This window comes from Diadema antillarum, unplaced genomic scaffold (genome assembly GCF_040938485.1).
Source record: "Diadema antillarum isolate AM-2024a unplaced genomic scaffold, OU_Dant_1.0 seq00001698_RagTag, whole genome shotgun sequence".
Classification (NCBI taxonomy): domain Eukaryota; kingdom Metazoa; phylum Echinodermata; class Echinoidea; order Diadematoida; family Diadematidae; genus Diadema; species Diadema antillarum.
This window is the reverse complement of record NW_027272389.1, coordinates 521,498-593,328: the sequence shown is the minus strand read 5'-3', so window position 1 is coordinate 593,328 and position 71,831 is coordinate 521,498. Positions and strand designations below refer to the sequence as shown.

Below are 71,831 nucleotides of genomic sequence, written 5' to 3'. Positions count from 1 at the left end.
ACAGTAATGCCATCCTAAATAACCTCCAGTATACTACACTCGATTCCAACCAGTATCTGCCACCAATAATGAATCGGATTCCACATCAATTTTACATCAATCATTTCCCCCACCATGCATGTTCGTTTGCTTTCATGTTTTGTTTTTGTTTTTGTTTTGACTGCATTTTTTTTGCCCGAACATTGAGTCGTTTCACGAATATAATAGAGATACAGAAAGAAAGAGGACAAAAATTTGAGATAGGGAGAGAGAGAGAGAGATAGAGAGAGATGAAGAAAGAGAGGGAGGGAGAGAGGAAAAGAGGAATAAAAAGAGAGAAGAACGAGAAAGCAAGATTGACGGTGATTGGAGAGCAATTTGAGAGGGAGAGGAAAACGGGGAAGAGAGGGGGAGCACTGTATTGCTTGAGATTGGATGTTGAGAATAACATGGGGAGCATCCATCCACTCTTCCCCTCTCTCACCCCCTCTCTTTCCCTCTCTTTCTAATTTCCTCTCACTCTTTTTTTCCTAGTAACGCCCATACAAAAATGAGTCTGTCAACATCCTTGAAGAGATACATTACTTCTGCATAATGCCACTTGACTGCTAACGGCACTTCAGCTGTAACCACCGACGAAATCAGTATTTCAACGTAGATGGCGATAGACGCCTTCCATCAAATGAAAACCTTGAGAATTCTGTTGTTCTATATGACTTTACGTAATACGTTACAACCAACATGTAAAACACTTGCCTGTATTATGAAAAACATACAAGAATTAGAGAATGCGGATTTTTCTCTCAGCAGCTAACAGTTTCTCATGTATATAGTAAAGATATTGATGGCATGCCACGTCGGAGTAAAATATCGCCTGCGCATGACCTAAATTGCAATCAATAATATTGAAATATGGAACATTTCCCTATCCTATTAGTATCGAATTGCCACTATTTCATCCACCTGAAGTACATTACTCCCTGGTGTGTCCACCGGAGTCCGTTCTCAAGTTACAGTAATCAATTTTGTCACCTGTAATGATAAGCCAGTTTATGCCCGACGTTCAGATTACAACTTTTGGCATTCGTTGAGTAATATATGTTGTTGTTGTTTTAAAGAACGAAAGAAGAGAGAGAGAGAGAGAGAGAAATGGGGCCCTATACAAATAATTCGCCCCAGACAACACTTATAACATAAAATAAACATTATAGATCATTATAGATCTTAAAGAGATATAAACAAGTTGAGTATTACAACACAGTACCGTTCTATGCGTGAATGCAAAAGGTATTAAAATGCCACAGAACGCACAATTTAATAACGAAGACCAAATTTAACTCTTGAAGAAGCTGGATTTTGAATGAGGTCTATCATGACATGATGAATATACACATTTCTGAAGCACAGACAATTTATAACAACGATATTGTTGAGGTATATTGTTGGAAAGTTGTGATGCTACTCGTAAAAATGCGTCATATCCTGTAAATATGATAAACTGTTTTATGTGATCTAAATATAATAATGCACTGTAGATGTGATAATTATTAGGAGACACGATGACTATTAGTACAGAGTATTGTCATCACACTTGTAATAACTCAACAATTTTGAAATTTTGTATCATCGCACTAAGCAACTTGATGAAATTTCAACTACGCAGTAATTCGAATCAGAAGAATAATATGATAATAGTGGGGTGATGTGATAAACTGAAATGATTTCATTGTTATTGTTGCAAGTAGGGACTACAAACGGCCCTGTTCAACTGTCTATCTCATCGAAACAAAAAAATATAAGCGAATATAAAGATCTACATGGGATTCATTTCGTCAGGAAAACAATGCAACTCATTTGGTTGGTTTTTTTTTCATTTTTTATGAATGCAAATGAAATGCAGTAAATGTTATGGGGTTACGCGCACGCATCTCTGTGCTGTAAGGGTTTATAGATATTGGTTTGCTTGCTCATTTCTGTTTATGAATATTTGTTTGTGTTGTAAGCTCTCCTAATTTTCACGACTATCAAGTTAATTATTATTCAAGATAACATTCAACGGAGTGATGATAAGTAGAGCACAAACTACTAATATGCGTATAAAGATGATAATAATGATGACAATGTAAGTAGCCGAATCGTATTATAGTATAAAAGCAGCACTATGTGATATGCAGAATGGTAGTGGTATTTGTAAGATATGATAGTAATAGTAGTAGTAGTGGTAGTAGTAGTAGTAGTACTAGTAGTAGTAGTAGTAGTAGTAGTAGTAGTAGTAGTAGTAGTAGTAGCTGTAGTAGTAGTATTGGTAGTAGTAGTAGTAGTAGTAGTAGTAGTAGTAGTAGTAGTAGTAGCTGTAGTAGTAGTATTGGTAGTAGTAGTAGTAGTATGTAGTAGTAGTAGTAGTAGTAGTAGTAGTAGTAGTAGTAGTAGTAGTAGTAGTAGTAGTAATAGTAGTAGTCATAGTTGTAGTAGTAATTAGTAGTAGTAGTGGTAGTCGTATAATAGAATTGGAACAGCGACGTCAGTAGCAAAGATAATAATGATAAAAGATAATAATATCTATTTTAGTAGAACCATCATGATTGTGAAGGCGTCTATAAGGATCTACACGACAAACGTGACAAAGGCATTACCAGGCCCTAAAAAAATTGTCCCTCTGAATCCTAACTTTCAGTAACTTTGTGTAATAGATGATATGGACCAGCATCATCACTTCGTCGTACCATTGATACTATAAAAAATGGGAAAATGTGTGAAAGATCAACAACAACAACAAACAAACACCCCCCCCCCCCAGAAAAAAAAACGCTCATTAATATCATTGCCGAATAATGTGAACCCCTCTCGACACGCTTTCAGAGGAGATTTATTATGATAATAAAATCCTGAACACTGTATCTCATCGCTTTTCTTTTCTTCTCTCTTCCCTCTATATACTCTTCCTATTCGGGTACATTTATATTCTCGGGTTTTGTTTTATTTTGTTCTTCTTTCGTCTTTACACATTCCACCTTGTGTTGTCCTTTTTGGTCAAATGACATTTGAAATACTTTAAAGATTTACATTATTTGCTCTACGTGTGAGTATTTGTTCCGTTCCTTCCTTTCCTTACATAAAACATTGATACAAGGCATATTATGTTCAGAGGCCGTTGTCCAAGTCAAGCGTTTTGCTTATTGATAACGGTCTCCTCCACCTGTCTACTTAAAGATCTGTAATGATATTTATGTATTATTTCACATGATTATATACTGTAATGCGAAATTTTGTGTATATTTTCATGACTTGTGAATATATGTTCGATATTGTTATACTTATTTTCTATTATGTACAAGTGGAGAAATAAAACTTACTGAAACTGAAAAAAAAAAATATTATTGTTTCGACGTACATAAATTCGGAAAACACACGTGATCTTTGAGTGGGGATGCCATACTCTTCATTTTCAACAGAAGAAAGAACAACATCAACAAACAAAGCCCTTGCAAATATTAGGGACTGCATGTAATCATAATATCGATGAAATGATACCGTCCGCTGACTGTGTCCTGGTCGTAAGCGGTCGGAAGATGGCGTACTTTGCCAGCAGTACATCGCTGGTATTGATAAGGGATACGGTTTGCTTCCAGAGACGGAAAAAATATATTTACAATTTAGCATTCCTCCCCATTTCCACCAGCATTTTCATGTATTCGAACATTTTTTGCAAACTATTTTAATTATGTTTCCGTTGGATATAAAAAAAAAAGATCTACAAAAGAACAAACGAAAAAGCCCTCACAATCCATTTCAAGTTCAGAATTGATTCAAAACCCAGATGCCCGTAATGGGTAAGTTGTTCACGGAATTTCCCCTTTCAACCCCCCCCCCCCCCTCCCCGTCATTAAAACACATTTTGCGGTCTAATTGTTGTTTGAGATAATTAAGCTGATTGAGGGGCTTCGATATGTAGTACTCGTCACCTCAGACGTCCTTAAATTAAATCAATTTCCAATTCAATTTCTTCCGGAAAGTTTACTGTGTTCAAATCCCATAGGTTTCATTTTGTCAAATTGGCATTCATATTATTTGTGTTCTGTCCATTTTTAAATTTCAGAATAATATTATTCTTTAGCTGTATCTTTTCTGTTATCACTTTGTTTTGATTATGATTATTGTGTAACTTTACATGTTTATGTGAGCACAATTTCTGTGTGTTAGTCGAGTAGATAGGTGTGAGTGAGTGAGTGCTGCGAAAGGAAAAGTGCACTGTGTTCTTATGTGAGATTAGATTGACATAAATATTGGGTATATACTGATTCGATTGTAGCAATGATTATAGCATTTACGTTGATGTAGGGCAATTTGTCAATCAATCCCATAAAAACCTCTCGACGAAAAAATTTCATTTTTGAATAATTAAAGCAATAGATATGTATCTGGGGGACGATTTTGGATGAAACTTTAAGTTAAAGGAATGTCAGTATACGTATAAAGACGACACTGATTTTGCTGTCCCCAGTTGTGACCACTGAATTTGAATTGCAACAGACGAAAAAGGGTGAAATAGCAAGATTTCGAGTGATGTTGATTCAAAATTGGTAGGCAAATGACGATATTGAAGCGGACATTGGCACTTCCCAGAGTGTCCGGGACAAAATTAAAGACACACATTTTTTTTTTTTTTTATGAATAAAAATGATGACTAATATGAGCAAGAAAACATACAGTTTTCTATTTTGTTCAACATACACAATAAATCAGATTCAGCTTCTTTCTTTTATTGAATCGGAAATACCTCATAAAGAAAAATGGAAAAGAAAAAGTGAATTTAACGATATAATTTTGTAGACAAGTTTAGTATAACAGTTTAGTTTCTCAACAACACACGAACATGGCCAAGTTCCAAAACAAATGGAGGAACTTCAAGATAATGTGACTTAACGAAGAGGGCGCTATGTGTAAACACCAAAGAGATTTTGTACAGTCAAAATCCGAATATTGTGGTGTAAAATCTCTTTGGTAAACAAGTCACTGAATGATCAGTGTGCGGCTCTTAGTAGCTAGTCCAACACATCTCACACCAGGATATGACTTCTCCAAAGACGATCAGAGGTCCTCACAGAGAGATTGTAGTACGGTTTCAAGAGCAAAATGTTTTGCTCTTGTCTCTTGAGCCCAGAGAGTTGTAATGTCTCCTTTTCACCTCACCACTTGACAGTGAAACTATATGCCGAAACAATAAATCTCATAGTCCTGTGAATTCAGATGAAATTTGTTTCCAGTCTTAAGATAAGTTAGATGCAAGTTCAGCGAGGAATTTGTTATCACGAATCACATTTTAGCATCTATCAAACTTTTCTTCTTCTTTTTTCAAATCAAGTTACTATTGTTTATTTTTTTATGAATGTCAACATTTTCTGTTCGTATGTATAATAGTTAAAGATATTGAAAATAAAATATCCGTGGGGGGGGGGGGGGCAGAGTTCCATACAGGGCAATAGGCAATAGCAGCTTGAAAAACAAAGCAAAACTAATCAACTGTAGTTAATGAGAGTGAATTCCTATACATTGTTATCATGATAAACCTTTCATGGAGCTCGGCTGGGCACTGTCTTGTTTGCTTCATTTTGTTATTTGTTTTCCTATACGTCATGTGCACGCATGCGCTATGTTCGCACAAAGAATAGCCATATATAGCTTTGTCATCTTTGTCATAAAATCAAAACCACACCAGAGCTTGTAATTCTCCACTAAGATTGCTCTTTGTTCTCTCTACAACTTTATTACCTGTATTAGGACCCTATTGCATTGATCTAGCATAAAAAATGCTGTCATAAAAAGCTGCACGGCTTAATAAAAAACACAAAACAAAACAAAAGCAAACACTACGACCTACCTACACCACGATCTGTTGCCTATTTCTTGTCCTCCTTATTTTTTTTTCTTCTCTCTCTCTTTCTTGCGCGCTAAGATTGCCTCAGATTCCTCTTTCAATAAAAAATAATCCACCATTAGATGCATCAATGTGATTTACATCATCTAAAGGACTCCTCTTGTAACACCCCCATGACATTTCCTGTGTTTGGGCAGGAGCGGATCCAGGAATTCCGTAAAGGTTGGGGGCGCAAAAAAAAAATATATATATATTTTTTTTCTGCCTCTTCCGGGTCTAATTAGCTGACAAGCAAACAACAACGACTGAACAACAACAACAACGACGACGACGATGACACTTCATATTCTGGTGCCACTTCAATCGGATGACAAGGAATATTTCTTAAAAAATTAAAGGGGCGCACTTTCATTTTGGTTTTTTTTTAAGTTCTTTAATTAAAAAGATAGAGTAAAGGAGGGCGCGTCCGGTGCACCCCCCCCCCCCCCCCTCGATCCGCCACTGCTTTGGGAGTTATTTCTGACACGTAACATTGTGCCACAGTGTACAGCAAATATCAATTACACAATGTACGGAAGCATCAGAATTATTATCATATCACTAAAGTATTTCGACGACTACTTTTACCGTCAATGCTTTTATTTTCGTCATGCATGGAGGTTTGATATTTTTAACACTAGCGAGATGGAAAGTACCTCCCTAGGCAGATATATAGGGCCTATCACTACTATGTAATAATAGCCCTAATGTTCGCTTCTGAAGAGAGGGAGACAAAGTTGTGGTTTGAACAGTTTTTATTGGTCTATCCCCTTCAACAGATCAAGTTGTTTGTTCCGTTCATTGGTAAGAGGAGGTAAGACTTTTACACGACTTTTAAGTATTTGATGGACAATAAAACTCAGTATGTTTTGAGATGTAACACTCACTCAAGAACAGCACAAACGAAAACACATAGGCCCTAGTTTGACTTCGTCTTCAGCAAAGTTCTAGTCCCAGGCCCTGTGAAGAATACAGCCCTCTACACGTTACAATCTTGAGGAGATCAGATTGCGATCCGAGAAACGACAGCGATCCGACAACATCGTATGCAAGCTCGCTTCACTAGTACTTTGCATACACCGCCTAGCCCGACCAGACGCCGTGCGACACGATTTGTGTACAGCGACAGGGCTGTGTGTGATTAGTGTATGTATGTGTATGGTTAGGTCGTGGCCGAGTGACCCGTCTGCCTTTATTCGTGACTGCGAGAGGACGTTGCTGTTATGGTTCACCGAAGTCGAGTATAAATACCGGATTCTGCCCGTTCGCGGGTCAGATATCGTCTGCTCCCCAGTCACCGAACCACAAGAGAATCACAGGAAGTGCTTTGCAAAACCATATATCGTTACAGGTACTGTAAAGATCGAATGAATGAGAATATCCTGTTTTGTTTGAGAGCTGCTGCGAAAACAGCGAGACATGTTTTGCAACGAATGGGACTGTATTCTTTCTGCTAACTACCTAGGAACTGGCTCACATGATATTTGATTATTTATCGCTCGTTTTCGTCCTTTGAAATCGATAGAATCTACTTGTTCTAAATAACCAGAAAAATACGCCAAAGAGACAGATCCAAAGGCTGTGTTAGGCTGAAGCTCTATTATCCATATTGCTGAGAATCGTGTCTTTCTTCGGGTAAGAAGTCTCATTCGTCATTGTGACATTGTGGTTTTAGGAGTCATCATACTCCGGGGGATCCGGTGCGGTGATCAGTGCAGGCAGGAGCTAGTCAGAGCTGAGTAGGACTAGGAGTATCGAGTAGGGCCTAACGAGTAACGTAAGTGGTCGTTAGATTAGTTTACATCTCGAATGATCTAGATCTATCTAATTTAAATACCTCTAGTTCAGTTCGGGAAACCCACTCACAAGGGGGGCCCCTCCTTATAAGTAACCCGTCCCCCTTATAAGTAACCCCGTCCCCCTTATAAGTAACCCCCGGGGCACCCCTTATAAGGAGTCTCCACGCTTTTTTGCAATGCAACGCGAAAATGAAAGGACTGCGGCAATTCGCTTGATTATGTCCATAAAGCTTCACAAGTTTCCTAGTTACTCACGAAATTTGAGCAAAATCGGTTTGAGGCATCATATCTAAAATCATGGATTTAAATGCGATGTCAAACGACCCATGCGAATGCTGAAATGCCAGCGATTACTGGCGCGAGTGTCGCCAGGCGCGGCGGCGCGGCAATGCTTGCGTGCAGACGTGGCGACTGAGTACGAGAGAGTCTCCGTACTCAGTCGCCACGTCTGCACTCAAGCATTGCCGCGCCGCCGCGCCTGGCGACACTCACGCCAGTAATCGCTCGCATTTCAGCATTCGCATGGGTCGTTGGACATCGCATTTAAATCCATGATTTTAGATATGATGCCTCAAACCGATTTTGCTCAAATTTCGTGAGTAACTAGGAAACTTGTGAAGCTTTATGGACATAATCAAGCGAATTGCCGCAGTCCTTTCATTTTCGCGTTGCATTGCAAAAAAGCGTGGAGACTCCTTATAAGGGGGGCCCCGGGGGTTACTTATAAGGGGGACGGGGTTACTTATAAGGGGGACGGGTTACTTATAAGGAGGGGCCCCCCTTGTGAGTGGGTTTCCCGAACTGAGTTAGGCTCTAGAAAAAGCTAATACGTTTTATTCTATTGTCTAAGACGAGGTGCTTTTTGTCTTAATCTAGCCTAGCGCCTAACTGCGACCAGCAGCCCCAACGTACAACGTACAGTGTTGGGGCTGCGCCGTTTTGGCATTGAGATTTTAATGTTGTACCAAACGGGTGCCGTTCCGGCGCTGTATTTCCTTAATTTTTCAACAAAAACTACTAGGAATACTTACATGGGTCGATTAAACCTAAATGATTCACATCGGCGACTGTTTGATGCATTTCATTGCTTATGATGCAGAAAATGCTGTCTTATAAGGCAAATATCTTCAGCTCACCGATGCTCACTAAAACTCACAATCACTTGCACATGCGCACAGCATGCATTCAGTCGGTCCATTGACAGCTAGCTAGCTGTATCGCTCGCTACATGATGCATATTCATTTCACCTTTGAATATGCACCGTGCGATGATGCATCATTCATATCCTTGAGCATCCGTAACGGTGACGTCACTGTTCACGCATGCGTAGATGCGTACAAATGGATATACACGTTCAAAATAGCAGCAAAGCTCCCCACTAGGGCAGGCCGCTTACTCCTAAAAAATGTGGAAAATTTTGCAGTTTCCAGATAAATTGGTGAGAAGAAACAAGGCAATGGGGTAGTGTATATTTCATTTTTTATTGTCACTGTGTTTATGATAGAAATTTAGCCATGGTTTATTTGTGAAGTTGCCGTATATGTGGCAATAGGGAGTTGTTCGTGATTCTCACTTGAACGAAACTGTGAGGTAGCCGCCAGGACCCCGCCGCAGAGCGGCGGGTCTCCGGGGCTAGCCTAGCACCTATCTAGGTCACAGAAATTGTGCTATCACTACCAGTAATCACTACACACTACATTGCAAAGACCAGTTAAAGTCACTCAGTCTTGAGCTTCAAAGTGAAAGCTAGGGCTAGTAGGGGTCTAAGCTGTTGGAATTTATTTCACTGTGCAGAATTAGAGTTGTATAGAACCTACTTTATTTTTATAGGGAAATTTAAACTTATACCATAGTCTCTCTAACCCCGTTGCGGGGCACTGTAACGTACAGTGTACGTGTTGGGGTCGCTGTTGCAATTGCGGTTAGGCCTAATGTTACTTGACTTATAGTCCAGCTACCCTGAGACGAAATGAGCACAATGTAACCCACTTCTCGTCATCAGCAGATGTTTTCTCTGACAGACAAAATGCTCCACATTTCAGACTGTCCCATGAAGTTTCACCAATTAAAAAAATTGTGAATATTGTCTCTTCCAATCACTTACTACATGCATAAACTGTTTGTATGATTCCTGAACTCAAATGTTTGTCATATGAACAATGCCTAGAAAAACTCAACCTGCACTCATTATACTATTGCAGATGAAGAGATGATATGATTACTGTTTATAAGTTGCTCAATGGAAAGTTGGGGATTTCTGGTGACATGTTCTTCGAAGCAGCCATTCACTCATCAACAAGGGGTCATAAATTCAAACTCTTCACCAAACGCTCACGGTTAGAAGTGCAAAGTACATTTTTCAGCCAGAGAGTAGTTACCGACTGGAACGGGTTGACTCCTAGTGTTGTTGAAGCTTCCTCAATAATTTTAAAGATTTATGGGATAGACATTGGAGCGGGGAGAAATTCAAAACCTCTGCTCCTCAACACACATAAAGCAACAAAGTTGAAGTTATGTTGAGACCGGAATACTACAGGACCTGTCCTCTACTTCCGTATCAGATGTGATGTGATGTGATATACATGGATGAGCATACTCCTATTTTTTCTGTTCTCTACTTGTTTTGATGTAGAAATCCTTTGATGATGATTACCCTCACTATACTCACTGCACTATGATCATAGCATTGATGATTCATACAAACAATGATGGTGATAGTAATACATCACTAATAGTGAAGTTGCTAATGCTGCTGATACTGTGATCATGGTGATAATAATAATTGCAGAAATGGTCAGATATGTGTGGATTTAGATATTGATGTTCTAAAGCAATTGTACAGATTTAACAATGAGTGGTACATGTTGTGGCTTACTTGCAAGGTAGGTTGATGTAAATGGCAATATTGTTGTAGCCATGATGATGAGGGTGAAAATGAAGAAGAATCACTTGCTATAGCAAAAGATGGAAGGTGTTTGTGTAACTTTGTGATGCACTGACTGGTGTCGTTTTTGCCATTGTTCCCGTACAGGCCTGCTTGAGCTGTGTTTTCGAATTGAGACAGACTACGTGTGACACCTTCATGCCATCGCATCAGTCTTCGGTCTCATCCCTCCCCAAGGAAACGCTTTTACCAGTCTCTTCCCCCCTCCCAATCCCTCCAGCTAACCCTGTCTGTCTCCCTTCAACCATTCATGCCACCTCTTCCAGCAACGTTGTGTCCTTCTCCCAGAGCGTTACCTCCACCACTTTAGTTGTGACATCATACAATACATCAACAAGCTCCTCAGCTTTGACAGCCCCAATATCTTACCCCCCTCAACCAACAGCATCCGAAAATGCATGCCCCCCGAAATGTCCAGCACCTTCCACGATACTAACTACGAGCATATCAACTGCGGCAACACAAACGGTCAGCACATCAACGCCTGCAGCACAGGCAAGTACTCCTACAACACAAACAACCACTTCATCAACTCCTACAGCACAAACAACTAATGCATCAACTCTTGGAGCACAGACAACCATCATATCAAGTGTAGCAACACATGCAACGGTCATATCAACTCCCACAACACAAACTACGGATGTATCCACTCCCGATGAACAAACTACCGACACATTAAATCTCGCAACACAGACAACCTGTAAATCAACTCTTGCAATACAAACAACAACCACTGTCCCAACTCCTCAGTCCTGTTCTTCTCCTTCTCAGCCCCACTCAACCTCAAACTCCTCTCTATCTTCACCAATGGTAATGGACGAGACCCCTCCCCTGTCAATAGAGAATGGGGACCCAAAATGGAGAGCTGAGCTGAAAGAAGGGCTGCAGAAGCTGAAGGAGTTGACACCATGGTCCAACAGCTTGTCTGCAGAATTGGTCAAGGGAATTGGGGCTCTCTACTGGGGTCATGATGACAAACAACAAGACATTGCCAACACTTTCTGTGAACTTGGTGGCGCAGGTGAGTATCCCCCTCTGCCTCTATTATGTACTCATTAAATATTTTATTTGTAAATCATACTTTACGGGTGTTGGAGGTAAATGATTTTGATAAATGTGTGTTGACATATTATATTTTACACCAAGCTATACTGAGATGTGACATTTATACAGACACAGCACAAAGGCACTCCCAGGACTCTGTAATTTTATTGATCTTCTCACCCCCTCCCCACCCCCCTTGCCTCCCCAATCCACCCCCCCCCCTTGCCTCCCCGGCTCCCTTCCTTTGAAACACACTGGCATCTAGCCCATCTCACAATTAGTGGCTTGAGTGTTTCTGTTTGTTTGTTTGTGTGTGTGTGTGTTTTGCTTTGTTTTGTTTTGTTTTTTGCATTTTTAAGTGATGGGTAGTGACAGATTGCATTATATGAACATCATTGGAAGTAGTATAAATGAATATATCAATGCTAGAAAATTGCTAAATTGTGGGTTTACCAGTGGACTAGTGTCCCTCCTTCAGATCCTTAACTGGATCGCATTTAAGGTACATTTATGAACTTTGCTTCTGAAACTGTGCAAGAAAAGTGACTTTCTAAATTCTTGCTGGCAGATGTGTGATCAGAAAACTTGTAAACATCATGGCCAAATACTGAGGAAGCAATTTGCCATGGGAATTCTAAGCCATTTTGGATACATCCATATGTAAGAGATGATCCTGATGATCAGAACTTGACTCTCAGCCAATCGCAAAGGTCTATATTAAACATGTTTTCAATGTTAACACCGGTATTTGATTTCGAATTGGACTTCCTGTACAAATTGAAATTATTGTTCGGATTGAAATCCACCCAGCTTTTGCTGTCGACTTTGTACACTGTCACATGATGTGGGCAATTCCACGGTAACTCGCGTTACAAATAATGGGTACATTTTTGGGATAATGTGCCAATATCTTTGTAATTGGTAGGATCTACAAGTTACTTTCTTCATCATGGGTTAAGTAGACATACACCAACTAAATGAATCCAAAAAGAAAAATAAAGGACAAACATGTTGGGATTCTTGAATCATTTAATTTCGGTAACTCGCGTTACACAAAAAGGACATGGTCAATTCTATGAAGACCTCTTTTTGGAAAGTCTCCTCATACTAGACAATCTTGATAAAAGTTTTCCTACCTTGAATTGATAGTGGGTTAGGACTCATAAATTAACAATATCAAAGTTGAGTAACAATGACCTGGAAAAATGTAGGGAGCCTTTATGTCGGTAACTCGCGTTACGGTAACTCGCGTTACATTATGTCCACTAACACAGGGTGACACAAATTGATGACATACAATTGTTCTGATGGCACTGAATCTTGTGTTGAATAATCTGAGAGATGCTTATTTGTGTAGATAGTAAAACGAATAAATGTTAAACAAATATTTTACTAATAAACCCAATAGAAGAGTATGTTTAAGACTAATAAGAGCTTCACTCCTCATAGAGACCTTGAATATGTTTGAATATATACTAGATGATATAGGTGTTTTATTACATTGTAAGTTTCAGAGTGTAAAGATGAAAAATGTTGAAAGTCTTTTTAAAACAATAAAAGTATCAAACCCTATATACAAGTTTACGAAACAGCTTACAATCTTTCAAAAATTCAAATCCTATCTTTGTGAGGAGTGAAAACTAGTACATTTCTTTGCAACTGATTGACAAAAAGACCAGTTCGTAATTCCACTTTGTGCATGAACAAAAAAAGATCATTTGTACGAACAGGCATTTTGGTTTGTAAATTCACTGACATAAGCATCTGTGATGCGATAATTATTCATGCGATCCTTATCTAAATGATGCTTGCCAGCACATCCACCTGACAGCAAGAATGGTATTTTGCAATATAAATGGAAATAAGCTGTTACTGCATTCAATACAAAACAATGAAATGGATTCCTGCTAAATTATAAACTAATGGGAGTATTCTGATCCCCTGATCTAAATGCAAGTTCATTCTTTTTTTGAACAGAAGTTCCATAAATTGTTATGTCATGCAAGCTTTATAAATGCATTATGCTGCTTTTGAAAACAAGTGAAGTGCCGAACCAACTGAGAAAAAAGAAAGGTCATTTGTACCAATGTGTACATGAGCTACAGTGTATACGAACTGGCTTATTACCCTACATCGACGTAAATAAGCACTGAATTGATCAGTGTTTTAGTAGTAGCCATGATAAAAAAGTCATGGGCGTACATACTCAAGCAGTATTCAAACTTACGACCTCCTGATCACCGGACAGGTGTCATCTCCACTAGACCACCGTGCTTTCGCCCGACAGCAAGTGCTGGTTCTGATCCTTATAACATGCAGTGGGTACTGCGTAATGATTGACAAATTGCCCTACATCAACGTTAATAAGCTCACTGAATTGATCAGTGTTTTATTAGTAGCCATGATAAAAAATCATGGGCATACATACTTGAGCAGGATTCGAACCCACAACCTCCTGATCTCCGGACAGGTGTCATCTTCAGTAGACCACTGAACAAGGATTAGAACCAACACTTGCTGTGCTTTATAGCATTCTGTAATAAAAATTCTGTAATACTGATGCAGGAAATTCAAAAGATATATCTAATGGTCTCATTCACTGCTGGATACATGTACAGTATGCAGTGAAAGCCAGGCTAGACTCTTCAATGTGGCATGTGATCAGTGGCCTTGACGCTAATCACAGTTTATTAGGCTGCCCTCCCTTGTTTCAGTCCAGCATAGTGTGTATAGCACTGCATTTGATTGTTTTCACCACAATCTAGCTCAATTAAGTGCTAAAATTTGCTTATGTTGGGGGAAACTTGTGTTTATAGTTGGTAACTTGCGTTACATGCCGGTAACTCGCGTTACATGGTAACTCGCGTTACACTTTTCATTGACATTTTTTAATGTGATAACAGTGTTTATTCAAGTCAACATCGTGTTTACAGTATCAGGGTGTGATGAATTTAGAAAATTATGATTCCCAACAAATTACCTCCACTGCTTCCTTCAGAATGAAAAATATTTCTTGTTTCGGTAACTCGCGTTACATGGCTCAAGGGCTGAACTTTCATGTGGTGATTAGAATTTTTTGAAGGTGGCATAAAAATTTCCTCATGGGAGACTGAAGTAGAACCAATTTGCTTCTTTAAAATAAATTAATTGAAGTGCTAGCAGAATTTTTCTATTAAAAAAAATTATATCAAGTTAGGCATGCATTTTAGCAATTTGGATGACTGAAAAATTGTCTTCAACATTTGTAGCTGTTTCTCGGGAAATATTTGACCGATTGATATAATTCTTTGAGTTTCTTTAACGTCAATATATGGGTAATACATAATGAGTAATTCTTTTGCAATATGATAAAGTTGAAATTTTAGTGCCATGTCCACATTCCCATGGAATTGCCCATGTGCATGTGAGCAGCTGCGTGATTACATTGTATCTATAATAGGTCTAAAATAATGTATAAAATTTCACACTTCTCATTCTGTCCTCAAAAATTTATGATTGAAGCTTCAAAAATAGCTCTGTTCTCCAGTCGAGATATGAAATGTGAAAAGTTGAGATTGTTATAGGTTTGTCACCATTTCATGGGAATGGTAATTGCGCCAATATCCTGCCATTAAAAAAAAAATTCATGGCAAGTGAATGAAGTTTGTGTATTTTTTTCATTGAAGAATCAGTGCAGAACAGATTGCCACTATGAGACCTGGAAAAGCAATCAGTTTATCTGGAAATTGTAGTATGTGTAGTCAATCACTGTGGCTTCATTGATTTGTCATTTTAAGAAATCCAGTTAGAGTTGTGCTGTTTTGTACCTCTAAACCACAGAGTCCTGATGACTCTACCCTTTTAGTGTTTGTCATGGCATTTGGCAGCATATCAGTCACAATGATGATGCAGGGGTGTATCCAGGATTTTTTCTGGGGGGGTCGTAACCCCAATTTTTGGACCTTTACCTTTGCGAGGGAGCGGAGCGACCGAGCGGGGGAGGCTGTGGGAGTGGGGTGTCCCCCCTTCCACGGTAGGGAGTTTTTGAATTTTATATCTTAAAATGGGGCAATTTGGTGCATACAAAAGTGACTTTTTCGGCATGGCTGTGCAGCTTAGAAATAAGGTACATTGTAAATTATGGCATATTAAAACTAAGTTATAAAATTTACGAGGTTTTTGACAATTTGCTGGAACATCACCTGGTTACTTTTTTTTCCTGTTGTAGGCCTATATAGAGTAAAAAGCCCTCAATAAAAAAAAAAATGTCTTTTACAAAAAGTGGACCTTTTGAAAATTTTGGGGGGGGGTCGTACGACCCTCCCGACCCCCCCTTGCATACACCCATGATGATGTCATACTGTAAAAGTGGAAATTTTCGCAGTGTTAAAATTTTCGCGCATTTCGCGCAACCAGAAACTAGCGCGAAAATAAAAGCACGCGAAAATTTTTGCTTGCCATATGTGCCTGTGCGTGATGTCTTGATTCCGCGGAATTAAAAACACGCCAAACTCTTCAGACCCGGCCAAGCGCGAAAAATTAGTCACGCGAAAATATCCGCTTTTACAGTAATTGCTAGCAGCACAAAATAGAGTTCATTTAAAGGTCAAGGTGGTAACTAGCATAACAGGGAAAAGATGCAAATAGTGAGAATAATGTAGGCTCTCAATATGTTTTTGATGGCGTTTATTTTGAATTTTTAAAGTCCATTTTTTTTGCTCAGCTGTTAAGTATGTTTGCCTGTGATTAAATGTACAATCTGAATCTAAATACACTGTAGGTCCTCTAAAGTGTGAGATGTATCCATTTTCCATCTGATAAAGCAGTAAAAGATCATTGAGGCTCTCCTTTATTCTTCATAAATGTGTGTGAAAACTTACATTAAACAAGATTCTATATCATATGATGATACAAAATTATCATACAAGCCCACTAATATCCCTAATTGTGTGATTGAAATAACCCGAAGGTGACGTCTTGGTGACTTTTTGCAGCAAAATTTGTGTGATTATATTTGAGTAAAGTGTCACATGAGAGTACAGTATTCTATATTGCAATGCAGAGACTATATTATTACAGTGTGATGGTATTGTAATGTTTGTACATGATATGTGCATCAAGCTACAGAATTTATTTCACCAAGGCTCTAACTTGCATTGCCACTCTTTCATCAAAGCTTTCTCAAAGGCATGATTGCTTTTAAATGGAGGCTGCTTTAAAACTGAGGCCTGCAATAGGATAGAGCATTCAGAAAAGTGTACTGTAAAAGTGGGAATTTTCGCGGTGTTGAAATTTTAGCGCATTTTGCGCAACCAGAAAGTACTGCGAAAATAAAAACATATTTTTGCTTGGCATATGTTCCTGTGCGTGCAGTGTGCGTGATGTATTTATTCCGCGGAATTATGTAAATACGCAAAGCCCTTCTCACCCGGCCAAGTGCGAAAAATTAGTCGCGCAAAAATATCCACTTTTACAGTACTCTTAAAACATGATGAATGAAATGTGCAAGCTAAAATTTTAGCTAAATATTTGTGAAACTGTAAAAGTGGAAATTTTCGCACATTTTTTTGCAACTAGAAACTAGCATGAAATTTTAAGCATGTGAATATTTTTGCTTACCATATATTCCAGTACTGTAAAAGTGGAAATTTTTGCGGTGTTTAAATTTTCGCGCATGTCGCGCAACCAGAAACTAGCGCGAAAATAAAAGCACACAAATATTTTTGCTTGCCATATGTCCATGTGCGTGATGTCTTGATTCCGCGGAGCTAAAAACAAGCGAAACTCTTCTGACCCGGCCAAGCGCAAAAAATTAGTCGCGCAAAAATATCCACTTTTACAGTAGTTGATGTCTAGATTTCGCGGAATTCAAAACATGCGAAACCCTTCTTACTGGGCCCAGCGCGAAAAACTAGTTGTGCGAAAATATCCACTTTTACATTATTTGGTCAGTGTACTGAATGATTTTACTAGGTGATACCCTGTGCTGTGTATGATTAAAAACCAAGCAAATGGTGTGTTCAGCATTCATAGTACCTAGCATGTTGTTGCTGATATTGCTACATCACTTCCTGTCATGATGCACGCAGTGTGCTAGACTTACGTTGTAGTTACCAGTTGTGTTTGATCTAGTGCAGGTACATACATGTATATTTTAGATTTTTTTTCTTCTTCTAGTAATAATTTTGTGTGACACAGGGTGGGTATATCAACTCACTTCTAGAGCAGAATTAAGGTTTCCAAACAACAGAGTTTTGGGCAGTTGATAAACCCATTTATGAAGAGCTCTGTTTTGATTATGGGGTTTATAGAAATGCATAATTCTGAAACACTGAAGAAAGTGTGAGTGCAAATGTGTTTGAGCCAGAAATGCATTTCTGTAGAGTTGATGAATGCGAAGTCGTTAGGAAATGTGTAACTATAGCTCGGACCTGCCCATGCCAACTACACTTCTCTGCTCCTTGAATCAAACTGTGCGATGAATCTGCATAGTGACAGGGCCTCCCAATAAACTCATCACAGAGTTGATAAATGCACATCAACTCAAGAAATATGAGCCAAAAGGCATTTGCAAACATGTTTTGATAGTGCATATTGAAACGCATGCAACAAATTTGGGAAAGTTGATAAACGCAGCCTCAGTCATGTTCCTGTGACTACGACTCCTCACATTTTTGGTGCATGAGTTTCAACATTTCACTTGTGTAGGATTGCTTTTCTTTGCAGTTGGTTCTGAAAATATGTCCACAACATGGATTTACAATACATGTTGTATAGACCATTACAATGTATATATACAGCTGTACACTGGAGATCTATGATTTCAAAACCTAAATTAGATGAGCAGTGTTTCAAATGTGATGCCAAAAGAAACTTTGTACATTGTATGACATCTATAGATGTTAAATTACAGTGCCCTTCTTTTCAAATATCTATAGACTCTACTGTACATATTGTACTTCTTTTCCTTTCTCTATTACAAACATATGTAGGACTTGACTTTCGGTTATGAATGTCACAAGACTTTTACATGTGATGATTTTTTTATATGATATCTCCTTGGGACTTTGTGTGTGTGTGTGTGTGTGTGTGTGTGTGTGCATACAATGTACGTGTGTGTGTGTGAAGTGCAAGCTCCTCAATCACTGAAACTTCTTTTGATGCATATCAGTTGTTCAGAGCTGTAGCATATTCTTGTGCACCATTAGTATTAAATGCCGCTTTTAGGGTTAATTTCAAATCCTTTCAGAGCTGAGCTGGACTTCAGAAGCGGGTCCACAATTAAAGGCATAATCTACCATAAATTTGCAGATGAAACAAAAACTTAGCATCAGTGCTTCAAAATAGTTTTAAAATGTGAGTTAGGGATACAAACAACCAATTGATGTAAAAATTTGAACCAGTATAATCGATGCTAATTATTGTTAAATACAATGTATATAATGTGAGCAATAGTTATACCACGGTAATAAAAATGTTTCCAGACTCAACCATCTATGCAGTTATTGTTTTTACATATTTATGAGAAATATAGTGATATTTCTGTATATTTTAGGCCTTTTTTGCAAAAATGTTATATGTTAAGATGTTTCGTGATACAGCTCTTGTATGACATATGCATACAAAGTGTATCATCTTCAACATTTCCTAAATCACTGCTCCCCAAGGCCAACAGGACCTTTAAAACAAGTAACACTGAGCGTCATTTTTTTCCACCTGTGACCTCAGGCATGAGAGTTTCTCCAGGTTTGGCGATTGCACTGGCATTTACAATGTACATGTACTGTACAAGCTATTGCTGGTGAGTCTAATTGTGTGCAAATTGGGACTTCTGGATATTATCGCAAGTGGTTAAATTTGCCGTTATGGAGTACAGTACTTCATGAAGAAATGTATGCCTGCACATCACATTCATGTCAAGATCAGAATTAATACTTTTATGTGTTTTTAAATTCACCCGACTCGCGAAATTCGCAAAAATAAAAACCTTGCAAAACATTCGGCCTATACATGTACAGTAGGCTAGCCATGATGTTGACCTTGGTTGCAGTGCAAATTACAAATTTATGAGAAGAAATTATGTTTTGCCTGTGCCTAGCCAAAACATTGTTGAATTGACCCATATTAATGACATGATTCAAAAGGAGGTAACAATTTAAGGAAGAAATCAAGAATAAAACTGAGGAAGACAGAACTCAAAAAAATTAGGATAATAGGCTGGTACAACGTGTAGTATATTGTCACGCATGCATTTATTTGCATTCGTTCGCCCATTTGTTCACCCAGTGTGAAATTACAGGAAAAAGTGTCATGCCTGTGAGGTTTTGTGCTGGTGTACCAAACCATGCGGAGCAACAAGTCTAAATAATTGATACGAGGCATGTCCACAGGAAATTAGTACTAATATGTGCAAAATTACGTTATAATTGAGGGATTATGGTAAGGAGAAGAGCAACACGACACTTGTTCATTAGATCGCTTTACTAATTGCAATTGGCTTTTAATGCATGAAAATTTGCTGTCTTTTTCATTGAATGGCTTTTAAATCATCACTTCCATTAGTTCAAGAACACTCATCTATGAAGATTGGTCAGTTACCGGGGTTATTTCCTTGCTGAAACTGTCACATGAGAGATAAATTGGAATTGAGGTTCTGTGAAAGGTAATTGTCTTGAAAAGTTGAAATTGTCACAGCAACCAACAAGCAGACTCCCATAGAATTTACATTTCATTCAAAACAAGCCTATCATAAATGAGTCCAATCTTTCTTTGAAATAGATAGCAACCAACCTCTGTTAATGAATCTATTTCGATAAATTTTCTTGGATGCATGGTTGTTCACCTTGCAAAGATATTTATTTTTATTGTGCAACAAGGGAATAATTTGTTATAGAAAATACAATTTTAATGCTATTCTTGTAAATCAATTTGTTTTGTTTGCAATGTCAATGCAAGCAAAAAGCATATCAAAGCATTTAGTAGCTTTGTGACTATATTCTTTATGTAAGCATACATCTGGTCTAAACTGTAGATGTTAAACCATATGTACATGTACAGTGAAGGATAGAAATTATACAACATACATTATAATACATGTAGGTTAGTGAAATGTCAAGTGATGTTTTAATTCCTGTACTGCTTGACTTTTGCTGTATCTCAGACAACATGAAGTGTGTTGAATTAAACATACGCAGGTCATCCATTTACAGAAAAGTGCCCCGGTATGTTGTAAGAGCTCTGAACTATGTAATTCTTAATAGTTCTTATAGCTCAGATGTTATGTACAAACCTGTAAATGTTCCTTTCCGTAGCAGAGGGAAAAGGAAAAGCCAACCCGTCCTTGATTTTTCAACATTTGTTCAAAGGACTTTCATTTTTTTTTTGTCTCATAGAAATCCAATGGCTTTTGAGAAAAGTGTAAACAGTTATTACATGGTATACAATATACAAAAGATTGAAATACTCCAGCTTGTATCTTGAATCTGTATTGTAGACAGCTTAAAAGCATCTTTGCTGTTGAATAGCTACAGTAGGTTTTTCAAACAGTTGTGTGCCTCCTTTGTCACATGGAACATTAAAAAATGTATTCATCAGTGATTGGTCAGATAGCTTCATGCAGTGTCTCCCTATTGTGTGTCATTATAGAACTGTTTATCACAGAGGCATTCCAGTCCAGTTTCAAGATTATGATATAAAGTCAGTCTGATATTAAAGGAAGAGTAAAATCTTACGAGTACAACTGCAACAGTGAAAATCTGATCTAAATCAGATATTGGGGTGTTATGAAATTGTGAAGTTTTGCCAATTTCTGCGAAATAGTTCTTGTGCAGTTACAAATATCATATGCAAATGAGTGAGCTGATGATGTCACATCACAATTATTAATTGATGATTTAGACACAAACAGTTGACCAATATTTAATACCTCTGATATCAATTTTAGCAACAAAAAATACCCCAAAACAAAACATAATAACATAATGTTATTCCTGGTTAAATAACTTCAGAATAATGATTGTTTACTGATATTGGGGTTGGGCACTGGGGCATAACTATGTTTGCATGAAGAACTAGAAATTTCAAAATTTTAAGTACATTCTATGATAAGTTCTTAAAGGATGACATCACTTTACTATTTGCATTGATATTCAATTGACTGTTCAAGGATTATTTCCCCAAAAATTAGAAAAGAACTCAAAAATGTTATACACATTTGTAACTACATGTACCTCACTTTTCATCCAATTTTGATCAGATTGTTGTTTTGCTAATTTTTTTTTTTTTCAGACTAACTTTTAGCTGTGCACACAGGAATTCCCTTTTAAGGACTTGGCAGCTTTAGGATACACAGAGTTGGAAGGCTTTTTGCTTTACAAATAATGGGTATCATTTCTTTCATTTGGTTAACTCTCTTGCCCCCCACCCCAGAGCTGTTCATCAACATGCTGCTAGAGTTGACCAAGAAGGGACTGTTCAGCAGCAACACCAACTGGCAGATTGCATTCTACATCTACAACACCCTGTGGAACTTCAGCGACGCCAGCCTCAGCCTAGCCCTCAGGCTGGGGGAGAAAGGCATGGTTAGGCTGTGCACCACCAACATCTCCCACAAGCCCTACAGGGAGAACATGGATCAGAAGGTGAGCAAAAATGACAGTGATATAAAGATGAAAGAAAGTAAAATCAGCCAAAGAAAACAAACAAAATGAGAGAGTAAAAGCAAACAACACAAAACAAAACCAAATAAATAAAAAATTATGTACAGTATTAGTTGAATTTTTTTACCATTTTCCCCCATTTTATTTGCTTGCATGTACAATGTAGCCATAAATCAAATCATGTGTAGAGTATATGCCCAAAAATTAATGCCTCTTTATGTCTACGAAATTTGATAGATTTTGAAACCAGGCCTCTTCCTCTGCATGGGTTGCTGTAGGAGGGAAATTTGAGTGCACAAGAGGCAGAAGAAGCACCCTCGTGTCATTTCGGGTTTTAAATGTTAGTTGTGATATGTGTGGTTATTCTTAGGTAACTTGTGTGTTTGTTTGTTTGTTTGTGTGTTTGTCTGTTACATGAGCTCACCAGGCAACGGCTAGGGCACCCAGAGCGTGTAACCTTTTTTTAGAGGTGAGATTTGTTTGCAGCCATCAGTCGCCTCCTAAACAGAAACGAACAAGGTCTGACACCCACCTGCATGCAAAATGCCAATTCATGCCCGAAGTCAATTTTTGGTTAACAGAGTGAAATCAGACAAACAGGACAGCAAGACCTTTGAATAAATCTTTGAAAAATTATCAAAAGAAATGAAATTGTAAAGTGTTGCATATTTTCACTGCACAGTGATATGGTAGTACTAGTGACAATCACATGATATGGACATAGGTCTTTTTTTTTTGTAATTTGATATTTACCTATTCAATGTCTCAAATGCAATATTCATCAAAACCAGTTCATATTATAAATATTGGGTAATTCCATGGTAAAAGAGTTCTTGTCAGGAATGTCAGGTCATTTCATTTTTCCAATGAGCATTACCACCAGTACAATATGATCTTTGAGAACACTCTTTATGAGAGATAACTTTGCCGCAATATTTCTTCACACAAGCAATCTAGTAGAATTTATGCCAAAATGACAATTTTTGTGTGAACGTATGTAATTGGACTTATACCTTACCTAATACTGCTAACATATAAAGGTCAAATGATAAATGTTCACTGAAAATTTGTTGTTTTTCAACTAAATGGCTTGATATTGACTAAAAAGATTATAACAACCCTTTAATTCTATTGAACACTGTGGGTTATACCATTTCTAAACTTACCAGTGGTGGTGAATGTATGTTACATGAACTGACCAAATTGTCATATTTTGGAATCTCCAATTTTTAAGAAAATTCCACCTCTGCATTTGCAAGTTTTTAGTCCAGTCCAAAAAAAGAAAAGAAAAGAAGAATCAACTTGAATATGAGGTGACATTGCTCTCAAAACACAGAGTGGATTTTCATTAAAAAAAAAAAAAACACCTTATGTGCCATGTTAGCATGCCTGACTCGGTTGATGGCATGCCAAGTTTGCATATTTTGCTCAAAACACAGAAACCTGCCCAATAAATCACCAAATGCTGAGGTGCAATGGCAAATTCACCCGCAATTCCATTCCTGTCATACAATGTATGTACTGTAGCTTGCATGTGATGATTGAATATCATGCAAGTGGTGCCTGCTAATGGATTTGTGAGTTCTTAGTTTCTGACACTGTTTTGTGTGCAAAAGTCATGCCTCATCATTTGAAAGAAAGGTAATCATAGATTTTTCATAAAATGTACATCATAGCAAAGCTTGGCATTTTCTCAATAACTTTGCTCGTTGCCTGTCCAGTGTAACAAAAATCTATACAATGGTACATAGATCTGAAATACAGAATGTCTTCCCAAAACATGCCTACTTTGCAGTTTCAAAATAATGTGGCACACAGGGAGTTTACGCAGTTGTGCATGAAGAGTTTAGGAAACTTTTTTTTTCTTTTCTTTTAAAGAGGAATGTGAACAGTTAGTGCCATCCTGTCATAGGTGGACGGGAGAGTGTTTACTTGTTGATGGGTTTCAGTTTGGTATTTAGCCAAATTTCCCCTACCGTCCTTGCCTGAATATCAAGCGAGCTGTGCAGTATACCACTTATCCTTAATACACTCATTTCATTATGCAGTGGCAGACACCATCCCGCCCCCCCCAAAAAAAAAAAATAAATAAATAAATCAAGAACAAAAAGGATATAGAATATTAACAATGATAGAAGACAAAACTTGAAGCCATGCATTTCAGGCAAGTGTAAAGTTAAAAGAGTCTGAATGTGGACCAGAAAAAGGAGACAGGACCTATGAAGAGTGATAAACTTTGTGCGAATTATTTGCAATGTTCAAAAACGAGTAGCCCAACCAGGCTGAAAATAAAAATAAAAATGAAAATGAAAACCTAAGAATAAAACAACATCTGGTTTCTAGGATGTGAGGCTTGCAACAGAGATTTTGATTACAAATTACATATCCTCACCTCAAAGCCCCAGAAAGAAACATGCTTTTGTGAATCATCTGGGGAGATTTTCTGATCATAGTACTGAGATTACCTTTTTTCATGACCTTTCATAACCTTGCATTGTTATCCAAAAACAAACTATCACTCCACATCAGAACCAATTCATAATCTTCTTCGAAACCATTTAATATCTTGCTATTGTTGGTAACCTTGGTGATGCTATATGATGCGAGAGCTTTTTAAGCTGTCAGTCAGCTCATGCATGCGAGTTTCCAATTCAGTGTTGTTAAATATAAGCTTTTAAAGCCAGAGGGTACTAGATAATAGAAAACACATTTACAGCATGAATCTTTTGTGATCTGTGGCTGAAGGCCTTTTTGCCAGCATGAAACTTTTGTAAATTGCCACTGGCATTCAATGCATTGTGTAGACAAACACTTTTGGCATTCTTGGCTCCTCACCAACTTCATGAAAGTTTCACACACATGAATATTTCTGGTTTTACACAAACAAGGAAATAAAAGTAGAGATTTGACCTGTGTAACACTGATGGTCTTTAGCAAACCCTTAGAGCTTTTATTGGGGGGTGGGGGAAGGGGGGGGGTTTCAGAGGGCTCTTTGGTATCCTTTCCCACCAATACCAAGTTCTCATTTTTAGAGCTGGTCTCTGAGGTACTTGACATATAAGAAACATTTTGTCCATCTTACAAACAAAATACTTAACACTGGAATACACTCTTGGCTCATAGTACAAAAGAATACATTCAAGTACAGTATATATTCACATACTACCATTTTTAATAAAAGTCTTAGATTTTCTTACTCAGTGTGAGATTGTGCCTTTGCTAAAATCTTCTCACTACAGGAAATATCTTGAATCACACTGAGTGATATTGTTTTGTTTTGTTTCTGTTTCTGTTATGGTACAGTTTGAAAAAAAAAAACCACAACTCATCTATATTGTTTTATTTCATTCTATCATTTTGATTGCAATTAACTTCAAACTATTACAAGCAGGGAAGATCTTTTATACTCTCGTTCTTTTCCACACTTTACGGACACAGAGGTATTATAACCTGATAACACCATCTATAATGCAAAAACCCATTTGGCCTAAAAGCATTGTAATTTAGCCGCCGCTGTACACTCTAATAGACACTACAGGGTACCATCAATTCCATTTGATAGAGAACATCCTGTTTATGCACAATGCATGCTAAAGTCTCTTCCCTACCACTAATCTGATGTTTACCACATGAGACACTTTAATCGATGATAATGGGGAGGGGGAAAGGGGGGAGGGGCAGGTTGTTCCACACCAAGAAGTAAATTCATGGTACAACTGCCAGGCAAAGTATTCCTGTTGTGTTTGTTTTTTGAAGTCCTTGTTTAACCTGGTACGGCAATGGCAGCGATATTGGTTGCACGATGTCTGATGATGGAATTAGCTGAGTGGATTGGTGGACTAACTGCAGTCAGAGGTTGCTTCAAACACCATTTCTTTCCCATCAAAAGTCTGAATAAGGACATCACATAGCTATCAGCATAAATCATACAGAGCTGTGATTCCTGTTGGAACTTTGCTGTGTTAATGTTATGTATCTAACCTCTCTATGTAAGGTCCTAAAAAAAAACAACAACTAAAACTGTGGGACTTTCCATCGTGAGCTGTGTGATGTTGTTCAAATGCATGAAAGAAAAAAAAAATAGCATACCAGAGTTTTGAAAGTCACTATCAAATTATCTGTGATGAAATGTCACATGGTAAAATTGGTATGAAACTACCATCATAATTAGTCTTTCTAATGCTACTCTGAAATGGAAATGTTTCATATATCCAGGCTGTGTATCCACTCACTGTCACATTTTCATTTATTAGAATAATTTCCAGCAACATTTTTTCAATATTTTGTAGCTCTTTAAAAAAATATATGTGACCGGCTGGACACGTCCAGTCAGTGTTGACCTACAATAGCTCAGACTCAATTAGACAAAATCAATCACCTGGTTCTATTTAATAAGGACTGGGAAAAGAAGGAATGCTCAAAGATAATTTTTCTGTTTCTGTTACAAAAAAAAAAAGGTGTCTTTATTACTTCACTTTGTTGCAGTATTTCAAACTAAGCCAAAACTCAAATAACTCCAAAATTGTAACATTAGACTGAACGCAAAACAAACGAGTTTAAAACAACGTAAAGCAACTTATAGCAAATTAAAAACAACTAATAACAAAACAACACTAAAAGCAACAAGAGGCAATGCAACAACAGCTCTTAAAAGCAACGCAACGAATCTAAAGCAAACGGTTAAAAGTGGCTAATAACAGAGCAACATTTAAAAATAACAAAATGCAACGCAACAAGCAGCGAATAACAACGCAACACTGTCCGACGCAGAATACAGCAAGTCCGTGTCCCTTTCCCACAGAAGCTACATAACACAAGGGATGAACCAATCATCTCGTTACTTTACACACTCATATTTACATAACGCAGCGACATGTGTATTAACAATATGTATTTTCCAATATGTGAACATTACAATACATTGTATTATCTGAATTAAAGCTGGTAATATTTGATTATTCAAGCTTTCGTTGATACGCAATTCATCTGTAAAACCATACAGTTTTGAATGTACGATATGATTGTCGCCTGCAACCAAATACATATGTCACACGGACTCAATAGCGTTAATGCACTATCGTCAAACTTCCATGACAGGCAAACTCTATATCTTCTATCAACAACAGTAACAACATTATTTGATTCAAGGAGGCAAAGCCATCTGAAAAGTAAACTCCAAGAATGCAAAACATAATAATTATTATGTCATAATAATATTCCGCCTGTTGATTTCATTACCATACAAGATATGAGACACAATATTGAGAAAAACTATTCACCTCTGACATTACAGCATGTGCAGTGCGCTGGGGTCCATCCACTTGACAGAAGTCTTGGTGTCTTCTAAAATTGACAATGCAAATGAATATACTTTCTTAAATCTTTCCCCATGTTAGGAATCTATGAATGAAATCAAATATGTGCTTGTGTTTATGATGAACAAATCGAATTATTCGACCCAAGCATCGTTCACTCTACTAATAAACCAGTGCTAACTATATTAACTGATAAAATAATGCATCATACAGCGGTTTGAAAGCTATACTCAAAGGACTGATCAGTTGCCTTCGCTAGGATAGCACAGTAATAGACATAATTATATACAAAAGATAGATACATATGTACAAGGGATATATATTCCTATTTCCTATATCTAGCAACTTGAAATATATTGTACATGCGTCAATGGGCGTAGAGGCTTTCCTGCCTGAACTCAATCTTACTAGCTACCTCCTTCGCTCATAATAGAAACAAAGAGCAGCTTGCCTACATCTTCATCAATAGGGGTGCACAGTGCATAGTACACATCAGCCCAAGTCTTTGAAATAGTTAGAGAGGAAGTTTGCCAAGCAGCAAACATAAAAAGAACAGTCTTTGGAATGTAGCCACTGCTTTAAGGCAGTCACCCTTTGTAAGCCGAGGCACCTACCAGCATATTCATCCCCTGTACTGGGGCCAAGTTCATTGTCCTTTGTTTTTAATCCTCTAGCGTGCCTACCAAAATCAACTATAGTGTACATCGGGCTGTGTGAACACTTAGCTTTTATCTCCATACACCACAGCGCTATATTCTATGCTACCCTCTGCATCAAGCACGCTTCTCAAAGTCACATAGAATAAAGATGAAATAAGAAACATCTACAGTCCTTCATCAAGCTTGCTGTAAGTGATGTTCCCTACCAATATCACTTCATATTGATAACACTAAAGCATAGATATAAAACATAGATAGAACAAAACTATAAATTCTAAGTCGCTAATGCACTTCATGGGCAACTGACATGCCATCCTCATTAACCACTCGTTTGTGAATGAAACCTCATCCATTAATTATTGGGCAAAACCAAACACTCTCAAATTATCATGTGTAATATAATGAACACCACATAAATAATGATGTTAATCAATATAAAATATCAAAGACACATCATACAGATGTTCTTACCTTTGTACAAAGGATGAGGGACGGGACTATGCTACAGCCACAGGAGCAGGTTGATTAAAGTGACGTTGCCTGCTTGGACGCCTTCTCAAGAATGATCAAAGGAGGTGCCCCTTCTGAATAACTTTAGGACACGCTTTACCCCCTCACAGGGAGATTCCACTTATGGGGGGGGGGGGGGTGTTTTCCATGATTATGTAAATTACCTCCTGACCTTACACCACCGTGTATGTACCTCTACTATACAACTAGAGTACTGTGATATATCATGCACCTACATGTGTGGATAGAGAATCAAATAGATAAACATACATATAAATACTACATAATATAATGAGCGAGTGTAATCATCACAGGAAAGGGGGGGGGGGGTGAGTGCTGATATTACTGTGACCCTCACATTCGCCACCGTTTAAAACCATTGTTGTCCTCAACAATGTAGATAAGAAAACAACAACATTTAAATTGAATTTAGTCGAGGTCGTATTTGTTGCACCCTGAGGGAAGAGGTTGGGCCTCCATATCTTTGGGGAGATCGTCGTGTTCTCGATGAGCGCCGCTGACGATTTGAATCGACTTCACTGCGCTTCTTCCCTGGAGGATGACTCGAACTTGGGTCCACACGAGCAATACTGCCATCCTCTTCACTCGATACATTTGTACTGTCTTCATCAGCATCGTCTTCACTTTCACTGCTACCCGGCAAAAATGTGCACGCAGTCAGCATATTCCTGTGAAGAGTCCGCTCTCTGCCTGTACTGTCCTCTCTGACAGTGTAGACATCCTGGTCTGGCAGCCTGCGTATCACAGTGTAAGGAGACTCACCCCATTTGTCAGCCAGCTTTTGACGACCTATCAGTGCCTTATGTGCTACGAGTACCTTATCTCCATGTTCAAAGGGAGCATCCTTGGCTTTCCTGTCATACGTGCCTTTCTGCTTGGCGCGAGCACTTTCGGCATTTTCGTGGGCATTTCGATAAGCCTCTTGGAGAGTAAGGCGAAGCTCGTCGACATAGTTGGAGATGGATTTGTCGTCATCTTCCGGGGGTGTGCCGATGAGGTCAAGGGGGATACGTGGCTCTCTTCCAAACATCAAAGAGAATGGGGAAAAGCCTGTCGATGCATGTTTGGTGCAATTATATGCGTGGGTGAGAGACTCAACGTGCTCCTTCCAGTTCGGCTTCTGCGATGGCTCCAGTGTTCCTAGCATATTAAGTAGTGTACCATTGAAACGTTTGGTCATTCCATTCCCCTGTGGGTGATACGGCGTTGTCCTGCTCTTTTGTATGTGAAGTAGTTCACATAACTCGCGTACTAGAGCTGCCTCAAAACACCTGCCTTGATCACTATGGAAGCGTTCAGGTATGCCATAGTGAACTATGTACCTGCTCCACAAAGTCCTAGCCACTGTTTGAGCAGACTGGTCTCTAGTAGGAAAAGCTTGGGCGTGGCGAGTAAAGTCCGTGACCACCAGGACATTCTCAATGCCTCCCCGTGATGTCTCCAAACTAAGGAAATCGATACATACCAGTTCAAGTGGTCTGCTTGACTTGATGGGTTGAAGTGGGGCTTTGGACTTTGCTTCCGTCGTCTTCCGGACAGTGCACCTTCGACACCTCTGGATGTACTGCTGGACTATTGTCTTCATGCCAGGTAAGTAGAATCTGTCCTGCATGAGTGCCAAAGTCTTGTCAAGCCCAAGATGTCCCATTTCAACATGTGCCCTACGGAGAGCCAGCTTCCTCAGACCTTTAGGCAGAACGAGTAGCCTACGATCTCCTCTACTATACCATAGTACGCCATTCTCGCACACGTGCAGTCTATCCCACTGTCGAAGCAGCAAGCGAGCAACGATTGCTTCCCTTCGCAACTGACGTGAGGCTGGTCTCTGTCCGGCTTGAAGGAGCTCGACGACTCGGCTGATAATGACGTCCTCTCTCTGCAGCCGTGCAAGCTCTTCCACACCTACGCCTGCCAACAAAGTAGATGAGCCATCATCATGTTGCTCTGCAGGTGTAACATTAACGTTGTGGCTGGCTGCCGCCTGATGCAAGGGTGAGTCATCCTTCGTCTGCTCTGCTGCTGTATCGACTGGCATGTCTAATGCTTGTTTCACATCTGAGGAAGGGGTCCAGGACACCACAAGCTCCTCCTCACCAGTGTTATTCCCCGTTGTCACCTGCGTCTGGTAGCTTGATCCAGTTCTTCCAGGGCTACGTTTGTTGAATGCACCCACAGACTGCCCCTCATCTGCAGGTCGAACTAGTTTAAAGGATGCTGAGGTCCACGGAAGCCTTGCGAGTTTTGTCGATTGGGACAAGTCCGTGAATAGTGGCCAGGCTGTCCACAGGTATAGCAAGCATTGCTATGTTGTGTTTGCCCACCACCTCTTCTTCTCCCTCTCCGACTGCCACCTCGGGGAATCCATTGTTGCTGCAACTTACTCTCGAATTCAGCAATCCTCCTCTGCTGGTCTTCAACTACCCTATGGAACAGATCCATATGCTGATGCTGTGTGGCGGCCAGCTCTTGAATACTCCTAGTGAGTTGCTCTATCGTCTGTGCATCCTTCGACGCCTCCTTCACATCTTGCCTGTATACCTGGGCCGAGGTCAGACGCCCCTCTGATTCGATTACGTGCAACTCCCATCTAAGTTCTCGAAATGTCATTTCCCTCGGTCTCATCGGGGCTAGACGAGCCTTGACCTTCTGGTCCCTCAAGCCGAACATGAATTGGGTAGTAAGCATAGCGTCCCGCACAGGCTTTTCAACCATTGCCGCTTGGTCCCCCTTATCTCGTGCGATCCTCAGCTTTGCCTCCAGTGCGACGGCGTACTCGGATGGAGTTTCGCTGGCCTGCTGAGTTCGGGCATAGAAGCTTGCCATGGGCGATGTCGTGGTCCCCGAACTCGTCGAGAAGCTCTCGGAAAGCCAGCGAAGGCGTCATCTCCTCGTCACCACGGAGCTCCAAATTCAGGATGAGGTCCCGCGCTCTTCCCCCTGTGTGCCTAACAATTTCATTGAACTGCATTTGTGGCGGCATTGGGCCCTTAGATTCTATGAAATACTTCATATCACGCACCCAATCCTCTACTTTTACTCCCCCCTTACCTGTGAAGACATTGACACCCTTGACTTGATGAGACACCACGAGCCTCGGCGTAATGAACTGGTCCTGTCTCTGTGTCGGCTCAGGAACGGGGTCAAATCCTGCCATCTGAAGCGGGGTCACAGCTGGCCTTGGGTACTGCCACGTAGCTGGAGTCATCGGCTCCGGCGTCGACGTCGCTCTCAGCATGCTGCGGGGATCGTCTGTTGGAGTTCTCACATCACTCGGTGGAATGGGAGAGGCCATCTTGACGACTAATTAGACAGTGTTGCGTTGCTATTTCTTTAAACCTTATCAACTTATTAATCAATTTAGAGTTTAAGTCTATGCGAGCTTCCTTCTTTTCAGTAATCCCGGGTTTCGGCACCAAAATTATGTGACCGGCTGGACACGTCCAGTCAGTGTTGACCTACAATAGCTCAGACTCAATTAGACAAAATCAATCACCTGGTTCTATTTAATAAGGACTGGGAAAAGAAGGAATGCTCAAAGATAATTTTTCTGTTTCTGTTACAAAAAAAAAAGTGTCTTTATTACTTCACTTTGTTGCAGTATTTCAAACTAAGCCAAAACTCAAATAACTCCAAAATTGTAACATTAGACTGAACGCAAAACAAACGAGTTTAAAACAACGAAAAGCAACTTATAGCAAATTAAAAACAACTAATAACAAAACAACACTAAAAGCAACAAGAGGCAATGCAACAACAGCTCTTAAAAGCAACGCAACGAATCTAAAGCAAACGGTTAAAAGTGGCTAATAACAGAGCAACATTTAAAAATAACAAAATGCAACGCAACAAGCAACGAATAACAACGCAACACTGTCCGACGCAGAATACAGCAAGTCCGTGTCCCTTTCCCACAGAAGCTACATAACACAAGGGATGAACCAATCATCTCGTTACTTTACACACTCATATTTACATAACGCAGCGACATGTGTATTTACAATATGTATTTTCCAATATGTGAACATTACAGTACATTGTATTATCTGAATTAAAGCTGGTAATATTTGATTATTCAAGCTTTCGTTGATACGCAATTCATCTGTAAAACCATACAGTTTTGAATGTACGATATGATTGTCGCCTGCAACCAAATACATATGTCACACGGACTCAATAGCGTTAATGCACTATCGTCAAACTTCCATGACAGGCAAACTCTATATCTTCTATCAACAACAGTAACAACATTATTTGATTCAAGGAGGCAAAGCCATCTGAAAAGTAAACTCCAAGAATGCAAAACATAATAATTATTATGTCATAGTAATATTCCGCCTGTTGATTTCATTACCATACAAGATATGAGACACAATATTGAGAAAAAACTATTCACCTCTGACATTACAGCATGTGCAGTGCGCTGGGGTCCATCCACTTGACAGAAGTCTTGGTGTCTTCTAAAATTGACAATGCAAATGAATATACTTTCTTAAATCTTTCCCCATGTTAGGAATCTATGAATGAAATCAAATATGTGCTTGTGTTTATGATGAACAAATCGAATTATTCGACCCAAGCATCGTTCACTCTACTAATAAACCAGTGCTAACTATATTAACTGATAAAATAATGCATCATACAGCGGTTTGAAAGCTATACTCAAAGGACTGATCAGTTGCCTTCACTAGGATAGCACAGTAAGATACATAATTATATACAAAAGATAGATAGATATGTACAATGGAAATATATTTCTATTTCCTATATCTAGCAACTTGAAATATATTGTACATGCGTCAATGGGCGTAGAGGCTTTCCTGCCTGAACTCAATCTTACTAGCTACCTCCTTCGCTCATAATAGAAACAAAGAGCAGCTTGCCTACATCTTCATCAATAGGGGTGCACAGTGCATAGTACACATCAGCCCAAGTCTTTGAAATAGTTAGAGAGGAAGTTTGCCAAGCAGTAAACATAAAAAGAACAGTCTTTGGAATGTAGCCACTGCTTTAAGGCAGTCACCCTTTGTAAGCCGAGGCACCTACCAGCATATTGTATCATCCCCTGTACTGGGGCCAAGTTCATTGTCCTTTGTTTTTAATCCTCTAGCGTGCCTACCAAAATCAACTATAGTGTACATCGGGCTGTGTGAACACTTAGCTTTTATCTCCATACACCACAGCGCTATATTCTATGCTACCCTCTGCATCAAGCACGCTTCTCAAAGTCACATAGAATAAAGATGAAATAAGAAACATCTACAGTCCTTCATCAAGCTTGCTGTAAGTGATGTTCCCTACCAATATCACTTCATATTGATAACACTAAAGCATAGATATAAAACATAGATAGAACAGAACTATAAATTCTAAGTCGCTAATGCACTTCATGGGCAACTGACATGCCATCCTCATTAACCACTCGTTTGTGAATGAAACCTCATCCATTAATTATTTGGCAAAACCAAACACTCTCAAATTATCATGTGTAATATAATGAACACCACATAAATTATGATGTTAATCAATATAAAATATCAAAGACACATCATACAGATGTTCTTACCTTTGTACAAAGGATGAGGGACGGGACTATGCTACAGCCACAGGAGCAGGTTGATTAAAGTGACGTTGCCTGCTTGGACGCCTTCTCAAGAATGATCAAAGGAGGTGCCCCTTCTGAATAACTTTAGGACACGCTTTACCCCCTCACAGGGAGATTCCACTTATGGGGGGGGGGGGTGTTTTCCATGATTATGTAAATTACCTCCTGACCTTACACCACCGTGTATGTACCTCTACTATACAACTAGAGTACTGTGATATATCATGCACCTACATGTGTGGATAGAGAATCAAATAGATAAACATACATATAAATACTACATAATATAATGAGCGAGTGTAATCATCACAGGAAAGGGGGGGGTGAGTGCTGATATTACTGTGACCCTCACATTTGCCACCGTTTAAAACCATTGTTGTCCTCAACAATGTAGATAAGAAAACAACAACATTTAAATTGAATTTAGTCGAGGTCGTATTTGTTGCACCCTGAGGGAAGAGGTTGGGCCTCCATATCTTTGGGGAGATCGTCGTGTTCTCGATGAGCGCCGCTGACGATTTGAATCGACTTCACTGCGCTTCTTCCCTGGAGGATGACTCGAACTTGGGTCCACACGAGCAATACTGCCATCCTCTTCACTCGATACATTTGTACTGTCTTCATCAGCATCGTCTTCACTTTCACTGCTACCCGGCAAAAATGTGCACGCAGTCAGCATATTCCTGTGAAGAGTCCGCTCTCTGCCTGTACTGTCCTCTCTGACAGTGTAGACATCCTGGTCTGGCAGCCTGCGTATCACAGTGTAAGGAGACTCACCCCATTTGTCAGCCAGCTTTTGACGACCTATCAGTGCCTTATGTGCTACGAGTACCTTATCTCCATGTTCAAAGGGAGCATCCTTGGCTTTCCTGTCATACGTGCCTTTCTGCTTGGCGCGAGCACTTTCGGCATTTTCGTGGGCATTTCGATAAGCCTCTTGGAGAGTAAGGCGAAGCTCGTCGACATAGTTGGAGATGGATTTGTCGTCATCTTCCGGGGGTGTGCCGATGAGGTCAAGGGGGATACGTGGCTCTCTTCCAAACATCAAAGAGAATGGGGAAAAGCCTGTCGATGCATGTTTGGTGCAATTATATGCGTGGGTGAGAGACTCAACGTGCTCCTTCCAGTTCGGCTTCTGCGATGGCTCCAGTGTTCCTAGCATATTAAGGAGTGTACCATTGAAACGTTCGGTCATTCCATTCCCCTGTGGGTGATACGGCGTTGTCCTGCTCTTTTGTATGTGAAGTAGTTCACATAACTCGCGTACTAGAGCTGCCTCAAAACACCTGCCTTGATCACTATGGAAGCGTTCAGGTATGCCATAGTGAACTATGTACCTGCTCCACAAAGTCCTAGCCACTGTTTGAGCAGACTGGTCTCTAGTAGGAAAAGCTTGGGCGTGGCGAGTAAAGTGGTCCGTGACCACCAGGACATTCTCTATGCCTCCCCGTGATGTCTCCAAACTAAGGAAATCGATACATACCAGTTCAAGTGGTCTGCTTGACTTGATGGGTTGAAGTGGGGCTTTGGACTTTGCTTCCGTCGTCTTCCGGACAGTGCACCTTCGACACCTCTGGATGTACTGCTGGACTATTGTCTTCATGCCAGGTAAGTAGAATCTGTCCTGCATGAGTGCCAAAGTCTTGTCAAGCCCAAGATGTCCCATTTCAACATGTGCCCTACGGAGAGCCAGCTTCCTCAGACCTTTAGGCAGAACGAGTAGTCTACGATCTCCTCTACTATACCATAGTACGCCATTCTCGCACACGTGCAGTCTATCCCACTGTCGAAGCAGCAAGCGAGCAACGATTGCTTCCCTTCGCAACTGACGTGAGGCTGGTCTCTGTCCGGCTTGAAGGAGCTCGACAACTCGGCTGATAATGACGTCCTCTCTCTGCAGCCGTGCAAGCTCTTCCACACCTACGCCTGCCAACAAAGTAGATGAGCCATCATCATGTTGCTCTGCAGGTGTAACATTAACGTTGTGGCTGGCTGCCGCCTGATGCAAGGGTGAGTCATCCTTCGTCTGCTCTGCTGCTGTATCGACTGGCATGTCTAATGCTTGTTTCACATCTGAGGAAGGGGTCCAGGACACCACAAGCTCCTCCTCACCAGTGTTATTCCCCGTTGTCACCTGCGTCTGGTAGCTTGATCCAGTTCTTCCAGGGCTACGTTTGTTGAATGCACCCACAGACTGCCCCTCGTCTGCAGGTCGAACTAGTTTAAAGGATGCTGAGGTCCACGGAAGCCTTGCGAGTTTTGTCGATTGGGACAAGTCCGTGAATAGTGGCCAGGCTGTCCACAGGTATAGCAAGCATTGCTATGTTGTGTTTGCCCACCACCTCTTCTTCTCCCTCTCCGACTGCCACCTCGGGGAATCCATTGTTGCTGCAACTTACTCTCGAATTCAGCAATCCTCCTCTGCTGGTCTTCAACTACCCTATGGAACAGATCCATATGCTGATGCTGTGTGGCGGCCAGCTCTTGAATACTCCTAGTGAGTTGCTCTATCGTCTGTGCATCCTTCGACGCCTCCTTCACATCTTGCCTGTATACCTGGGCCGAGGTCAGACGCCCCTCTGATTCGATTACGTGCAACTCCCATCTAAGTTCTCGAAATGTCATTTCCCTCGGTCTCATCGGGGCTAGACGAGCCTTGACCTTCTGGTCCCTCAAGCCGAACATGAATTGGGTAGTAAGCATAGCGTCCCGCACGGGCTTTTCAACCATTGCCGCTTGGTCCCCCTTATCTCGTGCGATCCTCAGCTTTGCCTCCAGTGCGACAGCGTACTCGGATGGAGTTTCGCTGGCCTGCTGAGTTCGGGCATAGAAGCTTGCCATGGGCGATGTCGTGGTCCCCGAACTCGTCGAGAAGCTCTCGGAAAGCCAGCGAAGGCGTCATCTCCTCGTCACCACGGAGCTCCAAATTCAGGATGAGGTCCCGCGCTCTTCCCCCTGTGTGCCTAACAATTTCATTGAACTGCATTTGTGGCGGCATTGGGCCCTTAGATTCTATGAAATACTTCATATCACGCACCCAATCCTCTACTTTTACTCCCCCCTTACCTGTGAAGACATTGACACCCTTGACTTGATGAGACACCACGAGCCTCGGCGTAATGAACTGGTCCTGTCTCTGTGTCGGCTCAGGAACGGGGTCAAATCCTGCCATCTGAAGCGGGGTCACAGCTGGCCTTGGGTACTGCCACGTAGCTGGAGTCATCGGCTCCGGCGTCGACGTCGCTCTCGGCATGCTGCGGGGATCGTCTGTTGGAGTTCTCACATCACTCGGTGGAATGGGAGAGGCCATCTTGACGACTAATTAGACAGTGTTGCGTTGCTATTTCTTTAAACCTTATCAACTTATTAATCAATTTAGAGTTTAAGTCTATGCGAGCTTCCTTCTTTTCAGTAATCCCGGGTTTCGGCACCAAAATTATGTGACCGGCTGGACACGTCCAGTCAGTGTTGACCTACAATAGCTCAGACTCAATTAGACAAAATCAATCACCTGGTTCTATTTAATAAGGACTGGGAAAAGAAGGAATGCTCAAAGATAATTTTTCTGTTTCTGTTACAAAAAAAAAAGGTGTCTTTATTACTTCACTTTGTTGCAGTATTTCAAACTAAGCCAAAACTCAAATAACTCCAAAATTGTAACATTAGACTGAACGCAAAACAAACAAGTTTAAAACAACGAAAAGCAACTTATAGCAAATTAAAAACAACTAATAACAAAACAACACTAAAAGCAACAAGAGGCAATGCAACAACAGCTCTTAAAAGCAACGCAACGAATCTAAAGCAAACGGTTAAAAGTGGCTAATAACAGAGCAACATTTAAAAATAACAAAATGCAACGCAACAAGCAACGAATAACAACGCAACACTGTCCGACGCAGAATACAGCAAGTCCGTGTCCCTTTCCCACAGAAGCTACATAACACAAGGGATGAACCAATCATCTCGTTACTTTACACACTCATATTTACATAACGCAGCGACATGTGTATTTACAATATGTATTTTCCAATATGTGAACATTACAATACATTGTATTATCTGAATTAAAGCTGGTAATGTTTGATTATTCAAGCTTTCGTTGATACGCAATTCATCTGTAAAACCATACAGTTTTGAATGTACGATATGATTGTCGCCTGCAACCAAATACATATGTCACACGGACTCAATAGCGTTAATGCACTATCGTCAAACTTCCATGACAGGCAAACTCTATATCTTCTATCAACAACAGTAACAACATTATTTGATTCAAGGAGGCAAAGCCATCTGAAAAGTAAACTCCAAGAATGCAAAACATAATAATTATTATGTCATAGTAATATTCCGCCTGTTGATTTCATTACCATACAAGATATGAGACACAATATTGAGAAAAAACTATTCACCTCTGACATTACAGCATGTGCAGTGCGCTGGGGTCCATCCACTTGACAGAAGTCTTGGTGTCTTCTAAAATTGACAATGCAAATGAATATACTTTCTTAAATCTTTCCCCATGTTAGGAATCTATGAATGAAATCAAATATGTGCTTGTGTTTATGATGAACAAATCGAATTATTCGACCCAAGCATCGTTCACTGTACTAATAAACCAGTGCTAACTATATTAACCGATAAAATAATGCATCATACAGCGGTTTGAAAGCTATACTCAAAGGACTGATCAGTTGCCTTCGCTAGGATAGCACAGTAATAGACATAATTATATACAAAAGATAGATACATATGTACAAGGGATATATATTCCTATTTCCTATATCTAGCAACTTGAAATATATTGTACATGCGTCAATGGGCGTAGAGGCTTTCCTGCCTGAACTCAATCTTACTAGCTACCTCCTTCGCTCATAATAGAAACAAAGAGCAGCTTGCCTACATCTTCATCAATAGGGGTGCACAGTGCATAGTACACATCAACCCAAGTCTTTGAAATAGTTAGAGAGGAAGTTTGCCAAGCAGTAAACATAAAAAGAACAGTCTTTGGAATGTAGCCACTGCTTTAAGGCAGTCACCCTTTGTAAGCCGAGGCACCTACCAGCATATTGTATCATCCCCTGTACTGGGGCCAAGTTCATTGTCCTTTGTTTTTAATCCTCTAGCGTGCCTACCAAAATCAACTATAGTGTACATCGGGCTGTGTGAACACTTAGCTTTTATCTCCATACACCACAGCGCTATATTCTATGCTACCCTCTGCATCAAGCACGCTTCTCAAAGTCACATAGAATAAAGATGAAATAAGAAACATCTACAGTCCTTCATCAAGCTTGCTGTAAGTGATGTTCCCTACCAATATCACTTCATATTGATAACACTAAAGCATAGATATAAAACATAGATAGAACAGAACTATAAATTCTAAGTCGCTAATGCACTTCATGGGCAACTGACATGCCATCCTCATTAACCACTCGTTTGTGAATGAAACCTCATCCATTAATTATTTGGCAAAACCAAACACTCTCAAATTATCATGTGTAATATAATGAACACCACATAAATTATGATGTTAATCAATATAAAATATCAAAGACACATCATACAGATGTTCTTACCTTTGTACAAAGGATGAGGGACGGGACTATGCTACAGCCACAGGAGCAGGTTGATTAAAGTGACGTTGCCTGCTTGGACGCCTTCTCAAGAATGATCAAAGGAGGTGCCCCTTCTGAATAACTTTAGGACACGCTTTACCCCCTCACAGGGAGATTCCACTTATGGGGGGGGGGGGTGTTTCCCATGATTATGTAAATTACCTCCTGACCTTACACCACCGTGTATGTACCTCTACTATACAACTAGAGTACTGTGATATATCATGCACCTACATGTGTGGATAGAGAATCAAATAGATAAACATACATATAAATACTACATAATATAATGAGCGAGTGTAATCATCACAGGAAAGGGGGGGGGGGTGAGTGCTGATATTACTGTGACCCTCACATATATATATATTGTAGGACAATGCCCTTTTGTGTGCAGCTGCAGCCCATCAGTTTATCATTATATTTTGCATACACTTGATGTGTTCACTGTAAATTATTATATATTCCATCATGTACAGTGTAATAAAGATCTAAAAGGGGGAAGTTGGGTGGACAGGATCAATGATTCCAAGTGTAACTTTTTGCATTTTGAAAAAACAAGAACAAAAACAGAATACAAAGAAAGAAAGAAAGAAGAAGAAGAAAAAAATGGAGAAATGATTATACTATAAATATAATTTGTTTCATCTCTCCAGAGTGTGATTCATATTTTAGTAAAAGTATAGGTGTACTGTAAAACGAGAAATGCTCGCGTGCATTTTAATTTCGCGAATTTCACGAGTGCCAACTTTCGTGAAAATAAAATGCACGCAAAAGTTCTTGCCTGCACAATACGCATGGGACGCCAGAGGCAATTCCCGAAAATTTCACGCCGCGAGAAAGGTCGTCGGCTCCAATTCGCGAAATTTTCGTGCCGCGAATATATCGTGTTTTACAGTATCCTCATGCCTCTTTAGAAGTCCCGTTGCATTTATGATCTATAATGCAGAATATTAATTAGATTGATCTGTTGACTCTGATATGCAGATTCAACTTAGCATATCATCATTGTATGGCAATGTCTTGGAAGACAAAGAATACTGTGTTATCAAAATCGATATGAAATTGTAGTAGTGTTGAGACAGTTTTCAAGTAAGTGTGACTCAAAATCCACCTTCTATTGAGTGTGAACTGGCTTTCGTCCTCACCTAAGCCTGGTTGTTCTGCTTAACTTGTTTGATGTTGTATTATTTTTCATTTGCTGTGTCATATATAATAATAATAATAAAAGTATATATAATTCATCCAAGTACAACTCATGATGGTTATGACCATTACACAGGAATCATCCTCCTCATGTCTATTTCATTCAAATTGCTTTCACATCACAGCGCCAAAATTGCTTTTGAGGAGATGTCTCCTGGTCGGCCAGCCAGGAGATAACTTCGGCGGCGATAAGGAAGTGACTTGGGGTCCCCTGGGACCACTCAAAAAAAAAAAGAAGCAACTCCGCTCACCTATTCTCCACCAAATCCCATTAGTGTGCATTCCAAGCTTGAGCTGACAATGAGGAAGGCTAATTTGAATTGATCATATCCCCTTCTCCTCCTTTAGTCTCTTCCTTGAGAGGGAGTGGGTGATAGTAGTTTTATAAAGAGGTTGAAAGGGCAAAAATTTGTGACTAGCGTATCGGCAGTATTGTCACTGTTTTGTGCATCTGAGAGAAGTATTATCTGCTGAGTTAGAGAAAAAATAATTGAAAAAAAACCCTTCATGCATATATTATCTTCCAATCTTCAAGAAGATTACCTTCAGATGTGTAGTTTTATCATTAAACTGTTATTTTCCTAGGTTACTAAAAGTTCAAAAAATTAACAATAATGTATGAAAATGTTACAGAGCTACAATGTACCAAGTCTCCTGTAGTCTGTAAGAGGCTCCCTGAGAATTTAGATATCATATCATGTCCGTAATTAAAGCAGAAGAAAAAAATTCTGATCCGGGAATGTTGGCAGACCAGAGTAGTACCACCTACAATGAAACCTCGAGATTAGATATATTTCTATTACCTCGAGTCCCTTCCTCTCATACTTACGTAGATATATGTATCTGGCTACGGGGAGCAGGGTTTAAAGTGAAAACAAAGTTTTGGTAAGGGATTGAGAACCCGTCTGGCACCATTTCATATTTGCTCGCAATATATCGAAAGAGTCTACAAAGAAACTTACCTGGCTGACGCGATTTGCCAGGATGATGAGTCGTTTTGGAGTATTTTGAGAAAAATAATAAAAGTCGGAAAACCGACTTTTATTCCGGAAGGATCCAGACTAACTCGGTCTCAGGGAAAACTCGACCCTATTTCAGACAATTTGCACGCAGTTTGTGATCGCCATATTCTACTGTAGGCATATAATACCCAATACCAAACGAGGCCTAACTGAACAGAGAGGAAAGTGCGTGCTAATCCTGTACAAAACAAATGGACAGTGCGCGGTCCTCAAGCGATACGCACATCACCTCAGTTGCTGAGACGCGCTGTCATTTAAGTTTTTGTTGTTGTTTATCAAGCGTCTTTGATTGTTTTTAGAGGTGCTTGATAGGCGCACACTAACTTTGCATGCGTGCCAAAGAGGTTTTTTGATGTGTGCGTTGTGACAACTCGGACCATTACTGCGAGTAGCCAGAACGTGAAGCGCTATACAGGCCGTTCCCATAGTACAACACTGTACAATCCAGAGGGACAACCAAGACAACTCAGCCCGCCGTCAAAGCGAGGCCGAGTTATCCCCGAGTCCGAGTTTAGCCTGACCCCGTTCGGGTAAGTTCTGAGACTGAACCTTTTTGGTTAATATTTCACATTTTTGTCGTTACCCATCGAATATTTTGTTATTACAGCGTTATTCCGCACATTTCCTAGGCTTACGTTCACATTTGGGAGCGAAATTTGACAACTTTTGCAGGCGTACCAGAACTTTGTGTGAGCTTTAATAGATGGTTGCATACCTCGCTGACTTTGCACTGTGTAATCTTCTCGGTCACAACAATAAATGTTCACGGCAACACATGATATCAGTGGGTTGCCGCAAAACTTCATCTTACTGTAGTGCATGGTATTTCAGTGCAGAACAGGAAAAGAGGAGAATTGTCAAGATCTTGCAGCATTTTTCTTTTCTTTTGAAATATTAGAACCGAAATGACAAAAGAATGTAGAAACCCAGCGTTTTTTGCCAAATTTGTGACGGTTGGGAGATTTGCTTCAGCTTGCAAATTTCTCGTAAATCTAGTTATATTTCCGTGATATTTCTGTGTGTACACACACACACACACACACACACACACACACAGAAGACAGCAAAAACTATAAGCATATCTGATATTCAGTGTGTAATTCCTGGTCGCATTTGTACAGTAGCTAGCCAAAATCATGTGTCTTCCTTGTACATCACTCGTATGTGTACATTATAACTTGTTGAGGAATTTATCTAGATGAAAAGAGGTGTGTGTGAGGATGGATCAAGTGGCAAAGATGGTACAATGTAGTTCCACTATCGATTAGAGAGGATATGTGATGTCCTTATCTGTGACAGATCTGCACTTGTGTTGTAAATAATGACACCCATTGATATACCTCAGGCCTTCCGTTGGCTCTGTGAGAATCGTGTGTCCAACGTCATTGACCGGGATGTGTCATTGGTGGTTTTCACAGTACCGAGTTTGGATATCAAATTTGAGACACGATTTGAGCGAAATACACCACTAGAATCATAATTCAAATGATGCATTTTGACCGTGTGTATGCAAACTGGAATTTTGGAGGCTGAGTTGAATGGTAATGCAAATGGTAATCAATTCAAATGACAGTCTGAAGGTGTTTTTCAGTGACGATCTCCAGACTTTATGGAAAGACACAGTCGTGTGTAAGGATTGACCTCCAAATCGTGTTTGGGGGGGGGGGGGGGGTCGAAGCTTAAGGTAACCTTACAACCACTTCACAGAAAAACATACTCCTTACGGTACTGCTCAAGAGAGATTGATGGGAACTCAGTAAAGAGCCATACCTCCTCTCCTTGCTCTGTAATTCAAAACTGCAGAATCTGCAACTCCTTCCTTGCGCGTGTGTACAGCATGGGTAATTCCATGAAGTTGGGGCACAAAGTGTTACATTTTAGCATAACTCAATACTAATTATGCTATACTCTTTATAGGCTTTACATTTGTATTGAGACCATACATTTTCCTGGAAATTTTGTTTCATTCAGACTCAATTTTGATGAAGTTATTTAAAAAAAAAGTAACGGTGTCCTGTAGCATCGTGACGTGTCCATGTAGCATCGTGATAGTTAAAATCTGGTCCTAAAAGACAAATTAATGCAATAAACTTAACCAAATTTTGATATAATATGCATAATTACTGGATTAGTCAGATAGCTAAATATCTTAACTCTCCTTTCCACAGTTTTACTTTTACAAGAAAATTACACAATGTGTCACTATGTCCACCAAGTGTAACAAAAAAGGACACCGCGTAGCATCGTGATACATTTTGTAATTTTCTTTTAAAATTAAAACTGTGTTCAGGAAATTTGAGATATTTAGCTGTCTGACTAATCTAGTAAATATGCTTATTGCATCAAATTTTGGTCAAGTTATTGCCATAATTTGTCTCTTAGGACCAAATTTTAAAATTTCACGATGCTACATGGACATGTCACGATGCTACAGGACACCGTTACATATTGTTTAATAACTTCATCAAAATTGAGTCTGAATGGCACAAAATTTCCAGGAAAATGTGTGACCTCAATGCAAATGTAAAGCCTACAAACAATAAATGTATAGCATAATTAATATTGAGTTATGCTGAAATGTATTTTTCAAATATCACGATGCTACATGGACACTGCCCCAACTTCATGGAATTACCCACATACGTGTATGAATGATAATTCCTACCGTAATTGTAATCGTTATAATTGTAAGTCAGCATTGCAACCATGCCTTGATCTCAACCCGTGTGAAAACGTGGTCATGTATGTGCACATGTTCTTGTGTGTTGCAGCCAAATCCTGTCGGTACAGTGAAGTGCTGAATGCAGAGCAGTGACCTTGAAAGTGGAGTAAAGAACACCAGATCACTTCCTGTTGATATGTAGCATCAGTGGCAAAATCCAAGTACACTTGTAGTTCCTTATTGATGTACTTGTTTCATTAATATTGTATTATCAGACAAATGTGATACAGTTAAGAGCCATTTGCTGGGAGGATTACCAAACAAGGATAGGTGGGGCAAAGGGAAATGACGTTAATACCGCCTACTTCCAGGTTTTTGCAGGTGCAAGTAGAGTCATTCACTACAAGAATCACCTAAAAGGGTCATAAAGATCAATATTACAAACGATTTTGGGTATTAGAAAATGAGTATACATCGTTAATATGTTTCAAAAGAGTGCTCTAAAATATTGTTTACTTGATTTTTCATCTATATATCATATATGTATATTTTTTTCTTTACATCAGGTGATCAAGATCATGTCTTTTTTTATTGTGACACATACTTCCCTATCCAACACTACTGCCTCGGTTGTAAACTTGCCCATAGGGAACAAGTCTTCAATTCCAATCAACATGCTTAATCGTTTGTTTTTTTCTCCCGTTAAATTGACTTTTTCATGTCATGTGTCATTGTGTCTGGTTCTATTAGATGAGTTTGGTGCACCGTTAATCCCAACTTACGTACGTCTTCATCAGATAGGTCCTACATGTAGCAGCCTGCGCTCTTACGAGAAGTTAATTGCCTCATGTCTTATTACAGCAAAATCAGTTTGGTGCCATGGTAATCATTCAACCATTTGCAATCCCAAAAATTCGTCAAATGCAAGCACACACACATACGTACACACACACACACACGCACACACACACAAACAAACAAATAAACAAGCTCACTCACATTCATGCACAAACAAAGTAAAAAGAAAATGAGAAAAGCAAAGTGTCGAAAATTTGAATTAAATTGGCTTGGATAGACAACATATGTTGTTAGGTCAAGAGTATCCTAATATCACTTGTGTCCGTTTGTACATGAGTCACATGTGAATGTATGAATGTATTTCCTTTTGCCTAGTGCTCAGGTAGAATACAGTGTCACTTCCCCAGTGATTCACTGTAAATGATACACGTACTAACGATATAAGGACATCCTTTTCTGGCTTTCAGCTACTGCAGCATGTGCTTTTCATATGAACTACAAAGGGTTCCTATGAATTTAATTCAGTAATTTTATTACTCTACCCTATGCAAATTATTTATAATGAATAGATTCAACTAAAGATTTTGGCCAAACTTTGCAGGAATCATCATGAGCACCATGAGGGAGGGAATCTTAATTCGTAAAAAGTGTTTGGTACCCCATGGGAGGGTGAGGAGGCTGGGATGGAGGGTCAAATACCCAAAGTTAGGAGGGTGTTGGCCAGGGGGTCTTTAATAATCCCTAAATCTCCAGATCTTTTTAAACAGTTTGCCTACAGTGGAGTGCCAAGAAGGGCAAGTACATGTATGCTACTCAGGTGAGCACTAGACCCGTGGGGCTCTTGTTTTAATAACATGAACTTGGAGTGGTCTCTTGCCCTCTGCATTATAACAGCAATGCTATCTTGTTATGGTCATAGTCAAATCTGATCGTTTAAATCAATAACATGTTTTGCAATAGCCCTGAATGAATTCTGATGATGATTACTGGGAAGTTATTCATATTCATGAAATGAATAATTACGCAGTACCCGCTGCATGCTATAAGGATTAGAACCAACACTTGCTTTCGGGCGGAGCTCGGTAGTTTACTGTAAAAGTGGATATTTTCGCGTGACTAATTTTTCGCGCTTGGCTGGGTCAGAAGAGTTTCGTGTTTTTAATTCCGCGGAATCAAGACATCATGCACGGGAACGTATGGTAGGCAAAAATATTCGTGTGCTTTTATTTTCGCGCTAGTTTGTGGTTGCGCAGAATGCGCGAAAATTTCAACACCGCAAAAATTTCCACTTTTACAGTAGTGGAGATGATGCCTGTCCGGAGATCGGGAGGTTGAGGCTTCGAATGCTGCTCGAGTACGTAGATTGTACGCCCATGATTTTTTATCATGGGTACTACTAAAATACTGATCAATTCAGTGCTTATTTACGGCGATGTAGGGCAATTTGTCAATCAGTTGCAGTACTAAGGAAGTTATTCCAAACTTTTCAGCCCTTTGTGTTCTCAGTTCGTTCAATTACAATATGTATGAATGGAAACTGATGATGCTATTCTGTGTCTTCTTTGTTTCCACCTATTCCCCCCCCCCTTCCAATACTGTCTCCCCTTCCCAAACCTTCTGCCCAAAACACAGAACATTCAATTCCTGATCAAAGCTTCCCTGAACATCCTCCACAACCTGGCCAAAGCCCCCGGTAACCGGCACCTGTACCGGGAGGAGCATGTGGCGGAGAAGATGGAGCCGTTCCTCGAGGATGACCCCTACCTCAAGGCCATTGGCATGATGACACTGGCCTACATTGTGGAGGAAGGCCAGGAGGAGATCCTCGCCGAGAAAGGAACAAGTAAGTACAGTAAACAAGGAAGTTTCTTACCTCAGTTAGCATAATATGCTTTCACAAAAAAAAAAATCAAACAAACAAACAAAAAAACAAAACCTATTCGGCCACAAGTATCTGTGATCCTGTTTCAAAATGAAGTAGTATAAATGCTTAAAAAAAATTAAAAGGTGTAAAGATGATTTTGGGTGTAAAAGTGATTTTGGGTGTAAAAATAATTTTGGGTGTTATGGCATTGAGACAGGCTCTGAATAGAGGGATATCAGTCTTAATGTCCGTATGGCTTTCAACTTAATGCACAAACCGTTCCCTGTTTCAAGAATCTCACCATTGCGGAGCAGGAAGAGTGCTAATCCACAGTATATGCCACTACAACAGACCTTTTTCTTGGGCGATCACCTGCTACATAAACTCATTGAAGTTGCATAAGTCATTTGAATCACTGGCCTACCCATTTTATGCCCCAGCTTGATGGGTATCATTAGGGTACGATTAATGTCGGAAGAGTGCCACTCTAGCTCCTGACACTCACTGCTCTGCTGACGCCCCTACGATGGTCCTCTTCCTCATTGGGGTCCGAGGACATGTTCATGAATATTAATGACCATCCAGTGGTCAGTGCATGCTGTCAGTGTCACAGCATCTTGTTCACACCATTCTTCTGGACCGTCCTGATTTGTGAAGGCAAGCCAAACAAACAAGAACATAGAGGAAAAACATCAGGGGTAATACAGGGTGATATATAAATTTATTTCCCCCTCCTTGGTTGGGCAAGCGCATTTTTGAACTGTTGCAGAACACTTGGGCAACCATTGATTTTACTTGTTCCAAAAGAAAGTCCAATAACACAGGAAAATGATGTACTGTAGAAGTGGATATTTCACATGAGTAATTCTTACTGCTCTGCTGAGTAAGATAAGCTTTGTGTGTTTTTGATTTTGCAGAATCAATTCATTACATTGTAGTCTATGTAACGATCAAAAATATTTGATTGCTGTTATTTTCGCTCTAGTTCTTGAGTTGAACATTTTCAACACAAGTTGCGTGAATTTTATGGTTATTGAATTTCTTTTCATGTTCTTTGGTTTTCTTTTTTAATTTGCAGACACCATAGAATACCTGGTGGAGATTCTGAAGGAGGCACAGGGCGCCAAGGACAAGAGATGTCAGGGTCTGTCAGACACGGAGGTAGCTGCAGGGCTCGCCAGGCTGGCTGTACATGACAACAACAAGAAGAAAGTAAGTCACACTCCGTTTATACTAAGCAAATAGGGGGTTCTGAAGCCTCCTATAGCAGCCTTTCAGCTCAGTATAAACAGAGAAAATTAGATCAGATCAGGTCAGGTTCTGAAACTACCTACTAGGGGTGGTTTCAGAGCCTGCTATAGCAGCCTCTGAAGCAGTGTAAATGCTAAGGGGTTCGAGAAGCTGCTTTTTAGCAGACCCGGAAGTTATCGCGGAAGGTTTATCGCCGGCTTACATAAACAACCCAGTGGTCTCGACCAATCCCTGCTTAAGAAAGCCTTTCAGCTTGCACTTGCATCATGCATCAGAGGGGATTTGTATTAGCCGGTTGGGCCTGCTCTCTAGGGTCTGCTTTTGGCGAGCAGTATAAACAGACAAGAGGCTGTTCTTTCAGAGTGGGCTTTCGAACCTCCTCGAGGAGGCTCTGAAACCCACTCGCAGTATAAATGGGGTATCAGAGGCCCTGATCCACACACAGAGACAGAGGGTTTATCATTGACGCAAGTGGGTTTGTCAGTTGTCAGTAATACAAGTGCTCAGTTCTCGTCTTTGTAAGGATAGTATCTTTGACAAGATTGTATTGCACATCATGGCAATACCCACCCCATCTAAATACAGGTTAGTGATGAGGTTAGAGTAAAGATTAGGGTTAGGGCTATGTTAAGGGTTAGAATTTGAATTAGGGTTAGGATTAACTTTATCATTACATTTAGGGTCAGAGGGAGGGTATGGAGTACTGTATACGCCAATATTTTCGCGTTCAGATATTTTCGCGAATCACGGTATCGGTGGCATTTTCGCGTGTTGTTAAATTCGCGATTGATACTAATAGTAGTAGGGTCTACTGCCAAGCCCGAGAAACACATTCAAACACTTGCCAACATACTTGTAGCGTTTTTCCATTTGCATTGTGACTTCCCAAAAATGACAATAGAAAAGACACAGTAGAAGATTGATAAAATGAAACAATAATTACAGGAACTTGCAGTAAGACACTCACACACGGCATTCACAAGTACCTACCAAATGTTGCAACAAATAGACGTAGACTACAAAGTTTCAGAGCTGCGCTAGCGCTAGCAAACGTTTTACATGCATCCCTAGGCCTCACCCAACCACGTCGAGCCGGTGTTCGTTCGCGTTGGGTAACGTAGCATGCGTGGAGATTGCACATTTTAATGCATGTTTATCATCGTACTGCACTTCCAGAATCGGTCGCACCAACCGTAGCATACTAGTAATAGTTTGTGTAAGTACTGGCTGGTGTAACAGCCGTGTTCTGGTCCGGCCAGCGTTGGATGCATTTTGTCATCAATTTGTACATAAGGTATGACGGGTTAATATTTTCATGTGTCTTAAATTTCGTGATCAGCCCAAAGCTCGCGAAATTTATGAAAATAAAACCCTCGCGAAAATAACAGCGTATACAGCTAATTGTCTGAGAACCTTGTATTGTGCCTACCACTATTACATCGATAGACTCGTGTTTCACTGTCACAATTATATGGATTGTTCAATGAAAGCTTTCACTTTATGGCACTCTCTCTGTGTAGTAATGACAGCAGCCTTTTCTGAGTACATCTCCAACATAATACTTGATATGAGTGATTTACATTTTCTGAGTATGATTCATTACTTAAACCCTTTTTGTGCCCAGACACTTGGATCTGTTGGCCCATCAAGGATGTACTAATTTTGCTACAACATGCATTTCCCATAGACACCTGCCGAGTATACTCTGGAGTAATCAACGGGGTAATTGACTTGTAAAGCATTTCCAGAGACTCCCAACCCCAAGCACCTTCTGATCTGGTGATTCTCCCACCTGAAACCCCTATCAAACGGGAGACCAGTGTGACCAGCGAAAAACATTCGATTGTGCTTGAAGTGGCCCAAATTATGCTAAATTGCCATGAAATTACATGTCGCATCATGTCAACCAGTTGTGGTGCCTCATCAGCTGACAGCCCAACAAAGAAAAAAAAAGTCCTCACATTTTTTTTTTTTTTTTGCTATGAATTAGCTTGCCTGATCGGCTGACAAGCAAAAAACCAATGAAAATAAAATTGAATTGTGGTGCCCAATCGCGTTATGGTTCCCAATCCCTTTGGATATATGAAAATTTAATTCCAGGTTTTAAAAAGGTGTTTGGGCAGGAGAAAGATCATTTCAAGCGGGAGAATAAGAGATTTTGCAAAAAATTGGCTTTCGGCAGGATATCTCCCGTTGAAAGCGGGAGAGTTGGAGTCTCTACATTTCCTTTAGCCTTCAGTTACCTATGCAAGTTACATTGTATGAAGCTCACTTGGATGTGTAGCAATGTGCCCCAGTCAACAGGTGACATAATAAATATGGATTAAGGGGGATTAGGTAATCTCTATGTATTGACAGTGAACTTCAATATAGCTGTCTACAACAGCTGAGAGGTGCTCAGAGGAAAATTAGCAAAGATAAACTAGCAATAGTACTGCAAGAGCAGCTACTGTAACAGCAACAACAACATCAGTACAAAAGAAACCTAATAGCAGTGGTGTTTTGGTAGTCACATGTGTCTGAACTATTTGTGCCAAGTGATTATGACTCAGGAAATGTCATAGTTTCAATTTACAAGGTCATGTGCTGTCACAGACACTGCCATCTAGGGAGCATTGAAGTGTACCCATGCTTTAGCATGTCATATAGCACATAAGTACCACAATGTAGTATACAAATGATGCACAGGATAGAGTACGTTAGTGGAGGCGTATAGTGCACTCAGGGGGATTTACAATTGTGAAACATGCACGAGGCGAACCACTAACGCCACGAAATAATCCTGTGCATCATTTGTTTTATAAAATGGGTCGAAAATTCGAAAACTAACAGCATTTTTCAGTGTTTTTCATGTACCTTTGTGGGTCAAGACGTCCGAAGATGTTCATCCCAAACATTTACGCACGTCGCACTCGGAAATCCCACACATATAAGTATGATGGGGGTTGGGTTTCCGGACACTTAAGTTCCCACATGAAAACTTACTTATTTTACATAGAATATGCACCCTTTACCTTAAAGACTTGATATAGACTGCTCATATAGGCCTACTAGACAACATACTCTGAAAACGGCGTGAGAATTAACCTGCTAAATCGTTGGATTTGCCCTTCAAAGTGACTCCTTGTACGCGTTCGGTCCCACAACGCTTGGTCTACTGTACACTGTATGTATGATACGTACGCCGCGCCACACATGTTATGCACAAGGGAAGAAAGGCCGGCCGGCCGGCCGGCAGTCCGAACTAGAAGTTGTTTACAGGATTGACAGCGCGTATGCATGCAATTCAAAGGAGCCGCCGCACGCACAGACGATCGGCAATAGGATTTAACACGCAATGCAATGGGACTGAGTAACCAAAGCACATGTGACTCATTTCAGCGCTTCCTATTGGCTACATTCTTGAACCCATTTTATAATAGATATTAAAGTGCTATGCTAGCAAAGTACAATAAACAACCAATTGTGCTGTTATTTTCATCATTGTTGCTTTTCGTTGAAGTGATTTCTAGCAAATGTCATGTGATGGGCAGTCAACCAATCAGGTAGCAAGACTCTCTTACAGTTTCGCATGAATACAAACATGCAGGGCTGAAGTAGATGAAATGTTAGTTTGAAGCTACATAACAATGCATCCCTTACTGTAAAAGTAGAAATTTTCGCGGTGTTGAAATTTCCGCACATTTCGCGCAAACAGAAACTAGCGCAAAAATAAAAGCACGCAAATATTTTTGCTTGCCATATGTTCCTGTGTGTGATGTCCTGATTCAGCGGATTTAAAAACATGCGAAACTCTTCTTGCCCGGCCAAGTGCGAAAAATTAGTCCCGCGAAAATATCCACTTTTACAGTATTTGTTTCTTTTGTGTTTCTTTATGTGATGTCATGATTTAGTAGAGTAAAGGCCACCGCACACTATACAACTTTCAATCGCACTGCTGACCGACTTTGGATGTGAAATAAAACGAATGTGTTTATTCTGAAGCTATTTTGATTTTATTTCCGGTCGAAAGTCGGTCAGTTGTGGGACGTGAAGTTGGACCTTAAGTGTGCGATGGCCATAACATCCATTATTCACATCTACACACAAAAGGTAATGCCGGGAAAATATACCTTATATTTAAGTATTACACACTGAATGATGTACATTGTATTATAAATTTGTTATGAGCTTTATTTGAGATTTGAGAGATATTATTGGTGTATGATGAAAGGTCATGTAAGGACATGTATAGTTATTAACATCTCATCTGTACATGTACCGAGCATTGAGCATTTGCTCTTCTTGGTAAGTGACTTTGGGACCTAAGGAAAAAAGTTGATCATACCTTTGCATATAAATTAATAACATTCTAAGCAAGGTTTTTGTGCATCGAGTAAAAATTTGTATGTCTTCTAATTGAAGGCAAAATAACAGCCTATCATGTGCAGTTGAACTGGTATGTAATGTCAATTTAGTGATTAGATTCAGAAGAGATGATTAGCGTTTAGATATGAGTATGAGGCGTTTACTAAGAGGCTGTGAACATACCTGTGTTGTCTGCAGATCATAGAAGCTGGAGGGCTCCCTCTGTTGGTCAGCATGCTGCATGCCGAGTGCCTGGAGGCGCAGGAGGCTGCAGTCAAGGCCTTGTGGAACCTGGCCTTCTCCGACGACGTGGTGAATGAGCTGCAGAGCAATCCAGACTGTTTAAAGGCATTGAAGGATCTGAGCTGCAGCCAGTCGGCGGAAATCGCCAAGGCAGCCAATGGTGCATTGTGGGTAATCAACAAAGAGGCGGAGAAGAAGGAGAGAGAGGAAACCGGCAGAATTGGTTAGTGACTGCTCTTAGTGAGAGTGATTTTAGGGATACGTGTAACTTAACTGCAGAATAAAGTTTTTGTTTGCTTGAGAAGCTTTCGGTACCTTTTAAAATGTGGCCAGATGTAAAGATGATACTGACTTTCAGAAAATTAGATACATTGACTCCTGTTATAATGAAGACCTTGGGACCAGCAGGTTTTTCTTTCATTATAGCAAAATTTTGTTATTGCTGAACAGTAAAGTGTATAAAGATGCAAATCATAATTTGGGGACCTGAATTTTTACTTTGTTGCAACAAGTGCGTTTGGTATAGCAAGAGTGCATTGTATATGGTAAACTATAGAGTATTGTATACGCCGTTATTTTCACATATTGATACTTTTGTCGCTGTTTTAGGATGTGATGAAAAGTTGCAAGAACATGTGTCGGTTTTCAGTTCACACTGCACTTTACCTGATAGAATTGATTATCTCATGATTTTTAATTTATATTCTACGATTAAATGCATTTCCTAGTCAGAAGTGAGAAAGTGGAATTTATGATTATGCTTGCTGCTTTGTGACCAAGTTTTGATTGTGTCGATATACTGGACATATTATATGTTTTATCATTCCTGCCTACCAATGACACAATTTCTGTTCAAGACCCTTGCGATGTTTTCTCATGTGACTTAAGCACCAGTGAGTTTTGATGGTGCATACAGAAGATGCACTTTAACCATGTTTGCCTAATGTTGCATTTGTTTTTATGCCTCCGCCACGAAGTGGTGCCGGAGGCATTATGATTTGGGGTTTTCCGTCCGTCCGTCCGTCCGTCCTTCCGTCCGTCTGTCCATAATGAATTTTGTGGACAGCGTAACTAAAAAACCTTTTGAGGTATCCTAATGAAACTTGGCATGTATGTGTATTAGGGGGTAAAGTTGTGCCTATCAACTTTTGGGTGCACTTGCTCAAGGTCAAAAGGTCGAGGTCAAATATGTAAAATTTCACTATTTCCACCATATCTGTGCAATGCCTGAAGATATTTTCTTGAAACTTAGTGTATAGGGCCTACATGTGTTACCCAATTAAGATTCTCTGGTGAAAGTTTGGGGTCATGAGGTCAAAGGTCAAAAGGTCGAGTAAAAATATTAAAACTTCACTTTTTTCTCTGTACCGTGGAAATTGTTCAAGGTATCTTCATGGAATATAGTATGTATATGTACTGACTGGCAGTGATTATCTAGAGAATTTAGGGCTCATGGGGTCAAAGGTCAAGGGCAACACTTCAAATTTTACTATTTCCCTCATATTTATGCAATGCCAGTAGGATTTTTATTTTATTACACTTGGTGATTGCATATTTAACCTAATAGAGATTCTCTGGAAACTTTCCTTTTTTTTTTCTTTGCCTCAAAGGTCAAAACGTCAAAGATCAAGGGAAAGTGCTGAACTAACTTTTTCCTCCATATCTCGGAAGTGGTGGCTCAAGTTATCTTGAAACTTCCTACATATTTATGCAAGTTCTGCCTGACAGTGATTACTTTATTAATTTCAGGGTCAAAGGCCCGATGAAAATGGTAACAATGTACTTTTCAATACAGAAATTGCACTTTTTCTCCATACCTTGAAAATTACTCAATGCATAAACTTACGAATGGGTCAAAGTCAAGTTAAAGCCCTTAAATCCCCAAATACATACTGTCCTATTCATCCAATTAAACCTAGGTCAAGGAAGATGAACATTCAACACATTTGTGACAAACTTGTCATTTTAATATTTTGCCAGTTTTGTGAAAATGTAATCACACATTGTCCACATGTACTATATACCTATTAGGAGAATCATGCATTATGGCGGAGGCATACCAGTCACCTTAGCGACATTTCTAGTTCTTGTTTTTTTCTTGTTTATTTGTTTGTTTGCTTGTTTGTTTTGGATCTTTTCTTATTCAAGATTCGGGGACCAAAAGTTTCCAGGGCAAGAAGCCTCACATCATGATCAGCTACCAGTGGGATTCGCAGAAAGAGGTCCTCGACATATGGAAGGCATTGAAGGTGAGCAACTCCTTTCCTCTCTTGCCTACCGCTATCTTCCCTATCATTGTCTTGTCCTTTCCATTTGCTCCTCTCTTCTTCCTCCTCTTCCTCTTCCTCTTCCTCCTCCTGCTCCTCCTCCTGCTCCTCCCTTATCATGATTAAAAACTGATGGCAGCACCAGAAAGATGCATTTTCAGTGCTAAGCATGCGCTATTGATAAGTACAGCATTTGTAATGCGCCATCAATCTAGTAGCCTATTCTGAGGCGCAGCGGGACATAATTATAAAAAAGAATAACATAAATTATAGTCATAGTTGTACATATGAAGGTTGGAGAAGAAGAAAGAGATAGAAATATTGACGCGATGAGCAATTCAATGAATATTCAACCAAAACAAGATGAGAACATTTATGACTTCAGAAGCTTTTTAAATGTCTCAGTGGTTTCTGCTGATCAGATCCTCAGTGGAAGAGCATTCCAGAGAGATGGGGCTGCAGAAGCAAAAGTTTTTTCTCCGAGAGTCTAGATTGTTCTTTCAACAGTCAATTGTTTACTATTACATAAATGAAGATTTCTGCCAGGGACATATTCTGAAACAAGGTTTTGCAAATATTTTGGAGCTGAAAAATGTACTACTTTTCCATGTATGACGAAGAATTTAAAACTCTATTCTCTTGGATACTGGTAGCCAATGAAGATTTTCAAGCTACCGGTGAGGAACATCTTTTACCCCTCCTTCTCAGTTCTTTCCTGTAGCACCTTCTCTGGGAAAGTTATAGAAGTCAAAAGAGAGATGTCTATCACATTTGAAATGCAGCACTCCTTCTTTACCTCCCCTTCCCCTCCACCTCACCACCACTCCACCCCCTTTTCTCCCATCATGTCCAGAAACCCAGTGGTAGTTAAAGAAAGATGTCCTCCATACAAGGAATGCATTAGCAATGAAAGAAACTCTACTCTTCATCTTCCCCTTCCACTCCATCTGCCATACCCCCTCCCTCTTTCTCCCATCATGTAGAGAAGCTACTAGCAGTCAAAGAAAGATGTCCTCCATATAAGGGATGCATCAGTAGTGAGGACCACTCTCTGTAGACATAATCTCTCTCCACTATCCCTCATCTGCCCCCCCCCCCTTATCATAATCACAGAGATATGACCATATGGTATGGAATCACATGTAATTGGTGATTAGGAACATCTCTCATTAGTATCCCCCCCCCCCAAAAAAAAAAACAAACAAACAAACAAAAAACAAAAAACAAAAAACCAACAACAGAAACAAAAACAAAACAAAACTAAACTAAACCAAAACCAACTCACACTTTCCTTTAACTATCCCTTTTATCCCACTCATCTCACAGTCAGCAAAAAGTATGCTGTGTTCACTGCTTGGTTTCCTTTGTTAGTTACAGCATTTTCCCATTCCATAATTAATTAAACCATTACCGGTATACTGCTGTTTAATAGGCAGTGGGCCAGTATGAAGATAAGTAGACCAGTGTACGGTATAGAAAAGGCAGTGCCAGTCGTGAGTCCAACTCTATATTTCTTTTTTTCCCGAAAAAATACAGCATGCGGAGTACGAAGTGTGGATCGACGTTGACTGCATGTATGGCTCTACATTACAAGCCATGGCGGAGGCCGTTGAGAATTCATGTGCCATGTTGATGTGCATGTCAGAGAGATACAAGGAGAGCCCAAATTGTAGAACAGGTAGGTGTAATCATGCACTGGGGGGGGGGGGGGGGGGGGGGGATCGGAGGAGGTGGTGGGGGCGGGATGGGAGAAAGAGAGGGGCATTCTGGAAGTTAGTCTTGAATGTTTGTCTCTACTGTTAAAGTAAGGTAATCCTATGAGATTTCTATATTAAAGGCGAAGGCTAGTAAGTGATCAGTGGGAATCAGTGGAAATGCTGGGAGATGATTATTCCAATCCTTATGGGATTCATTCAAGAGTTCATTGTATATCTATTGTTGTGTGAAAATGATTTGCTTCAGAACGGTCTCATATTCAAGTAATGTGCAGATTAATGCTCCGTCACTGACCAGGGACGCTAACCTGGAAGCATTAAACTGCGCATTACTTGAATATGAGACCATTCTGAAGCAAATCATTTTCACACAACAATAGATATACAATGAACACTTGAATGAATCCCATAAGGATTGGAACAATCATCTCCCAGCATTTCCACTGATTCCCACTGATCAGTTACTAGCCTTCCCCTTTAAGGTAACTTGAGTGCGTATACTCTGTTAGTTTTTGTTTCCACACAGGCTCCTTCATTGTGACAAGTGATTGTTTGTTTCTCATTGGTTTTGAGCTGGATTTTAGTGAATGAATTCTTTGTGTTTATTGTACCAAATAGTATCAATGGAGGCATTTAGGGTTGTGTTGTCATCCATGGGCTCATAGTCGGTATATTCATTTTAAATAGTTGTATGATTTGAACTCTTTCTGCACCATTCCTTCAGGCAGGACCTATTCAATGGATGCAAGAACTGTGCACCTCACTTCTTTGATATCCTCTAGACTTTATGAAATGTTGAATTGAACTGAATTGTTTTGTCTGCATCTGACTATGTAGCTGATAACATGTTGCTTGGGGAGAAATGTGTTAATCGTGAGATCCTCTCCCCTATGCACAGAGGCAGAGTACGCCTTCACACGTCGCAAGCACATCATCCCCATCATGATGGAGGAGCACTACCAGCCGGATGGCTGGCTGGGCATCATCCTTGGGGCCAAGTTCTACATGGACTTCTCCGGCCGCCTCAACAAGGACGATGAGATGCAGAAACTCATCAAGGAGGTTAACATCCACTGTCCCATGGCAAAGAAATCCAGCGATAGAAGTGATTCTCTTGGTAAGGAGGCTTTGGACCAACTTGGACCAATCTGTAAGCCTCAGAAGCCACATTTCTTATGGTGTTGCGCTTTATCTTTGTATTATAGCTTTTTGTTATATACCTCATTTCATGAATCCATAATTTTGATCAGTTAGAGGTGCAGTCAATATTTTTATTATATACCTCATATATAGATTCCTCTCATCTGATTGGTTAAAAGTGGAGTCATAAAAATAGCTGTGCCCCATTTTTGATCAAAATGACGTCATGATTTACTGTGCCCGGGGCATAGAATCAACTGTGCCCTGTAAATAGGTTTGGAGACAGTCGCAACCCCGTACACATAGATCGCTCATATGTACGCACCAATGATATGACCGCTGCGCTGTCGATCAGCGTTGATTACGAGTCCTTGTTTAATTCAAGTAACCTTTTAACCAATCAGATAAGAAGAGTCTATATTTTCGGTATATAAAACAAATAATGACAGCTTGATATTCGGGGCACAGATAAAATCATGTAGGCCCTCGATGATGTGAAAACCATAAACTATGCCCAAAGCGAAGCTGAGGGCATAGTTATTTTTTTCACATCACCTTGGGCCCATAATTGTCCCCGCCGAACGAGTTCGAGCAGGGGACTATGAAACCGGCTCCGTACGTGTGTGTGTCCGTGTGTCTGTCCGTGTGTGCGTCTGTGTGTGATCAAAATCTTCAATTTGCTACTTCTCTGTCATTTATTAGCCAATTTTGATTCTGTTTGCTTTATATGATAGCACTACATGGGAGCTTTGAAACTTGTACACAGAATTTCAGTTGTGACCTTTGACCTTGACCTTTGACCTATATTGTACATTTTGCTACAAAATGCTACTGCTTCGCCATTTCTAACCTGATTTCGAATCCGTTTGCTTTATGTGATGGCACTAGGTGAGGGCTTCAAAACTTGTACACAGAATTTTGACCTTTGACTTCTTTGACCTTTGACCTTGATTTTTTGACCTGTATTGTACATTTTGCTACAAAATGCTACTCCTTCGCCATTTCTAACCCGATTTCGATTCCGTTTGCTTTATGTCATGGCACTAGTTGATAGCTTCAAAACTTCTACACAGAATTTTGACCTTTGACCTTGATATTTTGACCTGTATTGTACATTTTGCTACAAAATGCTACTTCCAGCGGGGACATATATTACGCACCGCGTAATTTCTACTTTTCCTTGTTTTAACTGTGTGCCTATAGCAGTCATTATTTGTATACTATATTACTACAGTTATTCCAATCTTGCAAGCACACTCATAACCTGTATAATTCTAAAGATACTCTCTTTTTTTGCAAATCCTAACAGGCAAAGCATTACTTCAGGAGAACAAGCATTTTCCTGTGCAGCCCCAAATTGTGGAATAACTTACCATTAGAAATTAGGAAGTCCCCAACTGTAACAGTGTTCACATTTGTTTGAAGTAAGACCTCAGGATGATTTTAGGATGTTTGTATTTGAACATCTTTAACCCATTAAGGACGAGTTGCGAGTATACTTGGGCAGATGTCTGTGGGAAATGCTTGTTGAAGCAAAATCAGTCCATCCTCAGTGGATTAAATTGGTTGTACTTTATACAGAGTTAAAGAATTTATACTGATTGGGATGAGGAATAGAAATGTTTTCAAGATTCATAACAAATCACAATGAAGGAGGATGATTGACATAGCAGTTTAACGTAAGAATGTGTGAATGAATGCTCATGGAAGCAGAACAAAAGAAGAAAGCATGCATTGCATTCTACACAGGTAAAAATTGTTAAAGATGGGGGGTAATTGTAAACGAATTACACGGCTACATTTACTGAAACATGAGCCTCTATGTGATCATCCTTGTTCAGTGTATGTCTTGGGTATTTCAGGTCATTGGTTTGTCCACTCAAGGATCAACAAAAATTGCACTTATCTATACATGGCACTATTAAATTATATGTACTTCATAATATAAAATCATACTTATCATCTGGAATGTCTCTCTAAGCTAAATCAGAAGTTCTTGCAGATCAGAAGAATGTATGAACATTGGTTCTGTTCTTTGTGAATTGATATATTGTCATTATAACTGTGCATGATAAAGATGTTCAAAATCAGTCAAAACATGTAAGACTTCAAATCTCCGTCAGTGGGTGTTTTCATCATTTTTATTCGATAATCATTGCTGTAATGCTCACTTAAGTATATCTTATCTATCACATTTGTACAATGTCATTCATCTCATTAGTACTGATATCAAATTGTTTGCAACATTTGTTATGCCTCTGTTACTGACCTATTTTGATATTTGTCTTTCACGTTGTACATGCATGACACTGCAAAAATAATGGGTATTGTGCATCAGTGGAAGGAGAATAATTGTGTTTAGGTAGTTTGATAAAGCTAGCTTCCTTCAATAGCCACTGGGTCAGAGTAGATGATTTTATAACAACCTGACTGTAATCACCACGAAGTCATGCTTGTCGTTTTTTCCCGATGTCAGTTTTAATGGTTTCATGTTATCCTCTTTTTGTTTTGTGATCAGATGCACCAGGAAAACCGCTCGGAAGTATCACTTTTTCGGTGGAGGATGCCAGCAAGTCGGCAGCACCGTCCTGTCTGGAATGGTCAGCTGGTCAGGTGCAAGACTGGCTAGCAGAAAATGAGCTGGACATGTAAGCAAGTTCACTTTTGACCATAGCACTATGCTAGTTGCAAGGAATATGCCTTATTACTGATTTTAGCAGAATACATACACCATCCAATGTGGGCTGTGATTGATGCAAATAAGCATAATGTTTCTGTTTAGGAATAGATCTTTTTTTGGGGGGGGGAGCGAATGGTGTTCGGGTCACTAAGATGACAGATCATTTGAAACATTTACAATCACATTTATCGTAGATATCAGCATTTAACTTAAGATCTTTTGAAGTTAAATTTTTTTCCTTCAAAGAGTTTTGAAGGAAGGAAGAGTTTCGGTTCATGAAGTTTCATGATCTGTAGGTTGTAATTTTACAGAAAAAACTGGACACAAATTTAACATTGCATTTAGGAATGAATTCCATGTTGCATTTCAATTGAAAGATTATTTAGATCATAAAAGTAGAAATTAGTTTGTACAATCTTGTTTCAAAGTGTTTTCAACAGTAGGAGACTATACATCACCTCAGCTGCCTGCTACTAAAAAGGAGCTGACCAAAATGTCACAAGAAATCTGAAGATGACTTGTTTGATGTTTTTGGCCTGAAGAAGACCGCTCTACCAAGTGAATTCATTCCTACCCCCGTCTTGATTGCAATATTGCACAGATTGCGTGGATCCATGGTGGACTACAATGGAAGGCTCCTCTACAGGCTTCACAAGCTGAAGAAGGAAGCCCCCGAGTTCTTCTACACCAGCATCAAAGAAGACCTGGGACTGTTGAAGCTCATCGACATTCTCAGGTTCACCGAAGCCTTGGACTCGCTCATACAGGACTAGGGGCGGGGCCGGGTCGTCCCGGCAACCTGAGCGTTCAAATGAAAAAATGCCTTTCTCCTTGTAACAGCCATGATGCCACTGTATATTCCAAATGATTTATGCTGTAGCAGATGTGAGTTTTGCCTGTTCCTCATTTCATGTTTTTTCATATGTTTGCTTTTGTTTTTGTTTTGTTCTTGTTTTTTTGTAGGGTTGGCCACAACTCAAAAAACCTCTCATGGGTAGTTAATGGGTGGGTTCACATACTGTTTCAGGTTTAAAAGTGTTTGGGCTTCTTGTCCCAACACGACCACTTTTTTTTTCATACTGTAAAATATGCATGCAGTCTCTTGTAGTCCGACTTAGAGGAACAAGGTTAGAAATGATGTACCATGGCAATAATTGACCCAAGATTGTTGCAAAATGTTGGTCCTAAGTTTAGTGGGTCTTTTCCATACACAAAGTATGTGTAGCTCTTGCCATTTTGGAAGAAAACTAGCAATATTCATTATTGTAGGTCACCATTTTCATCCAACATCATTATTGTGTATTTAGGCATAGTAGTGCAATATTTTTTCCCCATTTTTTAAAAAAGAATCTTGTGTGATGGCTTCTAATTGTAGACCAATAAGCAACTTTCAGTGTATTGATAAGCTTAGTGGGAAAAACATATAAATGAATATCTCCAGTAACTTTTACAATTATTTCCCAAATGCAGTTGGCAGACTGTTTTCTGAAGGACTGCAATAGAGTAGACAGGCTTGCAAATATATTCAGAGCATATGAATCTTTGCATAGCAAAGCTTATTTAAGTATTGCCCTGACATAGCAATGACTGATGCATGCAAATTGAATTTCAGGATACATCAAGTATTCAGTCAGATCAGGTTATAGCTTGTTTCTAGGTTCTGAAAGGAAAGAAATCCATACATTGAATGCATTAAGGAAACTGTTTGGGCAGGGTAGAGTGAAGTGTGATCTCATAGCCATTGTCTTGTGGAAGCTGACTCTTGAATATTCTGAAATCCACCAGTTGCCGTTGATGTTATGGGCTGTGTGATGATTTCTGTCCCTTTCCATCCAACATTTCTAGAGCTGGTAGAAACGTTCCCTGCAAGATGTTGCTCTGACGTTGTTGCGGTAACTTTTGCCACGTTGTCTGTTAAGACGGTACCCCTCGCTCTCTCCTGCGGTTTTATTGCCCGAGGCGAGGGATTTTGTTCTCCAAACATTGACATGATATTGTCGAGGGTAACAGGGCTTTAGTGTATTTATTGTCAATGGCATTTTATGATGTGGTTTTGAGAGGGTTAATGTCCATTATTCACCAGGCTGAGTTTTGTTGATGTTTTTATTTTTGAACACCCATTCTTATGTAGAGATATCCACAACCAGTATTATATTTCAAGTTCTTCACTGTTGTGATGTTACAATGAAGAACTTACTAGAAGCAGTCACAATCCTGAGTAGTGGCAGAAATATTTTTAACAGGACATGTCCACCTGCATTTTCATCAGCTCTACACTGTATGCTCCATTTTGGACAATTTAAAGTCAATACTTATTTCTGATTTGTCAGTCGGAATGTTACAACAGGTTGTAATTCATCAGAATTGCTGTAACTTGTTTTCTCTTATGAAAAGATAATTAAGCAGTCACTGGAGCTATCAACAATTGCAGTTACCATGATAGTGATTGAAATACTTGTAGCTTAGAATTATATGCCCTTCAATATTTCATGCAAGTGGTTTCTAATTATCTTGCAAAAAGATTAAAGGCTGAATCCCCATCTCAGACAGCCTTTTTTAGTTTGACAGTATAATGATTGAGCTACAATTTTGTTTTTGTTACATGTAATATTATCTCAAAATTTGAAGCGTAAGGTAGTTTATATTGTAACGATTGTATTATTTTTAGTTTTCTTCATATTCGCTAGTCCTGCAGCTTGAGTGAATTTGGTGCTGTATAGTGGACCAGTTACCTTTTACAGTAAGTATGTGCTGCCAAAGCTCTTGACTGCCGTTGCAGTGGTGAGCTGTTTAAAGTGCTCAGTCAGTTGTCCCGACCGTCCACAAAATTAGACACACGCGATGTTCATCTTAACAGGCCAAGCTTAAGAATTTCTGCTTTCATGGAGGCTGGAGTGATGTTGCTTTTCCTGCGCCCGACTCTCGCTGGTCGCTCACTTTGGGGCTTTCATTCATACTCTAACACAGCTATGGCTGGAGAAATTCATTGCTACATCCAGCCAGGAAAAAGGCCTCTTTTCAGTCAGGTGGTCCCATAACCTCTGAGAAAGAAACATGATCATAGAAAAAGTGTGATCGATCCTAGAAAAACAATATATCAGCTGTATAATCACATATGAAGAAGCTATATGATTGTGCTTATTCAATGACATGTATAGACATACATATATAAAGATATACATATATGAATATAAATGGATTGTTTGAGATAATTTTGTTTCTTTACCAAAGGACCATACATTCCCAAGTCAGTATTTGACACGAGGGAGGTTATGCAATGAATTTCTGATAGTCATCTGACTCTAGAATTATGGGTGCGATCACACCATTACTTCATACAGAGTCAACTACCCTTTTACCCAGGATTTCACCCTCAAGACTTGTTAAACTACAAGATTTCCTGGATGCACCTCTAGAGGGGCACGTGGGTGAAATTTGGTAATGTTTGCTAGCGTGAAAGGGATATAATTTATGCTGAAAGCGAGGAGCAATTGTCAAACGGAGGGAAATGCTATCTGCTCTGTCTTGGAGATGGGAACTGTGAGGCATAGTAATGAACTAGCTCTGCAATTTAGAATAAAAAACAACATCGACAAGGTTTGTGCAGGAACAAGGGTTATTGCTGATCTCTCCATTGTGTGCTAGAGTGTACTGCCGGGTACAAGTACTCTGTAATTTTGTATCAGTCAGGGTTGCCAGTGTATAGTTGTTCTGGGCATTCGTAGTTTCAGAGTGTGTGAATGCGTGGGACAAATTGCAATGCATGTATTTTCAAAACGGACTGCCATATATAGGCAATGTAAAACTATAAAACAAAAGGATGTCTGAATTTGTAAATAGTAATGATATGGACTCATTACTTTTAGAGGATATGCCATCAACTGCCCTCATCTTCGACTCTGGCAATTCGTTTTTAGTTCAGGCAACAACTGAATCCCCTCAAAGCAAGTCCATATTATGGTAACAGTGGGGAAGGGGGACATATTCCATGGACTAGATTTAAACCTTGTGGAATGTGTATCATATACATGTGTATTTTTTTTTTTCAAAAGACATATGTCATATCAGCGAAAAATTATATTGCATTGGATGTTAAGCATCATCACAGAAGTGTTATTCAGTGCATCATAAATTTGTAGTCATAGGATGTCTGGTTTGTATTTTTTTTTTTTTGCGGAATTTTGTGTAAATTTTGGTTCCTGTCTAGTGAAATATGTGTCGGTGTGTGTCTGCTTAAGATATGGCAATAATTGTCTGGCTTGAATTCTTGCTGAAATTTTTTTTTTCCCCTTTCATTATTTTTGGTTTTGGTTTTTAGCTCACCTGAGCCAAAGGCTCAAGTGAGCTATTGCGATCGCCCTTCGTCCGGCGTCCGTCGTGCGTCGTGCGTCGTGCGTCGTGCGTCGTCCGTCGTCCGTCGTGCGTCGTCCGTCGTGCGTCGTCCGTCGTGCGTCGTGCGTAAACTTTTTACATTTTCATCTTCTTCTTGAAAACCCCAAGACTGATTTTCATCAAACTTGGCAGGTAGCATCCCTAGGGGGTTAGGAACTCAATTTGTTAAAATGGGCACCATGCCCCACCCAGGGAGCCCCCAGGGGGGCCCAAACCCCCCAAAATTAAGGAATCTGTAAAAATCTTCTTCTCTAGAACCAGAAGTGATAGAGCTAAGTTAATACTATGAGTTAGTACATTGATGACTGTAGTTTCAAGTTTGTTCATGGCAGAATCAGGGGTGCCCCCCTTGGGACCCAGGGGAGGGGGGGGGGGGTGGGGAAGGGTTCTAATGGGGCCTAAATTGTACATTTTCATCTTCTTCTTGAGAACTCCATGACCCATTTTCACCAAACTTGGCAGGTAGCATCCCTAGGGGGTTAGGAACTCAATTTGTTAAAATGGGCACCATGACCCACCCAGGGGGCCCCCAGGGGGCCCAAACCCCCCCAAAATTAAGGAATCCGCACAAATCTTCTTCTCTAGAACCAGAAGTGATAGAGCTAGGTTAATACTATGAGTTAGCACATTGATGACTGTAGTTTCAAGTTTGTTCATGGCAGAATCAGGGGTGCCCCCCTTGGGACCCGGGGGGGGGGGGGGGGGGGGGTGAGGAGGGGTCCTAATGGGGCCTAAATTGTACATTTTTATCTTCTTCTTGAGAACCCCATGACCCATTTTCACCAAACTTGGCAGGTAGCATCCCTAGGGGGTTAGGATCTCAATTTGTTAAAATGGGCACCATGCCCCACCCAGGGGGCCCCCAGGGGGGCCCAAACCCCCCAAAATTAAGGAATCTGTAAAAATCTTCTTCTCTAGAACCAGAAGTGATAGAGCTAAGTTAATACTATGAGTTAGTACATTGATGACTGTAGTTTCAAGTTTGTTCATGGCAGAATCAGGGGTGCCCCCCTTGGGACCCAGGGGAGGGGGGGGGGGGGGGGTGGGGAAGGGTTCTAATGGGGCCTAAATTGTACATTTTCATCTTCTTCTTGAGAACTGCATGACCCATTTTCACCAAACTTGGCAGGTAGCATCCCTAGGGGGTTAGGAACTCAATTTGTTAAAATGGGCACCATGACCCACCCAGGGGGCCCCCAGGGGGCCCAAACCCCCCAAAATTAAGGAATCCGCAAAAATCTTCTTCTCTAGAACCAGAAGTGATAGAGCTAGGTTAATACTATGAGTTAGCACATTGATGACTGTAGTTTCAAGTTTGTTCATGGCAGAAACAGGGGTGCCCCCCTTGGGACCCAGGGGGGGGGGGGGGGGGGGGGGGTGAGGAGGGGTCCTAATGGGGCCTAAATTGTACATTTTTATCTTCTTCTTGAGAACCCCATGACCCATTTTCACCAAACTTGGCAGGTAGCATCCCTAGGGGGTTAGGATCTCAATTTGTTAAAATGGGCACCATGCCCCGCCCAGGGGGCCCCCAGGGGGCCCAAACCCCCCAAATGAAGGAATCTTTAAAAATCTTCTCTAGAATCAGAAGTTATAGAGCTGAGATAATACTATGAGTGAGTACATTAATGACTGTAGTTTCAAGTTTGTTCATAGGAGATCCAGGGGTGCCCCTCTTGGGGGTAGGGGGGGGGGTGGTTGGAAGGGTCCAAATGGGGGCCTGAATTGTACATTTTCATCTTCTTCCTGAAAACCTCATGATGGATTTTTGTGAAACTTGGCAGGTAGCATCCCTAGGTGATCAGGATCTCAATTTATCAAACTGGGCACCATGCCCCACCCAGAGGGCCCCAGGGGGCCCCAATTCCCCCAAATTAAGGAATCTTGAAAAAAATTGGGCCCTTATTGTACATTTTCATCTTCCACTTGAGAATGCCTCGTCAAAGTTTGGTGGAGCTGTGAATAATTTAGATTAGTGACTGCGTGAAAGGTGAACTTGCGATACTCAGGTGAGCGCTAGACCCGCGGGTCTCTTGTTTCGTTGTGTTTTCTGTTTAGCAGCTTTGAGTGCATATACTCCCACATTGTTGGAGAGTTTGTAAAGTTTATTGCTGGAGTTTGTATTATTTCAAGAGTTAAGTGTTCAAGGTTTCAGAGATTTATTTTTCTATTCCTGTACAAATTTTACTGACACCACCATGTGGACACTGTTACATAGCAGTATATGGAGTAGTGTAGGAATATGTTGTGTTATTTTTGTGAGAGGCAAAGAAAAGTATGTAGCTATTTTGATGGTATGAGATGTGGAGCCATATAGGGCCAGACATAACAAGGAAGGATGTTCAGTGTGTTAATAGAATTGATGATGTGTACATGTGACTCTTCATCAATATTAAGCCAACAAAAACTATCCATGTACAAGGCAACAGTCAGGTTGTCTTAAAATGGATGTACAGTGTGTACTTTAAGTTGGAGGGTATCTTTCAGAGAAGCTGTGTGCATTTATAGGCCATGTTTTTTCATCTGTATGTCTCTTTATCTCAAACTGCAGCAGATGTGTAGTATTCTTGTCTTTGCAACACAGCACACTGCAAAGTGATTGATATTTTGTTTGTTTCCCTTTCCTTTTAGAGTGCAATGAACTGCCTGCTTATAGCATACATTGAAATCACAAAAATAGATAAATACATAAATAAAAAAGCAATGATATATACATAAAGATGTTCAACATCTTTTTCTTTATTACTATTATAAAAAGTGTGAATTATCTTAGGTGCTGAATTGAAGTGATAATTTCTATTTGATTGTAAGAACTTTTTCTATTGCAATATGAAAGCTGTCAGATTTTGTACATTGTATTACTTGTCGAACATGCTCGAAGTGATGCAGTTGAGTATGTCTGTAATTTTTTACAGGAGTGTTTCCAACATAATTGTATTTACGGGATATAACAATTGAAGCTGTCTCACATGTTGAAATACTCTTTTCAAAAAAGTGATTGTTCGAGGAAGGCCATTCCTTCTATGTCAGCCCACGCAGGTGTTTTGTAATTTGAATACTGTTTATATTGTACCATAGGCAGTTGAACATTTTTGTGATTTTTTTCCCCCAATACTGTATCTTGTCTGTCTGTAACTTAAAGGTGTTTGTTTGTTTGTGTGTTTTTCTATTGGGTACCTGAATTAGGAAGAAAAATATGTGAAATGATACCAGACTGGTCACAAAGTTTTGTAATGTAATGGTTTTGCAGATCGTGTTAAAATCTGTACATTTCTGAAGATATTCATACGAGCATCCCAAAATTAGATGACATAATATTACATTGCATAGATTCTATACTAATATGTGTCCCATGTTAAAGAACACTGAATAATTCTGGAGTTTTACATAATTTATTATCGTGTTATATAGATTAGAAAGATTATATCTTTCTCCCATGATTAATGTGCAATTATGTCAATGTACCAGGGTATAAGGTGAATTGTCAGTTATTTACAATAAACACTCCTGTAATAATGTGTTCATTTGGTAACCACATTTGTGTTATTTTACTGTCAACAATTGAGGCTGCGTTTGATTGTGTTAAAATAACAAATGTGTGAAAAACTGACAAGGATTACATGGAATACTGGGATGTATTATGTTTCATTTGCCCAGGTGTAGTGTCACGTTGGCAGCAGAAAACCCCTACTGCAATATACTTGGTTTGCTGTCAGTAATAACCTTTTATGTACCTTTGAAATACCCCAAAAGTAACAATTTTTTTAATGCGTTTGTGTGTGTGTGTGTGTGTGTGTGTGTGTGTGTGTGTGTGTTTGCATGCATGTGTTGTGTATTTTTCTGAGGGTATATCTGATTTATATACATTTTCATGCATGGGTGCTTTCTTATCATACACACATAAATCTAATGTTATTGACTTTCGTAGCAAAAGAAGATGCTGAAAACTGCTTATCCAATAGTGGCGAGCCAATGGAGTAAATGGAGTTATTGACTTTTCTTACACATATGTGAATAGTTTTGCACATACAGACATAAATCATTTATGCTAGGCCACATTGTACTTATCACAAACAACTTTATTGCAAAACATTGTAGAGTAAATAGGAAGTTATCTGCATAGAGTTCTGCAAGGAAATTTAAGATCCAAAGCAAGCTTCAAGACTCTTACACACTTCAATCTTCTTCTGACCTTTTATAATCTTGTCAGCATGAAATGATTCTGTGTTAGAGTCTCATAAAACAAGTGACACTCAACAATATTAACATGGCCTCTTAATGACTTGTCAGAGACTCCAACCTCAATCACCTTCTGATCTGGAGATTCTCCCGCCCGAAACCCCTAGCAAACGGGAGGCTCCAAGTTGATGTGTGCAAAGCGCAAAATTCCTAGGGTTCTTGATGTTCTCTGGTGCTATCTACAAGTAAGGCTTATTTTTTCAACATACGATAACAATAAGTAAGAAATCCTTTCCACCGGGAGACACAGAGCCAGGGTGGGAGAAATCAAATCTCAAGCGGGAGAACGGGAGATTTTGCAAAAATGGACTTTCGGCGGGAGATCTCCCGTCGAAAACGGGAGAGTTGGAGTCTCTGACTTGTATAACGTCGAAGAGACAGTCTTAAAAAAAAAAGGATTATTATCAAAACTATACTGCCCCTATGCAAATCTGAAGTGATCTTTTCAAAGACATCACAAGACTGTCAAAATTATCTTATGAATGTCCATCCAAGATATGTATTTTGGAGAAATGTAAATATACTACATGTTTATTATACTAAGTGACACATATGATTATAATTATGGTGAACAGCTTTCCTAGTATCAAACGTATATTTTATACAGAATTCCATTGCATGTTAAAATTACTCCTGCTTCATTCTGTGATAAAATAACCTTTAGTCTTGATATTTATTTTATCCCACTGTGTATGTGACAAGACTCTGCATATGCCAAGCAACAAGCTTCTCTTTTCCCCAAATTCTGTGCATCTGTTTTTCCCCCCTCAAGTGGACATACATATGTAATGTTGGTGTCATATCATCACATTGCTTTGCACATGTAGTGCATGTCACACTATAGCTGCTAGCTAAACAAGAATTAAACAGTCCAGTAACAAGATTTGCACACTGCAATATTCAAGAATTTTTACTAAAGCAGCTTTTCTCTGTACAAATTTGTGCTGATGCTCTGACAAAATATGAAAAATACACCAAAAATGTAAGGGGGAACAGAAGATATGTGAGCTGAAATTTACATATCACAATGCTATACCTACTGGTACACTTTATAAACCTGACAAAGTCAATCATGATACAAATGACATGACATAAAACATATGAAAGCTTGTGGATTGTACATACAAGAATAAACACTGATGTTTCAAATTGCACAGTGAATCTCTATAAGGCCTGTATGCAGAGCAGCAAAATGTCAAAGAAAGGATTCAAAGTACATATGTAGTACTCCTCAAAAAGCAAAACACCAAAAAAAGGTTACATTTATTTTTACTTCTGGCATGATAGTGTACTGCAGTTTATCATTATGCTTCAAAGAGCAGCAGATTTACTGCAGTGATATGAGGAAGGTGCTTTGATCTATGGCCTTTGGCAGACAATCCAAGAAAGGCGTTGACATTCTTCATCCTACCTTCACTACCCGACACAAAGTTACATGTAAATCGCCTCTCAAAAGATGACACAACAGAAAGTAGATGAATGTGGGAAGACAAATTGTCTTGAGGAGAATTTCTTATTCAGCCGTGCCGACACGATTCATTATTGCTTACGGTGGTTCCAATGTGCGAGAGTGGAAGAAATACAAGTTTAAAAATGACTTCTCAAGTGTACACATACAATGAATCTGTAGAATAGCACTCATTTCTCATGTGAAGTTGCCCCTCCCCCCCCCCCCAAAAAAAAGTCTTGATAATTCATCATTTTAGCGTTCCCGACTTAAATTTCCATTTTACAGCCATTAGAGTACTTTATTACCTCCGCCAAGGGAGGAGGTTATGTTTTCGTTACCGTTGGTTTGTTTGTTAGTTAGTTTGTTTGTCCACATGTAAAATATCTCAAAATGTGGTGCATGGATTTTGATGGAACATGCAGCAAAGCTTGAGAATGACACAAGGAAATGATGATTAAATTTTGGTAGTGATCTGGAAATTTTTATGGGTTTTATGAAGGATTTTGGAT

The 71,831-nt window shown here is 39.8% G+C and overlaps 1 protein-coding gene across 1 annotated transcript; it reads left to right on the top strand.

Annotated features, from left to right (window-relative positions):
- The first annotated feature begins 11,270 nt into the window (after positions 1–11,270).
- LOC139711747 (uncharacterized) lies at positions 11,271–62,085 on the top strand. Its single transcript, XM_071623602.1, has 10 exons — positions 11,271–11,661; positions 22,092–22,303; positions 47,367–47,577; positions 48,677–48,810; positions 53,395–53,662; positions 55,588–55,688; positions 57,243–57,384; positions 58,320–58,538; positions 61,080–61,209; positions 61,843–62,085. Exons 1-10 carry the CDS (start codon positions 11,448–11,450, stop codon positions 62,012–62,014), a joined length of 1,803 nt encoding a protein of 600 aa, XP_071479703.1. The 5' UTR covers positions 11,271–11,447; the 3' UTR covers positions 62,015–62,085.
- Positions 62,086–71,831: the final 9,746 nt, after the last annotated feature.

What these genes read in the sequence shown, in the direction of transcription:
- LOC139711747 (XM_071623602.1), top strand. Translation starts at nt 11,448, where the DNA reads ATGGTAATGGACGAGACCCCTCCCCTGTCAATAGAGAATGGGGACCCA. An exon ending in AGAGGAAACCGGCAGAATTG is followed by an intron (nt 53,663 to 55,587) that starts GTTAGTGACTGC and finishes TTCTTATTCAAG; the next exon opens with ATTCGGGGACCAAAAGTTTC. An exon ending in GCAGAAAATGAGCTGGACAT is followed by an intron (nt 61,210 to 61,842) that starts GTAAGCAAGTTC and finishes AATATTGCACAG; the next exon opens with ATTGCGTGGATCCATGGTGG.